Source organism: Tachyglossus aculeatus, chromosome 2 (assembly GCF_015852505.1).
Source record: "Tachyglossus aculeatus isolate mTacAcu1 chromosome 2, mTacAcu1.pri, whole genome shotgun sequence".
Classification (NCBI taxonomy): Eukaryota; Metazoa; Chordata; class Mammalia; order Monotremata; family Tachyglossidae; genus Tachyglossus; species Tachyglossus aculeatus.
In genome coordinates, this window is record NC_052067.1 from 48,051,415 (window position 1) to 48,112,362 (window position 60,948).

General features: G+C 48.1%; 1 protein-coding gene across 1 annotated transcript; it reads right to left on the reverse strand.

Annotated features, from left to right (window-relative positions):
- Positions 1 to 6,390: 6,390 nt before the first annotated feature.
- HERPUD2 (HERPUD family member 2) lies at positions 6,391 to 59,349 on the reverse strand. The gene is made up of 9 exons (XM_038761995.1): positions 59,194 to 59,349; positions 58,868 to 59,107; positions 42,676 to 42,753; positions 28,689 to 28,802; positions 24,932 to 25,086; positions 16,715 to 16,837; positions 10,028 to 10,345; positions 7,830 to 7,947; positions 6,391 to 7,424 (listed from the first exon to the last, which is right to left on the reverse strand). The coding sequence occupies exons 1-9, from the start codon at positions 59,347 to 59,349 to the stop codon at positions 7,263 to 7,265; spliced, it is 1,464 nt and encodes a 487-aa protein (XP_038617923.1). The 3' UTR covers positions 6,391 to 7,262.
- Positions 59,350 to 60,948: the final 1,599 nt, after the last annotated feature.

Here is a 60,948-nt window from a genome sequence, read left to right on the forward strand (position 1 = left end):
GCTCCTAGTCTTCATCCCCATTTTCCAGATGAGGTCACTGAGGCCCAGAGAAGTGAAGTGACTGGCCCAAAGTCACACAGCTGACAATTGGCGGAGCAGGGATCAGGTTGTCCCACGGGGGGTTCCCAGTCTTCATCCCCATTTTACAGATGAGGTCACTGAGGCCCAGAGAAGTGAAGTGACCAGCCCAAAGTCACACAGCTGACAATTTGCAGGGCTGGGATGAAGACTGTGAGCCCCGCCAGGGACAACCTGATCGCCTTGTAACCTCCCCAGAGCTTAGAACAGTGCTTTGCACATAGTAAGTGCTTAACAAATGCCATTATTATTATTATTATTATTATTATTACATTTAATAAATGCCATTAGTAGTAGTAGTAGTAGTAGTAGTAGTAGTATTCTCTGGGCCTCAGTTCCCTCATCTGTAAAATGGGGATGAGGACTGTGAGCCCCACCCCCAGGGGACACCCTGATCCCCTTGTAACCTCCCCAGTGCTTAGAACAGTGCTTTGCACATAGTGAGTGCTTAATAAATGCCATTATTATTATTGTTATTATTCTCTGGGCCTCAGTTCTCTCATCTGTAAAATGGGGATGAAGACTGTGAGCCCCCTCGGGGACAACCTGATCGCCTTGTAACCTCCCAAGCACTTGGAACAGTGCTTTGCACATAGTAAGCATTTAACAAATGCCATTATTATTATTATCATTATTATCATTATTATTCTCTGGGCCTCAGTTCCCTCATCTGTAAAATGGGGATGAAGACTGTGAGCCCCCCGGGGGGGCAACCTGATCTCCTTGTAACCTCCCCAGCGCTAAAAACAGTGCTTTGCACATAGTAAGCACTTAACAAATGCCATTATTATTATTATTATCATTATTATTATTATGGTTATTACTATTCTCTGGGCCTCAGTTCCCTCATCTGGAAAATGGGGATGAAGACTGTGAGACCCCCCCCGGGGGGACAACCTGATCGCCTTGTAACCTCCCCAGCGTTAAGAACAGTGCTTTGCACGTAGTAAGCGCTTAACGAATGCCATTATTATTATTATTATTATTAACTGCTCCTCCACTCTATTTTATTAATGTGCATATATCCATAATTCTGTTAGTTTTGATGCCTGTCTAATAAATGCCATTATTGTTATTATTATTAACTGTTCCTCCACTCTATTTTATTAATGGTTATATATCTATAATTCTGTTTACTTGTTTTGATGCCTGTCTAATAAATGCCGTCATTATTATTATTATTACCCTCAGGCTTCATTATTCTCACGTGGCCCCGGTTAGCTGCGCGGCCTCCCGCGGCCGCGAGAGGGCGCCACGGACTACCCTCATGATACTCATTATTCTTACGGGGCCCCGGTTACCTGCGGGGCCTCCCGCGGCCGCGAGAGGGCGCCGCGGACTACCCTCATGACTCATTAGTCTTACGGGGCCCCGGTTAGCTGCGCGGCCGCCAGAGGGCGCGGCGGACTACCCTCACGATATTCATTATTCATATGGGGCCCCGGTTAGCTGCGCGTCCTCCCGCGGCCGCGAGAGGGCGCGGCGGACTACCCTCATACTTCATTATTCTTACGGGGCCCCGGTTAGCTCCGCGGCCGCGAGAGGGCGCAGCGGACATGATTCATTATTCTTACGGAGCCCCGGCTAGCTGCGCGGCCTCCCGCGGCCGCCAGAGGGCGCAGCGGACTACCCTCATGACTCATTAGTCTTACGGGGCCCCCGTTAGCTGCGCGGCCTCTCGCGGCCGCGAGAGGGCGCGGCGGACTACCCTCGTGATATTCATTATTCATACGTGAGCCCCGGTTAGCTGCGCGGCCTCCCGCGGCCGCAAGAGGGCACGGCGGACTACCCTTATGAGTCAGTATTTTTACGGGGCCCCCGTTAGCTGCGCGGCCGCGAGAGGGCGCGGCGGACTACCCTCATAAGTCTCACGGGGCCCCGGTTAGCTGCGCGGCCACCCGCGACCGCGAGAGGGCGCGGCGGACTACACTCATGACTCATTAGTCTTACGGGACCCCCGTTAGCTGCGCGGCCGCCTACCCTCATGATATTCATTATTCTCACGGGGCCCCGGTTAGCTGCGCGGCCACCCGCGGCCGCGAGAGGGCGCGGCGGGCTACCCTCATGACTCATTAGTCTTACGGGCCCCCTGTTAGCTGCGCGGCCGACTACCCTCATGATATTCATTATTCTTATGGGGCACGGTTAGCTGCGCGGCCACCCGCGGCCGCGAGAGGGAGCGGCGGGCTACACGCATGACTCATTATTCTTACGGGCCACGGTTAGCTGCACGGCCTCCCGCGGCCGCGAGAGGGCGCGGCGAATTACCCTCATGACTCATTATTCTTAGGGGGCCCCGGTTAGCTGCGCGGCCCCCCGCGGCCGCGAGAGGGCGCCGCGGACTACCCTCATGGTATTCATTATTCATAAGGGGCCCCGGTTACCTGCGCGGCCGCCCGCGGCCCCGCAGGCCGCTGAGCTGGGAGCGGGATGGACAGACGGACGGACAGCCGGCCGGAGAGGCGGCCCTTCAGCCCCCAGGCCCGAGAAAGCGACCACCCTGTCCGGGGGGAAGCCCAAGCCGAGGAGCCCGCCCAGATCCCAGAAAAGCCCAGAAAACGCGTCCCGCCTGAGAGCACAGCGCCGCCCGGTGGCCGCCGCCCGCCTGGGAGCACAGCGCCGCCTGATGGCCTCCGCCCGCCTGGGAGCACAGCGCCGCCTGATGGCCTCCGCCCGCCTGGGAGCACAGCGCCGCCTGGTGGCCGCGTCCCGCCTGGGAGCACAGCGCCGCCTGGTGGCCGCCGCCCGCCTGGGAGCACAGCGCCGCCTGGTGGCCGCCGCCCGCCTGGGAGCACAGTGCCGCCTGGTGGCCGCCGCCCGCCCTCGCAGGGCCCGGGCCCCGGAGTTGGGTCATTCATTCATTCCATCGTATGTATTGAGCGCTACCTCCTTCCCTTCCCCACAGCACCTGTATATATGTATATATGGTTGTGCATATTTATTACTCTATTTATTTATTTATCTTACTTGGACATTTCTATCCTATTTATTTTATTTTGTTGGTATGTTTGGTTCTGTTCTCTGTCTCCCCCTTTTAGACTGTGAGCCCACTGTTGGGTAGGGACTGTCTCTATGTGTTGCCAGTTTGTACTTCCCAAGCGCTTAGGACAGTGCTCTGCACATAGTAAGCGCTCAATAAATACGATTGATTGATTGATTGATTGATTAATAATGATGGCATTTATTAAGCACTTATTATTCATTCAATCGTATTTATTGAGCGCTTACTGTGTGCAGAGCACTGGGCTAAGCGCTTGGGAATTAATTAATGGCATTTGTTAAGCGCTTACTATGTGCAGAGCACTGTTCTAAGTGCTGGGGGGGGTTACAAGGTGATCAAGTTGTCCCACGTGGGGCTCACAGTCTTAATCCCCATTTTACAGATGAGGGAACTGAGGCTCAGGGAAGTTGTCCCACGTGGGGCTCACAGTCTTAATCCCCATTTTACAGATGAGGGAACTGAGGCTCAGGGAAGTTAAGTGACTTGCCCAAGGTCACACAGCAGACGTGGTGGAAGCGGGATTCGAACCCAGGACCTCTGACTCCAAAGCCCGTGCTCTTGCCACTGAGCCACGCTGCTCCTCCTACTTGGGAAGTACAAGTTGGCAACATTCATTCATTCAGTCGTATTTATTGAGCGCTTACCGTGTGCAGAGCGCTGTACTAAGCGCTTGGGAAGTCCAGGTTGGCAACATATAGAGACGGTCCCTACCCAACAGCGGGCTCACAGTCTAGAAGTCCTGTGGCCTTGGGACGTCCCATCTCCACACCCTCCTTTCCCCTGGGGCAGGTCCCAAATTGAACCCCTTTATCGTGCACTTCTCTGGGCCTCAGTTCCCCCATCTGGAAAATGGGGATGAAGACTGGGAGCCCCCCATGGGACAACCTGATCGCCTTGGAACTTCCCCAGCGCTTGGAACAGTGCTTGGCACATAGAAGCTTCTCCATCTGAGAAGCAGCGTGGCTCAGGAGAAAAAGCCTGGGCTTTAGAGTCAGAGGTCATGGGTTCAAATCCCAGCTCCGCCACTTGTCAGCTGTGTGACTTTGAGTAAGTCACTTCACTTCTCTGGGCCTCAGTTGCCTCATCTGTAAGACTGGGAGCCACCCGCGGGGCAACCTGATCGCCTTGTAACCTCTCCAGTGCTTAGAACAGTGCTTTGCCCATAGTAAGTGCTTAATAAATGCCATTATTATTATTAGAACAGTGGTTTGCACATAGTAAGCACTTAATAAATGCCATTATTATTATTAAAGTCACAATGGCCACGGACAGCGTGGATCTTGTCATCAGCATTCAAGCCGATAAACGGATTGGAAAGAGCAGGGATGCTCAGACCACCCTGCCCCACCCTCGATGAGTTGAGAAGATATATCTATTTATACCACTTTCATTCATTCATTGTCGTGTTTATTGAGCGCTTTCTGTGCGCAGAGCACTGTAGTAAGCGCTTGGGAAGTACAAGTCGGCAACATATAGAGACGGTCCCTACCAACTATGGGCTCACAGTCTAGAAGGGGGAGATGGACAACAAAACATGTGGACAGGTGTCATCAGAATAAATAGAAATAAAGCTAGATGCACATCATTAACAAAATAAATAGAATGGTAAATACGTAGCAGGCTCTGTGCATTTCTGGCTTGAAAAAGACCTAGAGGGCGAGGAAGTCACACATACATACACAGCAGCCCTGGACTATAAGTCTCTTTCCCTACTTTTTTTATGGTATTCATTAAGTGCTTAATATGTGCCAGGCACTGTACTAAGCGCTGGAGTAGATACATCATTCATTCAATCGTATTTACTGAGTGCTTACTATGTGCAGAGCACTGTATTAAGCACTTGGGAAGTACAAGTTGGCAACGTATAGAGACGGTCCCTACCCAACTATGGGCTCCGATCTAGAAGGGGGAGACGGACAATCAATCAATCGTATTTATTGAGCGCTTACTGTGTGCAGAGCACTGTACTAAGCGCTTGGGAAGTACAAGTTGGCAACATATAGAGATGGTCCCTACCCAACAGCGGGCTCACGGTCTAGAAGGGGGAGACGGACAACAAAACAAAACATGTGGACAGGTGTCAAGTCATCAGAATAAATAGAAATAAAGCTAGATGCACATCATTAACAAAATAAATAGAATAGTAAATACGTACAAGTAAAATCAATAGAGTAATAAATCTGTACAATTAATAAATAGAAATAAAGCTAGATGGACATTAACAAAATAAATAGAATAGTAAATACGTACAAGTAAAATCAATAGAGTAATAAATCTGTGCAATCTAGAGTAATAAATCTGTAAATCTGTAAGCGCTTAGTACAGTGCAAGCGCTTAGTACAGTGCTCTGCACACAGTAAGCGCTCAATAAATACGATTGATGGTGCTGTACAAGCATATATGTTGCCAACTTGTACTTCCCAAGCGCTTAGTACAGTGCTCTGTACACAGTAAGCGCTCAATAAATACGATCGAATGAATGAATGAATGAATATACATCAGGTTGGACGTAGTCCCCGTCCCACATAGGGCTCACAATCATAATTCCCGATATATGGATGAGGGAACAGACACAGAGTCGTGAAGGGACTTGCCCACGATCTCCGAGCATGCCTGAAAACACGACTCCAGAAGTCCAGGACTCACGGCTGCAACTGGCCACCCGAAGACGCTCGGGGGGAAACCGAGGGCTTTAATCGGTGGCTCTCGGGAGCAGGGGCTCTGGGACTCAGGAGGAGTGAGGTTGGCCGCCCCTGAGAATGCCAATTATCAGAATTAACCGGCCCCCAGGCTAGTTAGCGCAGTCGCAAAGTTTTAGCCAAGAGAATGGGTTTGGCCTTCTGATGAGTCTCAGGCGCTTTGGTCCCGTTATCCAAAGTTTTCTTTTCAATAATCCAGTTGGACTTTGGTTTGGATTAAAGCTCACTGTACGAACATAAAATCAACCCCCCTAGCAGTCTACCGGAAAACACGAAAACACATTGAAAAATGGAATTTTCCCTAACTTTGACTTCCCAACTTCGTAGTTTTGATAATACCAGTAGGAGTGGAATTTACTGAGCTTAATATAATGCGCTGAAGGAAGCACTTGGGAAGGACCACAGAAGCACAAAGAGCTCTAACAGGGCGTGATACTGTATATACATATGTCCACACACGTGATACTGTATATACATATGTACACACACACACGTGATACTGTATATACATATGTCCACACACACAGCACGAAGTGAGCCTACTTACTCGGAAACACTAATGGGAAACTATAGCAAACCAATCACGAACAATTCTTTTCTATTAACCACACGTTTTGAAAGTATATGTTCTTTATTGAAGAGCCTGAAGAAATGGCCCATAAACTGTGGCTTGCATCTGATCTTTTATTAAAAAAACTAATTACAGGCATTGATTTCCAGTACATATTTCTTTTTAAAAAGTACTATGTGTATCAAACATTTGTAATGAATCAAACGTCACTGAATCCCCTTGAAGAGCTGTTCTTGAAAAAAATTCCAATTGCCCAGGTACACTCCCTTAAAATAGAAAATGTCCCAAATTGCCCCTGGAACACAAGAATACCCATGTTCAAGCTAATAAGCACAAAGAGAGGCTTGTCGCTTTAAGGCAGAAGAAAAAAGAAACAAACCACCAGTTGAATATCCTTTTGTGTGAATACCATTCTTTTTGGAAAAGAAAAATACAAAACTTATTTTTTTACAGGAAACAGATGCTGTATTTGCCCCAATTTCACATTTCTGAAGGGCTAGGCTCTTCCTGGTATTTACATTTTAAACAGCTCTTTAAAGGAATAATAATCTGCACCGACAATAATTTTTTCCGAATAATGTACATAATCGAAATCAATAAAACATGGAAGACCAGTATGGTTACACCGTACTCTTTTTTTTAGAAGGAGCTACGAAAAAGAAAACCACATTTAGTAGTCCACTTGTGCTTAAAATACTCATATGCAGGAGAAGCCGAAAGAAAGACACCTAGAGCGTCAGGATCGAAAGAAAAATAAAAAGTTATACATGTTTGGAAATTGCACTGTTATTTTTAAAACACTTCCCTAGGTCACACGCACTTCCAGGCACAGCTCTTTGGCTGTTGGCACAGTTTTTTGGGGGGAGAGGGAGGGGAGCAGGGGGCGGGGAAGGAGGACGAAGGGGAGGGGATGCTAATTTACAACCTGGGGAGGCCCTTCGGGTATGAGTGACGTAAAGAAGGTGGTGATAAAGGACCAAGCTGAAGCCATGAATCCAGGTTGGGGCACTGTGTTGGCATCTTCGACGCCATCTTCTCCACTGTCATCATCGACCCCTTCATCCATCAGTCGCTCCTTCGAAAGCCAAAACAAAAACGGACAGTTTAAGACGTTCTATGAACTCCTAGTTACTTCCCAGAAGTTGGGGAGGCCAAGGAGTTCCGTCAGGATTCTCCTTGGCCCAGGCGACGCACGCCTGCTTGGCGACCGGTGGCTGCACGTCTCGCTATTCCTGACAAATCCCAGTTGTGTTTCAAAGGCGGCAAGAGACAGAAGAAGCGGGGCCGGGGGGAGAGCGTGAGTAGAAACCACGGCGGGAGAGAGCATGCTATTTTAACCTTCACCACGTGCCCGGGAATGCAACTTCCCCTGGACCGTTTCGGAAAGGGAAACGCCCAGGTTCGCCCTCCTAATTCCCCACTATCCACGCTCCCGACACGCCCGGGCGGTGCGTGAAGAAGAAACACCCGTTCGACCTACCATTTCTTCAAGGTCCGGGTGATCTAGGTTCTGCCCGCCGGGGTTCGCTTCCGCATTGTTATTGGGAGCCTGCGGCTGGCCTCCTTCTTGTCTAAAGGGAAACCATCCGGCCTGATGTCTGGTCGGTGAAATAGACAGAAGAATTTCCGTGGGTCAAGGCTACATAGAACGTCCCCCACCTACCCCCCGTCACGGCGGAAATCTAATCCCTGGCCTGGCTCTTCTGGAGAGCCAGTGGGGTCTGAAGAGCTCTTCTGTAGAGGGAAATGGCGGCGACATCGACAAATAATGCAGAAATGAGTCCCGAGGGAGCCTCCCGAAGCTGGGCTACGGTTTGCCCGCCATCTTCCTACCCACCCGCGTGGGAGACGAGTCTCGAGCCCCATCCCCTCCAGAGGGGAGGGTGAACAGAAGGCACCCCTGCAGACCCCGGAGACGAAGCGGCCTCTAACCCCGGATCGAGTCTGTCTGAAGGGTGGACCTCCTGCTGCCATTTCTGAAGAGGAGAAATTGAATCCCATGTCCTTGTTGGCTGAGTTACGTTGCTGGGAGGGATTGTGTCTATTTGTTGCCCAACTGAACTTTCTAAGAGCTTAGTACAGCGCTCTGCACGCAGTAAGCACTCAGTAAGTACGACTGAATGGATGAATGAGCCTGGCCACCCCCCGTTCCAACTGGAATCCCACGAGGGCCAGGGTTACCGCCAAAGCGATTTTTCACGTAAGCGCCCGGCGCCTGACGTTAGTAATGATGCCCCTCCGAATTGCTGAGTTCCAGAATAAGCTCCTTGAGGGCAGGGATGCTTACCAACCCGACTGTACCGGCCTCTCCCGAGTGCTTAGGACAGTGCTGTGCACGTAGTAAGCCAGCTGTAACTACCACTGATGGATGAAATTCACACCTCAGAGGCTTTGAGCCAACGTCAACCTGAGGGCGGGGAGGCTCTGCCTCATTCCGGTCCGGTCCCGGGGGGTGTCTCGGGAAGCTTTCTAGAAGTCCATCTGATGTTCTCCTCGACAGTCTGAGCTGTAGGGCATCGGTGGGCTCACAGTCAGGGTCATTTCTGAGCTGAAAGCCCCAATCCTGGATTTCAGAGTGCATTTTATTCACTCTGAAACAACAGGCCTGCATTTCATCCACTCTGAAACAACGGGCCTGCATTTCATCCGCTCTGAAACAACACGCCTGCATTTCATCCGCTCTGAAACAATAGACCTGCATTTTATCCACTCAAACAATAGGCTTGCATTTTATCCACTCTGAAACAATAGGCCTGCATTTCGTTCACTCAAATAGGCCTGCATTTCATTCCCTCTGAAACAATAGGCCTGTACCAGACACAGCTCTACGCAAGGAGAAATTTGACTTCAAAACACATCGCAGCTCTGCCAATTGTTGGCTGTGTGACTCTGGGCAAGTCGCAACTTCTCTTTGCCTCAGTTCCCTCATCTGGAAAATGGGGATTAAGACTGTGAGACCCCCGGGGGACAACCTGATTACCTTGTATCTCCCCCAGTGCTTAGAACAGTGCTTGGAACATAGTAGGCGCTTAACAAATACCAAAATTATTATTATTACTCTTATTATTATTATTATTATTATTATTCCCAATCAATTGGACAAGCAGCGTGGCTCAGAGGAAAGGGCATGGGCTTTGGAGTCAAAGGTCATGGGTTCAAATCCCGCCTCAGTCATATATGTTGCCAACTTGTACTTCCCAAGCGCTTAGTACAGTGCTCTGCACACAGTAAGCGCTCAATAAATACGACTGAATGAATGAATGAATGAATGAATGAACTGTCAGCTGTGTGACTCTGGGCAAGTCACAACTTCTCTGGGCCTCAGTTACCTCATCTGGAAAATGAGGATTAAGACTGTGAGCCCCCCCGGGGGATAACCTGATTACCTTGTATCTCCCCCTGCGCTTAAAACAGTGCTTGACACATAGTAAGCACTTAACAAATACTATTATACTATAATACTATAGTATAGTATATATAATACTATAACAAATATTATTATCCCCGATCAATTAAACCCAGAGGACGATGTGAAATCTATACTGCGCTTAACAAATACCATTATTATTATTATTAATTGAACACAGAGGACAATGTGACATCTATATTACCCACATCCCGGGGCACCGAGATATTTTAGGTCGAGGGGCACCCCCGATGTCCGCCCATTTTACTCACAGGTAGACCAACAGCATAGCGCCCATGACCATGACAAAGCGGCTGAAGGAGGAATAGAAGTACACAATGCTTAGCAGAATGGCCGCCCGAGAGAACGTGTACATCCAGTCCAGCCAGTCCCGGTTCAAGTCCTCTTCGTTCACTACGGCCCCGCCCTGGGCGTTCATCTGGACGTTTGGGTTTCCGGGCCGGTTCTCTTGGCCATTTGGGGCCGGCGGGGGGTCGTTGGGCGGAGCCCGCGCCGAACTGCCGGGCTGGGCCACGGAGGGTCGGGCAGGGTCGGCGTCTGAGGTTGCCCGGGCTGAAACTGCAGCTTGACTGAAACGACAACGGGCGTTTTGTTCCATTAGCATCTTTTCCGACATAACCCAACCCACCTATTCGAGCCGTCGCTAAATCCCGTCAGGTCCAACCTCCACAGACGGCGCGAAAATCCACCCCTTCCTCTCCATCCAAACTGGATGATCATTCCGTCGGCCCCCTCGCTGACCTCCCAGCCGCCCATCTCTCCCCACTCCATCCCACTCTCCACCCCGGATCGTTTTCCTTCAAAAACATTCAGACCCCCTTTCCCCACTCCTCAAGAAACTCCAGTGGTTGCCCAATCACCTCCGTGTAAAACAAAAACTCCTCATCCCGACCCGCACACTTTGCTCCTCTAAATGTTAACCTTCTCACTGTACTTGGAGCTCATAATAATAATAATAATGGCATTTATTAAGCGCTTACTATGTGCAAAGCACTGTTCGAAGCGCTGGGGAGGTTACATGGTGATCAGGTTGTCCCACGGGGTTGCTCACAGTCTTAATCCCCATTTTCCAGATGAGGGAACTGAGGCCCAGAGAAGTTAAGTGACTTGCCCAAAGTCACACAGCTGACAATTGGTAGAGTGGGGAATTGAACCCATGACCTTTGACTCCAAAGCCCATGCTCTTTTCCACTAAGCCACGCAGTACGCGCTCAGTAGGTACGACTGAATCAAATCAACGCCACCGTCTAACTTCCTAGGTCGGAACTTTTCCCCGACGGCAGGAACTTCTGGGGATGAAGCTCCCCGGCGAGTCAGCTCATCGCCGGCGCTTAGAACAATGCTCTGCACATAGTAAGCGCTTAATAAATGCCATTATTATATACCTGTATATATGTATATTTGTACGTATTTATTACTCTATTTTATTTGTACATATTTATTCTAATTATTTTATTTTGTTAATATGTTTGGTTTTGTTCTCTGTCTCCCCCTTCTAGACTGTGAGCCCACTGTTGGGTAGGGACCGTCTCTATATGTTGCCAGCTTGTACTTCCCAAGCGCTTAGTACAGTGCTCTGCACACAGTAAGCGCTCAATAAATACGATTGAATGGATGAATAAATGAATTATTATTATTATTATTATCAGCAGCAGCAGCATTTTGGGGCACTGGGCTAATCTGCGTTGGGCGTGCAGGGCGGAACTAAGAGCCGGGGCAGCGGCTCCGCTTTTGAAGCGGCCTCTCAGCACGCGCCCCTTTAGACTGGAAGCTCCTTGCGGGCAGGGAGCGTGTCTAGCGACTGCTACGCTGTTTGCTCCCAAGTGCTCTGCTCCCAGGAAGCACTCAATAAATACCACTGATGATTTGATCCAGTGCGATCCCTAGCTTGGCCCTGGGGGAGCTGGGAAGGGAGGGGTCAAGAGCGGAACCGCTGGAGAAAGTTCTTCCTTTCTTCCCTTACCCATCCTGACTATATTGTAGTGTGGCAGAGGGACCCGAAGGAATAACAGTTCACGGTAGCCACGCATGGACCTTGATGCCAAACGGGCCACCGTCTGTTGTATGAGAGCGATAATAATAATAATAATAATAATAATAATAATAATAATAATAATATAGCATTTATTAAGTGCTATGTGCCAAGCACTGTTCAAAGCACTGGGGAGGTTACAGGGTGATCAGGTTGTCCCATGGGGGCTCGTAGTCTTAATCCCCATTTTACAGATGAGGGAATTGAGGCCCAGAGAAGTTAGTGACTTGCCCAAAGTCACATAGCCGTAGCCACGCATGGACCTTGATGCCAAACGGGCCACCGTCTGTTGTGCAAGAGCGATAATAATAATAATAATAATAATAATAATAATAATAATAATAATAATGATGATGGCATTTATTAAGTGCTTTGTGCCAAGCACTGTTCAAAGCGCCGGGGAGGTTACAGGGTGATCAGGTTGTCCCATGGGGGCTCGCAGTCTTAATCTCCATTTTACAGATGAGGTAACTGGCACAGAGAAGTTAAGTGACTTGCCCAAAGTCACAAAGCTGTAGCCACGCATGGACCTTGATGCCAAACGGGCCACCATCTGTTGTGCAAGAGCGATAATAATAATAATAATAATAATAATGATGGCATTTATTAAGCACTTACTATGTGCAAAGCACTCTTCTAAGCGCTGGGGAGGTTACAGGGTGATCAGGTTGTCCCATGGGGGCTCACAGTCTTAATCCCCATTTTACAGATGAGGGAACTGAGGCCCAGAGAAGTTAAGTGACTTGCCCAAAGTCACACAGCTGTAGCCACACATGGACCTTGATGCCAAATGGGCCACCGTCTGTTGTGCAAGAGCGATAATAATAATAACAATAATGATGGCATTTATTAAGCACTTACTATGTGCAAAGCACTGTTCTAAGTGCTGGGGAAGTTACAAGGTGATCAGGTTGTCCCATGGGGGCTCGCAGTCTTAATCCCCATTTTACAGATGAGGGAACTGGGGCCCAGAGAAGTTAAGTGACTTGCCCAAAGTCACACAGCTGTAGCCACGCATGGACCTTGATGCCAAATGGGCCGTCTGTTGTGCAAGAGCGATAATAATAATAATAATAATAATAATGGCATAGACTGTGAGCCCACTGTTGGGTAGGAACCGTCTCTATATGTTGCCAACTTGTACTTCCCAAGCGCTTAGTACAGTGCTCTGCACACAGTAAGCGCTCAGTAAATACGACTGAATGAATGAACGAATTTATTAAGTGGTATGTGCCGAGCACTGTTCAAAGCGCCAGGGAGGTTACAAGGGGAGCAGGTTGTCCCACGGGGGGCTCACAGTCTTAATCCCCATTTTCCAGATGAGGGAACTGAGGCCCAGACAAGTGAAGTGACTTGCCCAAAGTCACACGCCTGGCAATTGGCGGAGCCGGGATTTGAACCCATGACCTCTGACTCCAAAGCCCGGGCTCTTTCCACTCACGCTGCTTCTCACCACTGCACCCAACAGCGGCCTCCGAACCACCAAAACGTTAGACGCCTGGACAAAAAAAGACACCTGGCAAAGAGTTCTGCGGGAGCATTACAGCAGCCCTGTACATTTTCCTCATCTGTAAAATGGGGATGAAGACTGTGAGCCCCCCGTGGGACAACCTGATCACTCTGAAACCTCCCCTGCGCTTAGACCAGTGCTTTGGCACATAGTAAGCACCTAATAAATGCCATTTCAGCAGCCCTGTAGGGACAAGGAACCCCAGCCCCAAGAGCTAATTAGAGGTTTGGTCCAAATGACTCATATCTTCTAGACTGTGAGCCCGCTGTTGGGTAGGGACCACCTCTATATGTTGCCAACTTGGACTTCCCAAGCGCTTAGTACAGTGCTCTGCACACAGTAAGCGCTCAATAAATACGATTGATTGATATTAAAGGACTACTGGCAGCAAAACCAGTACTGCATCAACATCGTCTGCCCACCTGGCCACCCTTCCCGACCCTGAAGAAAGGGAGACTCACAGAGCCCTGGGCCACTGCACGACCACCGGTGGGATGATTAGTAATAATAATAATAATAATAATAGCATTTATTAAGCGCTTACTATGTGCAAAGCACCTATCTAAGCGCCAAGGAGGTTACAAGGTGATCAGGTTGGCCCACTGGGGGGCTCACGGTCTTCATCCCCATTGTACAGATGACGGAACTGAGGCACAGAGAAGTGAAGTGACTCGCCCAAAGTCACACAGCTGACGATTGGAAGAGCCAAAGAGATCCAAGGCTCGCAAGGTTATTATTTTGTTAATATGTTTTGTTTTATTGTCTGTCTCCCCCTTCTAAACTGTGAGCCCGTTGTTGGGTAGGGACTGTCTCTATATGTTACCAACTTTGGACTTCCCAAGCGCTTAGTACAGTGCTCTGCACACAGTAAGCGCTCAATAAATACGACAATGAATGAATATGTTTGTACATATTTATTACTCTATTTTACTTGTACATCTTTATTCTATTTATTTTATTTTGTTAATATGTTTTGTTTTGTTCTCTGTCTCCCCCTTCTAGACTGTGAGCCCGTTGTTGGGTAGGGACCATCTCTATATATTGCCAACTTGGACTCCCCAAGCGCTTAGTACGGTGCTCTGCACACAGTAAGCGCTCAATAAATATGATTGAATGAATGAATATATGTTTGTACATATTTATTACTCTATTTTACTTGTACATCTTTAGTCTATTTTATTTTGTTAATATGTTTTGTTTTGTTCTCTGTCTCCCCCTTCTAGACTGTGAGCCCGTTGTTGTGTAGGGACCGTCTCTATATGTTACCAACTTTGGACTTCCCAAGCGCTTAGTACAGTGCTCTGCACACAGTAAGCGCTCAATAAATACGATTGAATGAATGAATGAATATATGTTTGTACATATTTATTACTCTATTTTACTTGTACAGATTTATTCTATTTATTTTATTTTGTTAATATGTTTTGTTTTGTTCTCTGTCTGCCCCTTCTAGACTGTGAGCCCACTGTTGGGTAGGGACCGTCTCTATATGTTGCCAACTTGGACTCCCCAAGCGCTTAGTACAGTGCTCTGCACACAGTAAGTGCTCAATAAATACGACAATGAATGAATGAATGAATGAAAAGTGCCAAGCCTGTCCTCAACGATTGCTACGGCTGTTCCTGGCCCTAAGTCCGTACCCCAGAACGTCTGCGGGGACGAGGCCGGCCTCAGCCCCGGAAGAAAACCCGAGGATCTGGCGGCCGTCGTTCTGCTGCCGGACACGAGGCCTCGCCAAACGGAAAACGTACCGGCCCAAGAAAACGCAACAAGCGGCTCAATTCTGAATCAAGTCCCCAGAGCGGTCAGAGCCACGAGGCATGACTCAGTGGCTGCTTAGAGAAGCAGTGTGGCTCAGTGGAAAGAGGCCGGGCTTTAGAGTCAGATGTCATGGGTTTAAATCCTGGCGTCGCCAACCGTCAGCTGTGTGACTTTGGGCAAGTCACTTCACCTCTCTGGGCCTCAGTTCCCTCATCTGGAAAATGGGGATTAAGACTGTGGGACAACCTGATCACCTTGTAACCTCCCCAGCGCTTAGAACAGTGCTTCGCACGTAGTAAGCGGCGTGGCTCAGTGGAAAGAGCCCGGGCTTTGGAGTCAGAGGTCATGGGTTCAAATCCCGGCTCCGCCAAATGTCAGCCGTGTGACTTGGGGCAAGTCTTCACTTCTCTGGGCCTCAGTTCCTTCATCTGTAAAATGGGGACTAAGACTGTGGGCCCCCCGTGGGACAACCTGATCCCCTTGTAACCTTCCCAGCGCTTAGAACAGTGCTGTGCACGTAGTAAGTGCTTAATAAATGCCATTATTATTATTATTATTATTAAATCACCTGGGCCTGCTGGGATCAGCAAGCACAGAGGGAACGCCCTACTTAAAAATGTCAACAAGCTCACGCTCTCTTTCTCACATACAGATCACTGTGATAGGATCTCAAAGATGCCTGCATCATCACCGTCACCAAGGACGTAATCAGAAGCAGTGTAGTCTAGTGGGAAGAGCCCGGATCTGGGATTCAAGAGATCTGAGTCCTAATCCTAGCTCTGACACCAACCTGCTGTGCGGTCTTAGGAAAGTCACTTAACATCTCCGTGCCTTAGGTTCTTCAGCTGTAAAACGGAGATTCATTACCCGTTCCCTCTCCTCTTTATACGCACGTCTCACGTGAGACAGAGAACGCGTCTGCCCCGATTATCTCGTATCTACCCCAGTGCTTAGTAGAGTGCTTGGCATTGGAAAAGCGCTTCAATCCTGCAATCACCATTATCGTTAGCAGATTACGGCAACTATCAAGGGAAGCAGCGTGGCTTAGTGGAAAAGAGTCAGAGGTCATGGGTTCAAATCCCGGCTTCGCCACTTGTCAGCTGGGTGACTTGGGGCAAGTCACTTCACTTCTCTGGGCCTCAGTTCCCTCGTCTGTAAAATGGGGATGAAGACAGCGAGCCCCCCGTGGGCCAATCGGATCACCTTGTAACACCCGCAGCACTTAGAACAGTGCTTTGCACATAGTAAGCACTTAATAAATGCCATTATTATTATTATTATGTGGACAGGTGTCAAGTCATCAGAATAAATAGAAATAAAGCTAGATGCACATCATTAACAAAATAAATAGAAAAGTAGATATTTACAAGTAGAGTAATAAATCTGTACAAGCATATATACAGGTGCTGTGGGGAGCGGAAGGAGGTAGGGCTGGGGGGATGGGGAGGAGGAGAGGAAAAAGGGGACTCAGTCCAAAGCGCTTAGGACTGTGCTCTGAACACAGGAAGCGCTCAAAGGCCACCCAAGTGAGCTTAAACTCCTAATCTGAAAAGGTGGCTTTTGCGGAACAACAGAGGAAAGTGGTGAGGGGGACGATTCCACCCGACAGCTAAAAATTAACCGAATGTAACTTACTACTGCATGTAATATTGCCGAGCATACATTTGTTGCCACCACAGCATCTGGAGAGGGCTGAAAGCGGGGTACAGGGGGAATCCGGCCGGAACAGCCTGCCCGGGAAACTGGTTCCCTACATTTCTGCAATTCAAGGAAACAAAAAGGGTGTTTAAGATTTAGACGTCACGTGCAATTTTCTCCAGGCCCCCTCCCCACTGCATCACCCACACTGACAAAGCCCACGGAAGCCATTCTTCCCCGGATAGGGAGCAACCCACTGGCCAGTCCGACCGCCTCAGGGACCACCGAAACAGAGAGGACAGCCCCTAAACCAGACCCTCGTCGGAGCGTACGGTGAACGGGACGCTTGGGATACTGAGCAACACCGAAAAGGGAGGCCGGACGTCGTTTCAAATTGTCCGACGGGGTCGGGGAACGATTACAATCGCCAATCTTGCTCCTCTCTTTCGGTTTAGTTTGCTCTTTACTCGATATGTTCATCTTTGTCCCCGCACCACCAACTGAGGATCGTGAATGTATCCAATTCATTGTACTGTACTGTCCCAAGGGCTTAGATAAGCAGCATGGCTCAGTGGAAAGAGTCTGGGGTCGTGGGTTCAAATCCCAGCTCTGCCAATTGTCAGCTGGGTGACTCTGGGCAAGTCACTTCACTTCTCTGTGCCCCAGTTACCTCATCTGTAAAATGGGACTGTGACTAGACTGTGAGCCCGCTGTTGGGTAGGGACCATCTCTATATGTTGCCAACTTGTATTTCCCAAGCACTTAGTACAGTGCTCTGCATACAGTAAGCGCTCAATAAATACGAATGAATGAATGAATAAATGGGGATTAAAACTGTGAGCCCCCCGTGGGACAACCTGATCACCTTGTAACCTTTCCAGCGCTTCGAACAGTGAGTTGCACATAGTAAGCACTTAACAAATGCCATCATCATCATCGTCATCATTATTATTATTATTATTATTATTACAGGGCTCTGCATTCAGTAAACTCAGTAAATACCACTGACTTACTACCTTCAACTGTTGGCAACTGCTTAGCCCTTCCTCCTGACTGATCACAAAGACTGCCCCTTGTTTTTGAAGATGACGCCCAGATGGTAAAGATGGTACCCTGAAATGGGTACAATTCCTTCTTGGTGACAGGAATTCTCTGTTCTGGGTGTCAAGCCTCCATCCCACGGCAACAGGGCAGGACGGAGGAGCCTGGTTAGAGTTCTACCAATCCCACAATTTTCTAACTGGTGCCGCCCATTCCGATCTTCCCTAACGAAGGAAAAATGTGCTGAACCCAGATCTCTGGTGACCACAAAAGCAGGAACCACAGTTTCCCATCCTGGGCAGTGGCTGTTATTTTGCTTCTTCAACAACAACCACCACAAACACCCACCCCCCAACACAGACAAGCATACACACAAAACCCCATGATGACCAGTCACTGCGTTCACCCACTAATCTGAGTCGGTCCAGTTTTAAAAGAAAATACAAAATACCGGCTGCCCATTGTAACTTATGTTCTCCTTCGCCTCCTCGACAAGAGGATCTGTACTTTTCCAACCAAAAACACGCCTGGGAAGTGAAACATCTAATGATGCTAGAGTGCTAATAAAAATTATCTCTGGGAGGGGAGGAGTGAGGAGAAGAGACCCACCTCATGTGCAATTGTACATTCAATTAATAATAATGGCATTTATTAAGCGCTTACTATGTGCAAAGCACTGTTCTAAGCGCTGATCTTCATTCATTCATTCCTATTTATCGAGCGCTTACTGTGTGCAGAGCACTGTACTAAGCGCTTGGGAAGTACAAGTTGGCAACGTATAGAGACGGTCCCGATCCAACAACGGGCTCACAGTCGAGAGGACGGGAGTTGGACTTACTCAAGCGGCGTGGCTCAGTGGAAAGAGCACGGGCTTTGGAGTCAGAGGGCATGGGTTCGAATCCCGGCTCCGCCACATCTGCTGTGTGACCTTGGGCAAGTCACTTAACTTCTCGGAGCCTCAGTTACCTCACCTGTAAAATGGGGATGATGACTGTTAGCCCCACACGGGACAACCTGATCACCTTGTATCCCCCCCAGCGCTTAGAACAGTGCTTTGCACACAGTAAGCGCTTAACAAATGCCATTATTATTATTATTACCTCTAGGCTTGTCTTACCCAAAGGTCAATCACTTGGTTTGTCTTTCCCAAACCCTTGGTCTCCGTGAACAGGCAATAAATGCTATTACTACCACTACCGTCCGCAGCCCCGGGTCCACGAGAGGCGGTGGTGGCCAAAGTTGTCCCGCGGAAGACCGGCGCTTAGAACAGTGCTTTGCACATAGTAAGCGCTTAACAAATGCCATCATCATCAAGACTGTGGGATGGGGCTGGGAGAGGGGCCAATCCGAACTCCACTGAGGCCAGGGACCCAAGGGAGCTGGGAAACAGGGAAAGAAATGCCAAGGGGGCAGACGGGGACTTGGGTGAAACAGGCCTACATCCACTACCGAAAGCTCACAATCAATCAATCAATCGTATTTATTGAGCGCTTACTGTGTGCAGAGCACTGTACTAAGCACTTCGGAAGTACAAGTTGGCAACATCTAGAGACAGTCCCTACCCAACAGTGGGCTCACAATCTAGAAGGGGGAGACAGACAACAAAACCAAACATATTAACAAAATAAAATAAATGGAATAGATATGTACAAGTAAAATAAATAAATAAATAGAGTGATAAATATGTACAAGCATATATACAGGTGCTGTGGGGAAGGGAAGGAGGTAAGACGGGGGGATAGAGAGGGGGATGAAGGGGAGAGGAAGGAGGGGGCTCAGTCTGGGAAGGCCTCCTGGAGGAGGTGAGTCTCAAAGGTGATCAAGTTGTACCACGGGGGCCTCACAGTCTTAATCCCCTTTTTACAGATAACTGAGGCCCAGAGAAGTGAAGTGATTTTTCCAAAGTCACACAGCTGACAATTGGCAGAGCTGGGATTTGAACCCATGACCTCTGACTCCAAAGCCCGGGCTCTTTCCACTGAGCCACGCTGCTTCTCCAATATCTCCTCTGCACCCTTGCACCTCTGCACCTTTCTCCCACTGGCTGGAGTTGTAAAGGTTTTCCAAGCCTCTGTCCGTCTGTTCCTTCTCTGTTTTCACTGCAGACATCCTCATAAGTCTAAACAACTGGAAATCACGCAACCTCAGGCCACTGAGGATGCTGGGACAGTCTCCAGCCCGAGGCGATGAGGGGGTCTCAGGACCACCTCCCACCTTTCATTGTTGTCTAGCCCCTGAGTTTCATATAATCTCATAGTCAATGGAAAGAGTCCTGGGAATGGAAGTCAGGAGGCCTGGGCTCCAATCATCATCATCATCATCAATCGCATTTATTGAGCGCTTACTATGTGCAGAGCACTGTACTAAGCGCTTGGGAAGTACAAATTGGCAACATATAGAGACAGTCCCTACCCAACAGTGGGCTCACAGTCTAAAAGGGGGAGACAGAGAACAAAACCAAACATACTAACAAAATAAAATAAATAGAATAGATATGTACAAGTAAAATAAATAAATAAATAGAGTAATAAATATGCACAAACATATATACATATATACAGGTGCTGTGGGGAAGGGAAGGAGGTAAGATGGGGGGGATGGAGAGGGGGACGAGGGGGAGAGGAAGGAAGGGGCTCAGTCTGGGAAGGCCTCCTGGAGGAGGTGAGCTCTCAGCAGGGCCTTGAAGGGAGGAAGAGAGCTAGCTTGGCGGATGGGCAGAGGGAGGGCGTTCCAGGCCTGGGGGATGACGTGGCCCTGGGGTCGATGGCGGGACAGGCGAGAACGAGGTATGGTGAGGAGATTAGCGGCAGAGGAGCGGAGGGTGCGGGCTGGGCTGGAGAAGGAGAGAAGGGAGGTGAGGTAGGAGGGGGCGAGGTGATGGAGAGCCTTGAAGCCCAGGGTGAGGAGTTTCTGCCTGATGCGCAGATTGATTGGTAGCCACTGGAGATTTTTGAGGAGGGGAGTAATATGCCCAGAGCGTTTCTGGACAAGGATAATCCGGGCAGCAGCATGAAGTCTGGATTGAAGTGGAGAGAGACACGAGGATGGGAGATCAGAGAGAAGGCTGATGCAGTAGTCCAGACGGGATAGGATGAGAGCTTGAATGAGCAGGGTAGCGGTATGGATGGAGAGGAAAGGGCAGATCTTGGCAATGTTGCGGAGAGACCTACAAAGATTCACCCAGAGACACTACAAGCTTTCTTCTTAAAGTTTCAGTCCTGGCTGCCTCTCTGAGCTAACTGGGAGAAATAGGAGCCTCTGGCTCTGAATTCACTGACCGGTTCCTGGGTAGCTGAAGGCTTTTTTCCGCAACCTACTGCAAAGCAGAGAGAAACTGAATTACTGTCGCGGGATGACGAAAGAAAAGTATTTTAAGCTGCTGGTCCACGATACCTCCCCTGGAGGACAATGTGGCAACCACAAACAAGAACTCGGGGGTTGACAAGAGCAGGGCTGTTTTCTGAAAACAAACCAATTCACCCTTGGAATTCCACTTGGTTGGACAATTATCTTCCACAGAGTCAAACAGAAAGGATGGGAAAGGCTCAGAGATAGGACAGGAGTCAACCTTTCCAGCTCTGTACCCTTTATTCACCTCACCTTCAGCCCCACTGCGTACACATAGCCGTAATTTAATGTCTATCTCCACCTCTAAACTGTATGTTCCTTGTGGGCAGGGAACATGTCTTCCATTCAGTAAGTCAACTGCATTAAATAATAATAATAATAATAATAATAATAATAATAATAATAATAATGGCATTTGTTAAGCGCTTCCTATGTACAAAGCACTGTTCTAAGCCGTGATCACTTACTGGGTGCACAGCACTGCACTAAGCGCTTGGGAAAGAACAATATAACAATTTAAAAGGCCCATCTGCCCACAATGAGCTTACAGTCTAGACAGGGAGATGGACATTTATATAAATAAATCAAATTACAGATACATACATAAGCGCTATGGGGCTGGGAGGGGGGAGGAATAAAGGAAACGAGTCAGGATGATGCAGAAGGGATTGGGAGAAGAGGGAGGCTTCTTAGAGATGTGCCTTCAATAAGGCTTTGAAGCTGGGGAGCGTAATTGTCTGTCGGATATTAAGAGGGAGGGCGTTTCAAGCCAGGGGCAGGACTTGGGCAAGAAGTCGGTGGTGGGATAGATGATATCAAGGTCTAGTGGAAAAGTTGGAATTAAAGGAGCCAATTGTGAGGGCAGGGTTTTAGGAGAGTAGTGAGGTGAGGTAGGAGGGGGCGAGATGATTGAGTAGTTGAAAGCCGACGGTGAGGAGTTTCTGTTTGATGTGGAGGTGGACGGGCAGCCCCCGGAGGTTCTTGAGGAGGGGGAAACGTGGCCTGAATGCCTTTGCAGAAAAAGGATCCAGGCGGCAGAGTGAAGTATGGAGTGGAGTGGGGAAAGACAGGAGGCAGGGAGGCCAGCAAAGAGCTCCACCACTCAGTGCTTCTGGGAAGGGGGCAGGGACTGCAGCCCTCCCCCGGGACAAACTAATAAACAGTAAAGCGTTTGTACGCCAGCTGTGAACAGCGTGAGGCAAAGCCACAGTTTGGCTTCTTACCATAAAAGTAATTTTTACACCTTGTCCGACCTCTCCACAACTCTGTGGGTCCGTCGACAGTCTCCGGGCCCTCCCTCCCCCTAGTCCCTCCGTTTCCTTGATTCCCCAATGCCAGGGACTTCTCTTCAGCACTGAAGATGCTGAGGATGGGCATCTACCGAAAGCTCAACTTGAAGAGGCGCCAGCCAAGGGCAACCCTAGAGTGGGTCTAAGGGCTGAGCTTCTTGGAGACCAGAAGCTGAAGCGGGCTCGTCCACGTGAGGCTCACCATGAAACCAGGGGACAGAGAAAACGAACGTCTGGGCCCAACCCCAATGGCCAGAAAGCATTTAGGGGTAATCGCTCCCACATCAAACCGAAGACAAGGCTTCTAAAATCCGGGGAGGAAGCCTCGTTTGCCTTCCAAGTTCGGAATGACGAACACTCGGCCAATACCTCTGCAGGTTTGTCATAGAGGGAAAACGGAACCCGTTGGCCTCTCAAGGTACATTTAAAGAGATTTTCCGATCATTAAGCTGGGGAACAATTCTAAGTGTAATAGATCAGCACATCAGGGGCAGTAATCATGTCTGCACAGTCCAGGCGTGGTTCTAAGTAGGATTTTTCTGTGAGTCCACACGGGATAAGGTCCAGGTCTGAGCTGATTACGATTCATTCAATCGTATTTATTGAGCGCTTACTGTGTGCAGAGTACTGTACTAAGCGCTTGATTATATCTATCTAACCCCAGTGCCTAGCATAAGGTAAGCACTTAATAAAAACCACCACTATCGTACTGTGGAAAAACGACGACTCTGTCCAACCTGAATGGGGCAAGACCAGAACTGAGCACCAAGCTAACGACAACAAACCCTGCAGCGCAAGTGGGCCAGACGTTTTTTGAGTTATGTACCCCGATTCCCACTTCTCAGCCTATCTTGGGAATTCCAAGCTCATTCATTTATCCATCCATCCATTCATTCAATCATATTTATTGAGCGCTTACTGTGTGCAGCTGCACTAAGCGCTTGGAAAGTACAATCTGGCAACAAATAAAGACAATACCTGACCAACAACAGGTTCACCGTCTAAAAGTGGGGAGACAGCCAGCTAAACAAATAAATAGGCATTTATTCAATTGTATTTATTGAGTGCTTACTGTGTGCAGAGCACTGTACTAAGCGCTTGGGAAGTACAAGTTGGCAACGTATAGAGACGGTCCCTACCCAACAGCAGGCTCACAGTCTAGAAGGCATCAATGGCATCAACAGAAATAAATAGAATTATAGAGATATACCCATTATTAACAAAATAAATAGAATAATATGTACATGTTCATTCATTCAATCGTATTTATTGAGCACTCTCTGTGTGCAGAGCGCTGTACTAAGCGCTTGGAAAGTACAATTTGGCAACAGAGACAATCTTTACCCAACAACGGGCTCACAGTCTAGAAGTGGGGAGACAGACAAGAAAGCAAAACAAAAACACGTAGAGGGGCATCAACAGCATCAATACAAATAAATAGAATTATAGATATATACACATCATTAATAAAATAAATAGAATAAATACATACATATATACAGAAGGGTTGTGGCAGGGAGGAGGGAAGGAGTCAGGGCAATCGAAAGGGGAGGAGGAGCAGAGGAAAAGGGGGACTCAGTCTGGGAAGGCCTCCTGGAGGAGGTGAGCTCTCGGTAGGGCTTTAAAGGGGGGGGAGTGTGCTACTTTGGCGGATTTGAGGAGGGAGGGCATTCCAGGCCAGGGGTGGATGGCGGGACGGGCGAGAACGAGGCACGGTGAGAGACCTCGGAGCGTGCTTACTTGACAGTACTTGGGGCTTTTCGTCCCATCCTGCCCCCCTACCACCTTGGGACGGTTCCCACACTGAGTGCAAGTGTGCTGAGGGGAGCACACATTCAGGCTCCTTACAAATCAGGAGTAAAGCTGGGGATGGCCCTCTCACCAAAAAGACCCAATGCACACGATCGCAACCTAAGGCTCTTCGGTCTTTATAACGCGCCAAAATGCCAGAAAAGGTTCCAACTTCCCTAACAAGCGTCGGCGAATGACTGAAACGTTGTTGAAATAACCCCTCAACCCTGACACTTGATTTTTCAACCTGCCATTTAGGGCCACCCTCATCGTTCGGTCATCGTCTAACCAAAAATCAACTAAACCCAGTCTAAGACTCGACTAGACTTCCCCCCACCCCGACTCCCAGCCCGCCCTTCTCCGGCTGCTTCCGTGTAGACTACGGATAATTGGCATAACCATGGCATCAGGTTTCAACAGAAGCAGAGATTCAGGAATGTGAATAATTTCAACAGGCCTCTATTAAAGACAGAGCCGGCCTGAAGAGCAAAATCCAATCACCGGCAGTGTACAAATGCTGGCAACTTGGCAACTGGACTTCCAACTTTCAGTCGGGATGCAGCTGTGCTCCCAAAAGGTTGTCAAGTCCTCTCTGCTTTCATTTCCCAATCTCGACTCTCCACAGAGCAACTGTGCCGCTGCCGTCCGTTCCCGTCAGAGCGACAGTGAAGTTACCATTCATTCATTCATTCAATCGCATTTATTGAGCGCTTACTATGTGCAGAGCACTGGACTAAGCGCTTACCCTTGCATCACATACGGTAATTGATGGCTTTGCACGGCGGTCGCTTGTGCTTGGGGAAAACTCCGCTGTCTCAATCCTTCCGAACCCGAGCCGCTACTTGCCGACGAGGCGTCTTGGCTTGAAGACGGAGTTGTCGATCCCGAACGATCTGAGTTCTTACAAGAAAATATCATTTTCACATGTGGTACGGGGGCCTTTTCTCCCATCAATAATCATCGCAATCGGTCGCATATATTGAGCACTTACTGTGTGCAGAGCACTGCACTAAGTGCTTGGGCGAGTACAGTATAACTGAGTTGGCTCATTTCCTACCGGCAAAGAGCTTACTCGAGCAATTAGTACAGTGCAGCAAGCGCTCAATAAATATGACAATGAATGAATGTACAGAGGAGGAGACAAACATTAACATAAATTAGGGATATGTATGTAAGTACTGTGGGATTGAGGGAGGGGGGAAAAGAAGGGGGAAATCCAAGAGCAAGGGCAACTCAAAAGGGAATGGGAGAAGAGGAAGTGGCTTAGTCAGGGAATGCCTCTTGGAGGAAAGGCTTTGAAGGGGAGTAGAGGAACTGTCAGATATGAAGAGGGAGGGCATTCCAGGCCAGTGGTAGGATGTAGACAGGCGGACAACAGTGAGATGGACAAGATCGAGGTACAGTGAGAAGGTCGGCATTAGAGGAGCGACTGTAGTGGGACAAGAGTGAGTTAAGTTAGGAGGGGCGAGGGGGTTGAGTGCCTTAAAGCCAACGGGAAGGAGTTTCCGCTTGACGCGGGGGTAGATGGGGAACCACTGGAGCTTCTTCAGGAGTGGGGAAACACGGACAGAATGTGTTTGGAGAAAAGCGATCTGGGCAGCAGGGTGAAGTACGGACTGGAGTGGGGAGAGACGGGAGGCAGGGAAGTCGTTAAGGCGGGATAGGAGAAGTGCTGGAATTAACAGTTTGGATAGAGAGGAAAGGACAGATTTGAGCAACACTGGGATGTTTGAACCAACAGGATTTTGCGATAGATTTGATGGACTGAATGTGTGGGTTGAATAACAGAGAGAAGTCAAGGGCAGTGCCACAGTTACGGGCTTGTGAGACAGGGAGGGCAGTGGTGTCGTCTACAGTGATGGGAAAGTTGGGGGAGGACGAGGAGTTTTGTTTCTAGTTACATACTTCAGTGGTTTACATAAACCCCACATCCTGGTTTTGCTACGACTCTGGGAAGCCCCAAAGAAGCAGCACCGCCTAGCAGATACAACAGAGCCCTGGGGGTCAGGGGACCTGGGTTCTTGTCTCGGCTATGCCACTGGTTTGCCCCGGAACCTTAGGCAAGTCACTTCACGGGGCCTCGATTACCTCATCTGTAAAATGGGGATTAAGACTGTGAGGACACGGATTGCATCCGACCTGATCAGCTCATATATACCCCAGTGCTTGGTACAGTGCCAGGCACATAGTAAGTGCTTAAACAGACTGTGAGCCCGTCGTTGGGTAGGGATCGTCTCTCTATGTTGCCGATTTGTACTTCCCAAGTGCTCCGCACTCAATAAATGTGATTAAATGAATGAATTAAATACCACTAAAGAGAAAAAAAAGTGGGATGAGTGGAGGCAACAGCACAGTTTGTAGGTTGCTGGGATAAGGAGCTTAATAAATGTTTAAAATAAGGTCTTTAAAGACCTTATCAGAGAGTCGAGACTGGTTTAGACCTTCAAGTCTCAGAAGGTTCTGGGGATGCCCCCATTTCCAGATGTGAGGAGCTGAGCAGGATCAATGTCGCCAATGAATTCACCTGGAATTCAGCCCAAGTCAGAGAAGCAAATGGAAAAGGAAGACTACAGGAATCGGGGCCAGTGTCCCTTCTTGGCTTCTTCAAACATCTGGCCCCATCTTATCTTGCCATTTGACACTGAGATAGCTTTATAGGGCTCGGAGTGCTGGGAATTCACTGAGGAAGGCTTGCTGGAACCGGAGGGAGAGGGCTTTGACTACAGGGAACCCAACGTAAGGTCCGATGAATGGAGCCATGTGTGCTCAGCAGTGCTTCATAAAGATGATCAACGCAGCAGCGGGCGGTATAGACTGAAGGAAGGAGAGAGGCTGGAGATAGGGAGCTCGGCAATCGTCTAGCTGTGATCACAATAACTGTGTTATCTGTTATGCCCCAAGCACAGTACTAAGTGCTAGGGTAGATACAAGATAATCAGGACTGACTCTCACATAGGGTCCGCAGTCTAAGGGGGAGGGAAAATAGGTATTTCAAACCCATTTTAAAGATGAGGAAACTGAGGCACAGAGTGTTTAAGTGACTTGCCCGAGGTCACATGGCTTGCAAATAACAATGACGGTATTTGTTAGGCGCTTACTATGTGCCGAGCACTTTTCTAAGCGCTGGCAGATACAGGGCAGTTGGGTTGTCCCACATGGGGCTCAAACTTTTAATCCCCATTTTACAGATGAATGATGACTTTACACAATCTGATCAAAGCTTCTAGGAAGGTGGTTGCTATTTGGGTGGAAAGGACGGGGAGGATCTGGGAGATGCGGAAAACTGGCAGGATTTTGCAGCAGACTGAATAAGAGTCGAACGACAGCAGGTGGCTAAGGAAGACACAAAAGTTGCAGGCGTCTGGGACTCGGAGGATGGTGGTACTGTTGATGAGATGGGGAAGTTGGGAGGACTCGATTTGGGAGGGCAGGTGATGTTGAAAGCAAGAGGAGATTGGGACTGCAGATTATGTACCTAGTTACATAATTTGTGGTTTTTGATTCTTATATTTGTAAATGCTCCCATGGTCTGTAATTGGTTGCCTATAACTGGTTTTTCTTTTCAACGTTTCTGTCTCCTCCCATCTAGATTGTGAGTTCTTTGTGGGTCAAGGACCAGGTCCGAATTGTCCATTTTGTATTCATCCCAGCACACAGGACATAACACTGCCTCAATAAATGCCCCAACTCGAAAGAAAAAAAAAAATTACCTTCCCTAATACTCCAAGGCTAAAAAAAAAAATATTCTAATTTGCTGAGTGGAGAAAGGCTTTTCCCTCAAATTATCTTAGATCCTCTTTATTCTGGGACTGGTGAAAACGCTTTTCGGTGTGATTCCCCAACAGGGTCTGGAAGCAGTTATTGCCGCCAGTAACGATTTCAGAGTGAGGGTATGATGAATTCAGAGTGGTTACTTTGGCCTCATGACCTTCAGCATGCCTGCCTAGCCAAGGCAGGACAAAACCACAGAATTAACCATAACAATAATAACAATAGTAGTAGTTAGTAAGGGGTCATTATTGCGCTGTGTTACGCAATGAAATAGATACAAGACTATCTGATGAGACCCAAAGTTGATTACCTTGCATCCACCCTAGTGCTTAAAACTATCAACATTATTACCATTATCAGAAACAGGACCTATCAATCTCAGGACAATAAACATAGCTTAACCTTCGTGATAATAAACTCCTCTGCTGGGCCTAAGCGAAATGAAAACGGGCTCCGAAATCCCACAAATTTCGTGAATATGGCTCTGAAGAGTCAAGAAATAACAGAGAAAAGCACGGCAAATGAAAACAGGGTCCAACATAAGTATGTATCTGAAATGTAAAAATGTTTGAGTATTAAAACCAGAAAGAGTCGAGTCTCTAATAAAATAACCACAAAACTTTAAAAACCAAAGTCATCATTCTACCACAGTAAAAATTCTGTTTAAAATTACCCACATATCGTACCAAAATATTGCTAGTTCTGAAATACGCATCACTTTAACGACTTACCAAGCTGCTACTGGATGCTGCGGTGCCATGATTTTCTCTGCTGGTGCTGGGTTTTGGAGAACTGGGAGGAGACCGCGACGTGCACACTAGATGGACCATATGGTACTCATCTTGCTAAAATGAGAGAAAAGGAAGTTTAGCCAGCAGCATTTATGCCAACTTACCATTAAAAGGTCTCAAACGTCTCTTCAAAGTCAAGAGGTGCATCAGCAAGGAGCTGGCAACCCGAGGCAAATGGGAAATCTGTTTTCTAAGATCAGTGGCTTCTCAAATCAAAACCCACCCCGTTCTGCTACAACACGGGGGTTCTGCTCAGTCAAATGCATTTATTGAGTGCTTACTGCAGGTAGAATAAGTGGTTCGGAGAGTACGAAAGAACAGACGAGCCCTGCCCAGGTGAGCTGACAATCTAGAGGACTCTCGGACAACCTCGCATTAAGGACACCTGGTGACAGAGTCAATCAATCAATCAATCAATCGTATTTATTGAGCGCTTACTATGTGCAGAGCACTGTACTAAGCGCTTGGGAAGTACAAATTGGCATCACATAAAGACAGTCCCTACCCAACAGTGGGCTCACAGTCTAAAAGGGGGAGACAGAGAACAGAACCAAACATACCAACAAAATAAAATAAGTAGGATAGAAATGTACAAGTAAAATAAATAAATAAATAAATAAATAGAGTAATAAATATGTACAACCATATATACATATATACAGGTGCTGTGGGGAAGGGAAGGAGGTAAGACGGGGGGATGGAGAGGGGGACGAGGGGGAGAGGAAAGAAGGGGCTCAGTCTGGGAAGGCCTCCTGGAGGAGGTGAGCTCTCAGCAGGGCCTTGAAGGGAGGAAGAGAGCTAGCTTGGCGGATGGGCAGAGGGAGGGCATTCCAGGCCCGGGGGATGACGTGGGCCGGGGGTCGATGGCGGGACAGGCGAGAGCGAGGTACAGTGAGGAGATTAGTGGTGGAGGAGCGGAGGGTGCGGGCTGGGCAGTAGAAGGAGAGAAGGGAGGTGAGGTAGGAGGGGGCGAGGTGATGGAGAGCCTTGAAGCCCAGGGTGAGGAGTTTCTGCCTGATGCGCAGATTGATCGGTAGCCATTGGAGGTTTTTGAGGAGGGGAGTAATATGTCCAGAGCGTTTCTGGACAAAGATAATCCGGGCAGCAGCATGAAGTATGGATTGAAGTGGAGAGAGACACGAGGATGGGAGATCAGAGAGAAGGCTAGTGCAGTAGTCCAGACGGGATAGGATGAGAGCTTGAATGTGAAATAGATACAAGACTATCTGATGAGACCCAAAGTTGATTACCTTGCATCCACCCTAGTGCTTAAAACTATCAACATTATTACCATTATCAGAAACAGGACCTATCAATCTCAGGACAATAAACATAGCTTAACCTTCGTGATAATAAACTCCTCTGCTGGGCCTAAGCGAAATGAAAACGGGCTCCGAAATCCCACAAATTTCGTGAATATGGCTCTGAAGAGTCAAGAAATAACAGAGAAAAGCACGGCAAATGAAAACAGGGTCCAACATAAGTATGTATCTGAAATGTAAAAATGTTTGAGTATTAAAACCAGAAAGAGTCGAGTCTCTAATAAAATAACCACAAAACTTTAAAAACCAAAGTCATCATTCTACCACAGTAAAAATTCTGTTTAAAATTACCCACATATCGTACCAAAATATTGCTAGTTCTGAAATACGCATCACTTTAACGACTTACCAAGCTGCTACTGGATGCTGGTCATTTCATCTAATACCATGTCCCACTGGCCCCAGGTACGTGCGGTCAAAAGAACAGTCCCTAATCCTGCCATCACAGTCTAACCCAACGCATTCTGGCAGAACTTGCGTGTACTGCAGTACGAAGTTGGGCAACTCGAGTGACTTCTACAAACGAAAGTGAATTCCACATCAGGCGTGGATCCTCTTACTAGCTGTACCCACTAAGGGTAGGCGCCAGGCTCCCCAATCAGGATTCTCCGCATGACTTGGCAGGACTGATCAACCAACTACGCCAGTCCCCCTTAACGGCCTATGTTTAGAGAAGCGTAAGAACCCAAGAAATGCCCTCACTAGATCAGATCAGTGGTCCATTCAGTCCCAGACCCTCTAACTCTAGTTCTTAGAGGCGTACTACGGCTGAACCTGGTCAGAAAGGGTCCTATCTCCTTTACGTTTCTAACTTTTGTTTTCACAGCATTTGTTAAGCGCCTACTATGCGCCAAGCACTGTGGAGAGTAAACTATAGTAGAGTTGGTAGATATGTTCCCTGCCACGTACCCAGAGCAGCTCACAGTCTAAATAAGAGGGAGAACATGTATCTCATCCCCCTTTTAGAGTCGAGGGAACCAAGGTAGAGAGGAGTTACGCGACTCGCCCAAGGTCACACAGCAGGTAAGTGGAGAAGCAGCTTGTGAAAAGACCGCAGGCCTGGGAGCCCGAGGGCCTGGATCCTAATCCCGGCACTGCCACGTGTCTAGTGGGCACGTCATTTAAGTTCTCTGGGCCTCGGTTACCTTGTCTGTAAAATAGACATTGAGACTGTGAACCCCAAGCATTGTGTCCAACCTGATTAACCCGTACCCACCCCAGCATTCTGAACGTAGCTGGCATACCGTAAGTGCTTAACAAATACCATTTAAAAATAAAAAAGCGGGATTACAATCCAAGTCCTCTGACTCCCCAGCCCAAGCTCTTTCCACTAGGCCAGATTGTCGCTAAAATCCCCCACTAGTAAAACCTGTTACTAACCGCTGAAATCACCAACATTTCTATTCCTCCCCCTGACAACACTGTGTGAGCACAAATTTCATGGGCTGACCACCCGCTGTGCTTCATTTTAAACCACCGCTTCCAAGTTCACTGGGTACCCCTTCACTTTGGGATTGAGGGATCTGATGAACAATTTCCATTTAATCACGGCTCCCCTCTGCCTGCACCTCGCGAGACTCAAGAATCCGAATCCTTGCAGCAATCCTCATACGGAAGCTTCTGCATTTCCCTGCCATAGCTTTTTCTAGTCTCCAAATCCTAACTCTTGCTCCTCAGTTTGATGGGCGGCGGGGGAAAATGGTTATCAGAAAGTCCAAGACAAACAGAATCAAAATTCTCCTTAGCACTGACTCGTGATGTGCCACTAAGGGGTTGCCATGGGCTGCTTTCTCCAACAGCTCTCCTGAAGAATCCCGTCTGCCAGAATCCTTAAGGTCTGAGATGTATAATAGAAGGAAATGGACATATTTCTTCTACCTGCCAATAAGCATGGAAAAGTACTAAAAAGAGAAGGGAAATGGGGAAAAAAATATTTATGGAATGAATGGAAGTGACTCCATTCAACTATTCTACAATTTGAATAGTAGAGCTTTGTACTACTAAAAACTGAAGGAACTACCAACTACTCCCCAGTGCTGTTTGAAGACTATGCTTGGAAAGTAGGGGGAGATACTTGGCTATAAAAGCAAGAAAGTTCTAAGTCGCTTGCAAGAGATCCAACAGATCACTCTTGAAAAGTGATTTTCTTGCTCAAGGATCTAAGGCATCATGGTCCAACAGAGCACTAGAATACAAAATAAGAAACCAGAAATTCTGGTGCCATTAACATCACTGATTAATCACCTCATTCTGGGTAAATTCCATTCTAAAGTTCCTCTTCCACTTCTCATCACCTTTGTTACAGATGTCCCTCGAGGTCCTGGTCTTCTTGCCCTATAATCACTCTTTTGGGGATCTTATCTGCTTATTAATAATGGCATTTATTAAGTGCTTACTATGTGCAAAGCACTGTTCTAAGCGCTGGGGAGGTTACAAGGTGACCAGGTTGTCCCAAGGGGACTCACAGTCTTAATCCCTATTTTACAGATGAGGTCACTGAGGCCCAGGGAAGTGAAGTGACTTGCCCAAAGTCACACAGCTGACAAGTGGCAGAGTCGGGATTTGAACCCATGACCTCTGACTCCAAAGCCCGGGCTCTTTCCATTGAGCCACGCTGCTTCTACCTGAAGCTTACTTGGCTTCAGCCTCCTCCTTTTGGCAACTGATTCCCAAATCTCTCTCTTCAGCCTCAACCTCTCACCTGATCTACAATCCTACATTCAGTTGTACTCATTGAGTGCTTACTCACATCTCACCTTGTCTTCCAGGATATCATCAGTGAAGTGCCTCTCTAACACGTGTAAAATAGACCTCAGTTTCCCTTCCAGACTCTCCCCTCCTCCTACCTTTCCCACTTCGGCCGCTAACGCTATAATCATCCTTGCCCCTGGACTCCGGATCCTTGGTGCCCTCCCTCTCTTTTTTTTCAGTGCTCTGTCAACTACTAAATACTACTGGTTCTTCCTGCACATTTTCCTGATCCATCCTTTCCCCACCACTCCGGCAGTTACCACCCAGGTCCACGCTCTCTTCATGCCATGGCTAGACACCACAATGGCCTCCTCACGGGCCTCTAATCCTGTAAACTGCCTCCCCTTCTGCCCACACTCCATGCTGCTGCTTAGATCCTCTTCCTGAAACATAGCTGAATACATCTTTCCATTCCTCAAAAGCCTCCAGCCAGCCATCCCTCTCTGCAGCAAACAAAATCAGCCTGCTATTTTTTTTTCCACGCTTTCCAGCTCTCTCCATCTAATACATTGGTTCTTCTCAATCACTCTTTGTTCCTCCCAAGCTCACCAGCCTACAAACCATTCACAGAAGGAGTACCTCTGAACCCTCACACACCGATCCCCCACACGGACATCCCCGCTGTCCAAAATCCCCAGGACCACAACTCTTCCCATCTTGAAAGCCCTCTCCCTGACTGCCAGAAGGCTTCCTTGATTAATTTCCCGGCTCCAAGCCAGAGCCACTCAACAGTCACCCCTGGCATTTACAGATTTATACTCATCCTCCAGACAGATTAGCCTACCTACAGCCAATTGGAAAAGCAATTCTTTATTCAGGTATTTCATCCTGTCCTATTCCTCCTACTACCTATTTTATCCTTCTTCTACCCCCAGCCCTACTGAAATAATATTTGTCTGTCTCCTCCATCAGACTACAAGCTGTTTGTTGGCGGGCAAACTTGGGTTTCGCTTCCATTGTATTCTCCCGCTGCTAAGTGTGTTGCTTTATTTTCCACTCAGGAGACGTTTGATAAATAAGATTTGGCTTTTCCCTTTATCTCTAAAACCTGACTGTCAATTCAGTCAATCAATAGAACTTCCTGAGCATTTACTATGCGTGGAGCACTGTGCTAAGTGGTTGACAGATATGATTCCTGCCCACAAGACACACACAATCCAGTGGGGGAGACAGACACAATTTCCAAAGCAGTAGAAATGCTTAAATTCATTCATTCAATCGATTTACTGTGTGCAAAGCACTGTACTAAGCTCTTAATAATAACGATGGCATTTAAGTGCTTACTATGTGCAAAGCACTGTTCTAAGCCCTGGGGAGGTGATCAGATTGTCCCACATGGGGCTCACAGTCTTCATCCCCATCTTACAGATGAGGGAACTGAGCCACAGAGAGGTTAAGTGACTTGCCCAAAGTCACACAGCTGACAGTAGGCAGAGCTGGGATTTGAACCCATGACCTCTGACTCCCAAGCCCGGGCTCTTTCCATTGAGCCACGCTGCTTCTCAGATAGCATAGCAATCTCTGCCTCAAAGAGATGGTAAATCAATTTTAACAGAGTGTTAAGAAAAGAGATTTTTCCTGCCATTGAGATAAGTGCCAGTAAAGAAATGAATACGAACATACAGTGATACATCATGAAAGATAGAGTTACAAGAATTCCGGAATAAGAAATAAGGAGAGCTCAAAAGGGAGAAAAGGGAACTTGAAAAATGAAGTTTTAAATGAATTTTACGTTAATCAGAGACACCGGCAAGGCAAGGCGGCCATTCATAGCCTGGAAAGATACTTGTTTAAATGAATTTGTTAAAGGCATTTTTCTGATTTAATAGAGCAGCACATTCTCTAAAAGAAGGGGTAGGGCGCAGGAGTGGAGGGAGGAGGAAAGGAGAGACAGAAGGCTAAAAGCATCCATGATCAACAGATGAAAAGTTCAACTGGCTATGTGGTTGCCACGGCAGGGACTGGCAAATTCAAATCTACTAAAAGGACGCAAGGACTATCCAAGAGGGACCTAGAGAATTGAAAAACACAAGGAATGCAATTAGGTACCAAGACAACATGGGGAAGTTGGAATGGAGCACTTCAGGAGCCGAGCGGATGGTACAAGGCCATCAGAAGAATAGTTCGTAAACTTTACAGAGAGCACAACTAAAATAGTGCAAAAAGAAGGTTTTGGGGATTTTTAATGGTACTTGGTAAGTGCTTACTATGTGCTGGCTCGCAGGCTTAATTCACTCATTCAATCACATTTATTGAGCACTTACTGTGTGCAGAGCACTGTACTAATCCCCATTTTACAGATGAGGGAAAGGAGGCACGGAGAAGTTCAGTGACTTGCCCTTGATCACACAGCAGAAAAGTGGCAGAGGCAGGATTAACAATAATAATAATAATAATAATAATAATAATAATGGCATTTATCAAGCGCTTACTATGTGCAAAGCACTGTTCTAAGCGCTGGGGAGGTTACAAGGTGATCAGGTTGTCCCACGGGGAGCTCACAGTCTTCACCCCATTTTAGAGATGAGGGAACTGAGGCGCAGAGAAGTGAAGTGACTTGCCCAAAGTCACACAGCTGACAATTGGCGCAGCCGGGATTTGAACCCATGACCTCTGACTCCAAAGCTCCTGCTCTTTCCTCTGAGCCTCTCCGGTTCTCGGGACTCCCAAGCCCAGGCTCTTTCCAGTAGGCCACAATCCTTCCCATGTGGTTTGAAAACTGACGGAACTGAGAAAACACTCGCAGAGAATATTTAAACTAAGTTTCGAGTGACTGTGTAAAGGCCCACTGTTCATTTGGGTTTTTTAAATTAATGTTTTAACATGTAATCTGAAAAGATGAATGAAATATCCCTGCAAATCAGGGGGACGGGAAAGGAAAACGCAGGCGTCCATGGCCTGGTAAAAAGAGCACGGGATTGGGGTCTACAGCCCCTTAAGGGCCGATACCGTGAAACCGGCCACGTCCGGATCGGAAGTCTGAGCGGGAGAAACCTCCACTTTTCCTCATCTCCCACTCCCTTCTGCATCGCCCTGACTTTGCTCTTTGCTCTTCATCCCTCCCACCCCCAAAGCACTTGTGTACACCTCTGTAATTTTATTAATAATAATAATAATAATGGCATTTATTAAGCGCTTACTATGTGCAAAGCACTGTTCTAAGCGCTGGGGAGGACACAAGACCATCAGGTTGTCCCACGTGGGGCTCACGGTCTTCATCCCCATTTTCCAGATGAGGTCACTGAGGCCCAGAGAAGTGACTTGCCCAAAGTCACACGGCTGACAAGTGGTGGAGCCGGGATTGGAACCCATGACCTCGGACTCCAAAGCCCGGGCTCTTTCCACTGCGCTTCTCTACTTATTACTTCTCTATTTATTTGTATTGATGTCTGTCTCCCCCATTCTAGACTGTGAGCTCGTTGTGGGCAGGGAACGTCACTGTTGATTGTTGTGCTGTCCTTTCCCAAGCATTTAGTATAGTGCTCTGCGTACATTAAGCGCTCAATAAATAGGAATGAACGAACGGGATGAGAGGTCGTTGAGCTGGACACCTTGGGATCCAAGGGAGGTCCAAGACCTCCTTAATTTCTCCCAGCTCCTTCCCTCTTTCCTATCCGGGACCCATCTTCCCTTTCCTTGCTCAGGTGGGCTAAAGGATGGGGGCTGGGGCAGAGGGGAAGAAGAGGGAAGAGGGGAGGCCGAAGCCCGCTAGCTTTGATTCCGGCTCTAAGAATCAATCAATCAATCGTATTTATTGAGCGCTTACTGTGTGCAGAGCACTGTACTAAGCGCTTGGGAAGTACAAGTTGGCAACATATAGAGACGGTCCCTACCCAACAGTGGGCTCACAGTCTAGAAGGGGGAGACAGAGAACAAAACAAAACATATTAACAAAATAAAATAAATAGAATAGATATGTACAAGTAAAATAGAGTAATAAATACGTACAAACATATATACATATAATGGGTGTATATGTATGTATGTACGTGTATATATATATATACACACACATATACATAGAATGGATCTGTGAGTGCGCTGCTTGTTGGCCAAATGCAACAATTCTCTCATCGGGCCCGTTTGTAGAGCGTTGGCCAAAACGTCTTTAAAAGCAGGTACCCTTAGTTCTCCTAAAATGTAAGTACATTCTTGAAGAACTCCATGCTAGGGACTACTTGTAAACCCCACTCGGGTCCATGCCCATTTCTTCCGACGGCGCGTCCTCAGAAGAACGTTCCCTAATGGCATTCTATCCAAAATGCAGAGCAAAGACACTTGTTATGGGAGAACTGGATGTATTACTGGCAGGACTAGCTAAAAATTTCTTATGAATCATTCATGGCTATTCGGCTCCACGTCTCGCCCTCCCCCTCCTTTCCAAATGCTTCCATTCTTACCTGTCCCACGCTTTTCCTCTGCATCTTCCTTAGTTTTCCCAACATGTTTCTCTTCTCTCTCTCTCTCTCTGCCCTTCCCTCTTCCGCTGCCACTTGCCTCTCTCTTTCTCCCCCTCAATCCCCTCACCCTTCCCATCCATCCTGTCACCGCTCCAGGAAGTAGGCCAAATCCACCACCCTTTATGTACCGTGGGCTGGATGCCGCCCCGGGCCTTCATTTTGCAGCTCACCGCAACATCCCTATTCTCCTGTTTTGTGCTCTCCCACCCACTTCACCCATAAATAAGGAGTTCAACTTCTTTCCTTAAAGCAGCCTGTTGTCTTTTTTAATGGTATTTGTTAAGCACTTTTTACTCATTCATTCATTCATTCAATCGCATTTATTGAGTGCTTACTGTGTGCAGAGCACTGTACTAAGTGCTTAACCCAACGGCTCTCTTGACCCCGTGGTTCCCTTCAGTCATCGCCCCATTTCACTCCTACCATTCCTCTCCAAACTCCTTGAGCGACTTGGCCACATGTGCTGGCTCAAGTTCCTCTCCTCCGATTCTCTCCCTGACGCCCTCCAATCTGGCTGCTGTCCCCTTCACTTTACAGAAATTGCCCTCTCAAAGGTCACCAGTGATCTCCTTCTTGGCAAATCCAACAGCCTCGACTCCATCCTAATCCTCCTACATCTCTCGGCCGCCTTCGACACTGTCGACTTGCCCAAGGTCACCCATCAACGTATGGCAGAGGGGGGAATAGATCCCAGGTCGTCATCACTCCCAGGTGCATGCTCTACTCACTATACCACACTGCTGTTCAAAGATCTAATTCCAGCCTGAGCACACACCAAAAATTTCTCCCAAATGCCATCTTCTTAGGTCAATTTTTAGCTGAAAAGATTTTTGCCAAGTCAAGAAATTCAACGTGACCTAACACTCATAAAGATTTCAATCCCTGTTTCCATTACTTCCCATCTCACGAGCCCGCGACCGTGGTGTCATCCTCGACTCCGCTCTCTCGTTCACCCCACACATCCAATCGGTCACCAGACCCTGCCGGTCTCCCCTCTGCAACGTCGCCAAGATCCGCCCTTTCCTCTCCATCGAGACCGCTACCTTGCTGGTTCAATCTCTCATCCTATCCTGACTGGATGACCGCATCAGCCTCCTCTCTGATCTCCCATCCTCCAGTCTCTCCCCACTCCAGTCTATACTTCACTCTGCTGCCAGGATTATCTCTGTACAGAAACGCTCCGGGCATGTTACTCCCCTCCTCTAAAATCTCCAGTGGCTGCCTGTCAACCTACAAATCAAGTAAAAACTCCTCCCTCTCAGCTTTGAGGCTGTCCATCCCCTCGCCCCCTCCTACCTCACCTCCCTTCTCTCCTTCTCCAGCCCAGCCTGCACCCTCCGCTCCTCTGTCGCTAATCTCCTCGCCGTGCCTCGTTCTCACCCGTCCCAAGTCATCCCCCGGGCCTGGAATGCCCTCCCTCTGCCCATCTGCCAAGCTAGCTCTTCCTCCGTTCAAGGCCCTACTGAGAGCTCACCTCCTCCAGGAGGCCTTCCCAGACTGAGCCCCTTCCTTCCTCTCCCCCTCGTCCCCCTCTCCATCCCCCCATCTTACCTCCTTCCGTTCCCCACAGCACCTATATATATGTATATATGTTTGTACATATTTATTACTCTATTTATTTATTTATTTTACTTGTGCATATCTATTCTATTTATTTTATTTTGTTAGTATGTTTGGTTTTGTTCTCTGTCTCCCCGTTTTAGACTGTGAGCCCACTGTTGGGTAGGGACTGTCTCTATATGTTGCCAACTTGTACTTCCCAAGTGCTTAGTACAGTGCTCTGCACACAGTAAGCACTCAATAAATACGATTAATTGATTGATTACCCTCTTCCCCGCAGCACTTGTATATATTTGTACATATTTATTACTTATTTTACTTGTACATATTTACTACTCTATTTTATTAATGATGTGCATACAGCTATAATTCTATTTGTTCTGACGGTTCTGACACCTGTCTACTTGTTTTGTTGTCTGTCTCCCCCTTCTAGACTGTGAACTCGTTATTGGGTAGGGACCATCTCTATATGTTGCCGACTTGTACTTCCCAAGCGCTTACTACAGTGCTCTGCACACAGTAAGCACTCAATAAATATAACTGAATGACTGAATGAAAGAAAGAAAGAAAGAAAGAAAGAAAGAAAGAAAGAAAGAAAGAAAGAAAGAAAGAAAGAAAGAAAGAAAGAAAGAATGAATGAATGAATAACATTCACCGCCTTGAAAATAAGCCTTTCTCCAAACTTGGACTGTGGCCTTAAACAAACCACTTGTAACTTGAATTCCAGAGCAAAAGGACTGCTTCACATACCAAGCATTTTTAAGAGAATCAATGCCATAGACTGTGCCCAAAAAAACCTAATTTCAACACTTTAAAAGCTTGAATCCTACAAACCCAAACTAAATTCCCTGGCATACAGAGGCCTCAGCACAGCGTGCTTTTTCATTTAAGTGGAATGTTCAATTCCTTTACGTCAGGTTTTATTTTGCTAGTCCTCCATAAAAGTAGTGATTTTTTCCCCCTACCAAATGATTTTACAGCGGTCTTAAAGTTGTGGGTGCTTATGACATGTCTTTTCTAAGTGGACATTTTTCAGCGAAAACCGCTTGCTCTATCGTGACCTCATCTTAAAAAAAAAGGAATGTATTTTGAGAAAGTGATTTAAGAATGTCCTCTACAAAAACACCTTCCAAATATAGAAAATTTATGGTTAAAAAATGCAGAGTTTCACCTCCAGAGTTCCAAGTTCAATAACTATATCTGGATGCACGATGACAAGTGTGGAAAAGCGTGAACAAACTGGTTGGGAATGTTTCAACAAACTACGACCTATGCAGCCGAAGGCAGCATAGGTGGGGGCTGAGAATAGCCTGGCCTAGCCCAAAGGCCTTTATTATTAATAATAATAATAATAATAATAATAATGGCATTTATTAAGTGCTTACTATGTGCAGTGCACTGTTCTAAGCGCTGGGGAGGTTAAAAGGTGATCAGGTTGTCTAGCAGGGGGCTCACAGTCAATCCCCATTTTACAGATAATAATAATAACAATAATGGCATTTATTAAGCGCTTACTATGTGCAACGCACTGTTCTAAGCGCTGGGGAGGTTACAAGGTGATCAGGTTGTCTCGTGGGGGGCTCACAGTCAATCCCCATTTTACAGATAATAATAATAATAATAATGGCATTTATTAAGTGCTTACTATGTGCAACGCACTGTTCTAAGCGCTGGGGAGGTCACAAGGTGATCAGGTTGTCTCACGGGGGGCTCACAGTCTTAATCCCCATTTTACAGATAATAATAATAATAATAACAATAATAATAAAAATAATAGTAATAATAATAATGATGGCATTTATTAAGCACTTACTATGTGCAACGCACTGTTCTAAGTGCTGGGGAGGTTACAAGGTGATCAGGTTGTCCCGCGGGGGGCTCACAGTCTTAATCCCCATTTTCCAGATGAGGTCACTTATGCCCAGAGAAGTGAAGTGCCTTGCCCAAAGTCACACAGCTGACAATTGGCGGAGGCAGGATTTGAACCCATGACCTCTGACTCCAAAGCCTGGGCTCCTTCCACTGAGCCACAGGGGTGGCACCAAGTTGAGTCAGGTCGGGCGTGAACAAAGCTCTGCCAAGGCCCAGACCGGTTTTCAGACAGGATGAGGGAGGCAAACCCGAGCCAAGCCAGGAGAAGAGAGCTGGGCCTGGAGTCCGGATGGCAATAATGGAGATCATCATCGGCAGTGGCATTTACTGAGCACTCTTACTGTGTGCAGAGCGCTGTGCTAAGAGCTTGGGAGAGAGCCCGTCATTCCCCATAGCCTCGAGGGATAAGAGAAGTGATTTCCAGTCCCCCTCGTCACCTAGATTTCCAGACCTCTGCCGCAAAGCTCTCACTGAGCAAGAGTAGTAACGGCCTGTAAAAACTTGATTGCGGAAGGATAGAAGTCCAGAGTTGAACCAGGACTACGATAATTTATCTTCTAGCACTGAGATCAATATTTTTTTTTCCAGAGACTCCGACGAAAGTACGAAGGTGTCTTTGCTCCCTGGATGGGTGTGTGGGAGTAACAGCGGTGGTACTGATATATACAGAGAAGCAGCGTGGCTCAGTGGAAAGAGCCCGGGCTTTGGAGTCAGAGGTCGTGGGTTCAAATCCCGGCTACGCCAACTGTCAGCTGGGTGACTTTGGGCAAGTCACTTCACTTCTCTGGGCCTCAGTTACCTCATCTGGAAAATGGGGATTAAGACTGTGAGCCCCCCGCAGGACAACCTGATCACCTTGTAACCTCCCCAGCGCTTAGAACAGTGCTTTGCACATAGTAAGCGCTTAATAAATACCATTATTATTATTATCACATTTCTACAGTTTGAATAAACGCTACCATCAGCTAACATACGCACATATACGAGGGAAGTAGGGAAGCACCACGGCCTAGTGAAAAGAGCATTGGCCTTGGAGTTACAGGACCTGCGTTCTAATCCAGGCTCTACCGCTTACCTGCTGTGTGACTCTGGGCAAGTCACTTCACTTCTCTGTGCCTCAGTTCCCTCATTGGTAAAATGGGGATTCAACAACTGTTCTCCCTCCTAGACTGGGAGCCCCACGGGGAAGCTGATTATCTTGTATCTACCCCAGCATCTAGCACACTGTCTGGCACATAGTAAGCACCAAGTACCACCATTATTATTACCACCAAGTTCATGCTCACTTTGGAGGTTTTGAAAATTCAAGATGAGCACAGTACTAGGGGTTCCAAGGTGACAAACGACAGGGTGGGCAGCTTCGGCCTGGGGCTGCGGAAACCCCCACTGAGTACCCCGACAGTGGAAAATGTGACCGAGGCCTTGCCTGGGAAAAAAAGAAGGTGAAGTGCACGACATGTTGAAGCAGTGTGGCCTAGAGGAAAGAGCCTGGACTTGTGTTCTAAACCTGGCTCTGCCCCATACCTGACGGGGGGCCTTGGGTGTGTTCCTCTGTGCCTCAGTTTCCTCATCTGTAAAATGAGGGTGAAATACCTGTTCTTCCCCTCCCTTATACTGTGAGCCCCAAGTGGGGCAAAGACTGTGTCCAATCTATCTGCTATCGACTCCAGCCCGGTCCTTAACGCACAGCAGGTACTTTACAAACCCCACAATCATTACAATAAAACACATCAGTAGTCTCTATCTGTACTCCACTAGCTAAGGTCTGAGGTCAAGCTGTCAAATCGAACAGCCTCTTATATTTTCCTCAAACTCTGCTATGTCTACTAGACTGTCCAACCTGGGTAATTTTCCATTTTCCTGAAAAGGAGAAATGACAAGTTAGGGAGCAGAATACATGCAGACTCGGTCCTTTCCCACTAGCAAAGTCTTAAAGGGGCAAATAGTGCAGACGAAGCTTACTTTTCTGAGAATATCTTTCAGCTGCAGGTGATCAGGAAGCAATCTGCCAGAGTACACCAATCTCTGATCCTTTGTGGACTATGATAAGATGGGACAAAGAGAGGAATTTAGCTTTTTCCAGCTGTACCGTTTTAGTGCTGGGAATAACGTGTCTAGATGTAAAAAAAAACAAACAAACAAACAAAAAATTAAGATCATTTCATCCTAATGTGACTAAAAGGTGCATTTTAACACGTCCAAATACTTTCTGTAAGCTTATTGACGAATAGCACATAGCAAAAAGAATAACAGCTTGGGATAGAAAAATTCAAGGAAGTTAACCTGAATGTCAGCTCACATCTGCTACACATAATACAGAATTTTTTTCCTCGATCGTGCCGGAACCCATTTTCTTCACCCCACGAACCCGTACCCAAATTAACGTCTCCGAAAAGAACCGGGCAGCTAGCTGGCCGTCCTCAGTACGGGAAGAAAACTTTGGTGGGGCTGCCAAAAGTGAATTTCCCAACCAGAAAGGCTTTTGGTTAGTTGTGGAAAATACTGCTCCCTAAATTGGTACAATTTGGAAAGGTACACTCTTTATGGCTCACCCATTACATTTCCCTCCAGCGAATGTAATATCAGCACGGTACTATATTAGCAGAGCAAAGCACTACAATAATAATAATAATGGCATTAAAGCGCTTACTATGTGCGAACCACTGTTCTAAGCATTGGGGGGGATACAAGGTGAACAAGTTGTCCCACGGGGGGGCTCACAGTCTTAATCCCCATTTTCCAGATGAGGTAACTGAGGCACAGAGAAGTTAAGTGACTTGCCCAATGTCACACAGCAGACACGTGGTGGAGCTGGGATTAGAACCCATGACCTCTGATTCCCAAGCCCGGACTCTTTCCACTGAGCCACGCTGCTATCTACCCCGGCGCTTGGTACAGTGCTTGGCTCACTGTAAGCACTCAAATAGGATCACTATAGTATTTTATAATCTTTATATAACATTAGCATAGCGATATACTTATTATATAATGTAAAAAAGAATCAGCTCCGGTGCTATTCCAGCTCTTTCACCAATCTGAACTCCACCCTCTTTATGTACCTTCCACATTGTTTTCCATCTTTAAGGAGATCCCGGAGACACCAGTCACGGTATTTATAGTTTCCTTTCGGTGCCAGAAAAATTGCTCACCAGGGTCCTGTGAAAACACCCGCTGGCTTCGGGCAGGGCTGTCAATCGGGCATCCTGCGGGGCCAAGCCGGTTCACCCAAGGCCTCCACCCGATGCCACAGACAAGGACGAGCTCGGGCCGGCCTTCCTCTCTCCTCCCGGTTCATCCCCCGCCTCCAGATCCAAAGCACAACTCGACCTCTCCTCTGCCGATCGCACGGCTCCTAAACACTTAACCCAGAAGCTACCTGGCCGCCAGGATCAGCGGACACGGGCCACTGAGACCGTAACCGGCCAGCTTTGCTTCCGGCCACGCGGCTTCCCAGAGCAGACGGCGGCTATTGAGCCACAAGCCGTTTGGCTGGGCAAACCGGGAGATGTCAGAAACTTTAAACAAACCGATCGAAAGATTTATTAAAACAGGGCTATCCACATTAGAAGGGTTTTTCGGTGAGAAAAATGGGAAATGTACTGGAAATGAAGCAATACATTGAAAGAGATTTGCCCAAGATCAGACAGCTTGGGGTGGGGATAACTAGAACCCAGGTCTTCAGAGTTCCAAACTGATGCTTAGAGAAGCAGCGTGGCTCAGTGGGAAGAGCCCGGGCTTTGGAGTCAGAGGTCATGGGTTCAAATCCCGGCTCTGCCACTTGGCAGCTGGGTGACTTTGGGCAAGTCACTTCACTGCTCCTCAGTTACCTCACCAGGAAAATGGGGATGAAAACTGTAAGCCCCCCTTGGGACAACCTGATCGCCTTGTAACCTTCCCCAGCGCTTAGAACAGTGCTTTGCACATAGTAAGCGCTTAATCAATGCTATTAGTATTATTATTATTATTATGCTCTTCCCATTAGGCCAGGTTGCCAAATCACTAGAGAAAGTGCATTTAAAATCCTAAAACTTTAAATAAATGGTGATCATAAACAGTTTTTATTTAGCATCTGAGGGCAGAGTAATGTCCTCGGCACTTGGGGGACACAAGGGGTACGAAACCTGATTACCGCTCTCACAAAGTTTACGGGGAGGAAGATAAACACGAGATTCCCAAATGTACAATAGTTAGAGATGACGAAGGTATAAACCATAAAACCGAGCAAATAAAGAACTGACATGAAACAAACAAGTGTATAAACACCGAAGAAGCACCGTGGCCTTGTGGAGAGAGCACGGGCCTGGGAGCCAAAGGACTTGGTTCTAATCCTAAGAGCCCGGGCTTTGGAGTCGGGGGTCATGGGTTCGAATCCCAACTCCGTCAGCTGTCCGCTGTGTGACTTTGGGCAAGTCACTTCACTTCTCTGGGCCTCAGTGACCTCACCAGTGAAATGGGGGTTAAGACCGTGAGCTCCCCCACCGTGGGACCACCTGATCTCCTTGTAACCTCCCCAGCGCTTTGCACATAGTAAGCGCTTAATAAGTGCCATTATTATTATTATTATTAATCCCAGCTCTGCCACTTCTCTGTGGGATCTTGGGCAAGTCCCGCCTTCCCCGTGTCCCCATTTCCTCACCTGTAAAACGGTGAGTCAGTACTTGCTTTCCTCCTATTTAGACTGTGAGCCCCATGTGGGACAGGGACTGCGACTGACCTGATTCTCTTCCATCCACCCCGGTGCTCAGTGCAGTGTTTGGCACATAAACACTTAAATACTGCTTTTATTTTTACTGAGTAGCTGAGGAGATGACGTGATGAGCATGCTTTCCCAGAAGCTGTTGAAACTAAACAAACCTTAGGCCCTCACTTTCTGAAAGCAGAGGACCGAATGCAGGAGCCTACGTTCTCATGTTCCTCTGTTGTACTGTACTCGCCCAAGTGCTTAATACAGTGCCCTGCACACAGTAAGCACTCAAATACCATTCACTGATGGAGAAGTGTAAAAATGAAACTGGTCAAAAAAGAACCTTCCTCACTTCCAGTTCAGCTTTTCAGTAGGTGACTAAATAGTGTATCTTTTATTTTGTGGCCAGACAACTTACCCTAGGAAAAGACCAATTATAACACAAAAATCCTTTTCTTTCTTGAAAAATAGCAAGAGGAAACAGAAGGATTCCTTTGCCTTGAAGCATCTTAGCTCAAATTTCAATTCGGCTTCAAGGTAATTATGGGGTAACTAATACTGAATCCCTGATGCGACCCGCATTTTGGCAGGTCAAACCGTCGGTCATTCATGCTTTGCACGTAGTAAGCGCTTAATAAATACCATTATTATTCATTCATTCAATCGTATTTATTGAGCGCTTATTGTGTGCAGAGCACTGTACTAAGCGCTTGGGAAGTACAAGTTGGCGAGATATAGAGACGGTCCCTACCTAACAACAGGCTCACAGTCCAGAAATTAGAATCAGATTTTGATTTCTATCAAAATCAAATTTGATTTTGAGGTCACTCAAAAACAGAAATGTGGTGATGAATGGTAGCAGTAACCTTTGAACACTTTATATTTTTGAAATAGTGATTTGTGGGTTCCTCCTTAGCCAAATCTGAAATGGGGAGTCAGATTAGTAAATTGAGGGTAGACGCCTTTGTATCATGACCCAATTTGTGTAACAATGCTCTTGGGTGACACTGTTTTCTCAGAGTCTCTAAGCTATCAGTCATTCTTTCAAGTCGGGCCTCCCTAAGAGCAAACACCAAGGTTCTTCAGCAAGCATTGACTAATCTCCAGCAGAATGGTAAAGGGGAACAGAACAGCCCTTCCTTTATGCTTAAACTGCCCTGGGGTTCGGCTTGAGGGTGGATTCTCTAGGATTCAGATCCTGGTTCCTTTACTACAGGCCTCTCTACCGCAATTTTCTCTCGTGGCACAGAAGGGAGGCTAAAGCACGGCCCCAGAAAAGCAAAGTGGTCCCTGTTTGTTAGGTGTTCAGCAAACTCTGCTTTCTCCAACTGGGCCAAAAACCATACGGGTGCTTTCGTAGTTCCTGGATCGCTTTCTAGTTCAACAAAACTGAACCCAGAAAGACATACAGTCAACAAGAGTTGCAGGACCCGTAGAGTATTCCAGCCCCTAGCTTGTCCAAGGCAACTAGAGGACGTTAACTCAGAAAGGGAAAGAAAGCCGTGAGAAGCGCGTCCCTCATTTCTATTCCCATCGGGAAAACGGTCAGGGCCGGGGGAATGGTGTCCAGGGGATGGGTCCAAGCCGTTCTGGCTTTCCTCCTGCTGCTGCTTCTGAGGTTCCTGCTCTCTAGATCTTAAAGCAGTTTCCCAGCCAAAGGGGAAACAGTTTTCCACAGATATCACAGCTCCCCATCACCCCCGACCAATGCAGTTCTCGATGCCCAGAGTGGAGGAATCCCTGTTCCTCATCCCAGGGGAAAAAGTGGAAAACACGGGGCCGTGAGCCTCTTATGAGAAGCAGCGTGGCTCAGTGGAAAGAGCCTGAGCTTTGGAGTTCAAATCGCAGCTCTGCCAATTGTCAGCTGTGTGACTTTGGGCAAATCACTTCACTTCTCTGCGCCTCAGTTACCTCATCTGGAAAATGGGGATTAAGACTGTCAGCCCCCCATGGGACAACCTGATCGCCTCGTAACCTCCCCAGAGCTTAGAACAGTGCTTTGCACTAGGTAAGGGCTTAATAAATGCCATTATTATTATTATTTAAAACCAATAAAGAAAATAATAATAATCATAATAATAATACCAAGCACTGTACTAAACACTGGGGTGGAGACAAGAGAATCAGGCCCCACACCGGGCCCCCAGACTAAGGGGAAAGGAAGAACAGGCATTTTAATCTCCATTTTACGAATGACAAAACTGAGGGAATTTAAGTGACTTGCCCAGAGTCTCAGGGAAGGGAAGTGTAGAGCCGGGATCAGAATCCAGGTCAGGCCCTGGGCTCTTTCCACTCAGCCACGCTGCTTCCAGATTTCCATTCTGGGCTTTCCCCAGCCGAACGTTATTTCTGCAAGTGGATTAGTGGACTAGGATACTCTACTTCCCCTGTGCTAAATTCCTCCCCAACAGTGATTTAACCGATCATGTTCACGGTTACCTATTCTCGTACAGATCGATTTCAGACAGTGATTTAACCGATCATGTTCACGGCCACCTATTCTCGTACAGATCGATTTCAACCACTACATGTAGAAGCGTCTGGCAATAATGTACTGACAGTAAGTAGACCTGTCAGTGCTGTTGTTACAAAGTGAATAGAAGAAAAGCATTATAAAAAGCCAAGTTATTAACATAACTCCATTCTGATCTGCCGGAATGACAATAACTATCTAAGCTATCTGTAAAACAATCCTTATTCATTCAATCGTATTTATTGAGCGCTTACTGAGTACAGTGCTCTGCACAAAGAGCTTTATAAGAAAGCCAAATCTTGAATGAGCAAATCCTCCATTTTTCCAGTTACTTCTCTATTCCTTATTGTGTAAGAGTCCAGATTTTCATTGCTGTATTCTACTTTCCAAGCACTTAGTACAGTGCTCCGCACACAGTAAGCGCTCAATAAATGCAACCGAATCAATGGATGAATTCCAGATTCCAGGTAGAAAGGTTCCTGCCTTTATCTTACCATGGTATATTCATTCAATCGTACTTATTGAGTGATTACGGTGTGCAGAGCACTGTAATAAGCGCTTGGGTAGTACAAGTTGGCAACATATAGAGACGGTCCCTACCCAACAACGGGCTCAAAGTCTAGCTGATTCTTCTGGTTACCTAATTAACTATTTTGACTAAAATCAAAAGGAAGCTGGTTGGCCAACAGAAAGGCCGGAATGTGTATTTGGGAGTTTCTGTGCCTTCCCTAAAGGAGGACAAAGGGCCAGGGGGAGGAGATTGGTTATCCCAGGAGGGCTCTGGAGAGAAGCAATAATAATAATAATAATGATGGCATTTATTAAGCACTTACTATGTGCAAAGCACTGTTCTAAGCGCTGAAGAGGATACAAGGTGAGCAGGTTGTCCCACGGGGGATCACCGTCTTAATCCCCGTTTTCCAGATGAGGGAACTGAGGCACAGAGAAGTGACTTGCCCAAAGTCACACAGCTGACAATTGGAGGAGCCGGGATTTGAACCCATGACCTCTGTCTCCAAAGCCCATGCTCTTTTTACGCCGCTTCGCTAGACGTAGAACTTCCAGCGGTTGATGTCAAAACACCATGCCAACCTCGTTCACTTCAGGTTTATCCTTTCCTGCCTTAACTCAGCCCTCTCCTCTGCCAGACAAAACTATTTCTCCTCCCTTATTAACACCCATGCCCATCATCCCCGCCAGCTCTTCCGTACATTCAACTCCCTTCTCAGGCCCCTGGTTCCTCCCCCTTCTCTTTCCCTCACCCCCAACGATCTGGCCTCCTACTTCATTAACAAAATTAAATCCATCAGGTCCGACCTCCCCAAAGTCACTCCCCCACCTTCTCCAACCTCCCGGCTCTCAACACGCTCTGCTACTCTCCCATACTTCCCAGCAGCATCCTCAGAGGAGCTCTCCTCCCTCCTCTCAAATGCTACTCTGGCCACCTGTGATTCTGACCCCATTCCCTCTCATCTCATGAAATCTCTCGCTCCATCCCTTCTCCCCTCCTTAACTTCCATCTTCAACCACTCTCTCTCCACTGGTTCCTTCCCCTCTGCCTTCAAACATGCCCACGTCTCTCCCATCCTAAAAAAACCCTCTCTTGACCCCACCTCACCTTCTAGTTATCGCCCCATCTCCCTACCATTCCTTTCCAAACTCCTTGAACAGGTTGTCTAAACACGCTGCCTCGAATTCCTCAACACCAACTCTCTCCTCGACCCCCTCCAGTCTGGCTTCCGTCCCCTACATTCCACGGAAACTGCCCTCTCAAAGGTCACCAATGACCTCCTGCTTGCCAAATCCAACGGCTCATACTCTATCCAAATCCTCCTCGACCTCTCAGCTGCCTTCGACACTGTGGACCACCCCCTTCTCCTCAACTCCGTCCTCTCCTGGTTCTCCTCTTATCTCTCTGGTCGTTCATTCTCAGTCTCTTTTGCAGGCTCCTCCTCCTCCCCCTCCCATCCCCTTACTGTGGGGGTTCCCCAAGGTTCAGTGCTTGGTCCCCTTCTGTTCTCGATCTACACTCACTCCCTTGGTGACCTCATTCGCTCCCACGGCTTCAACTATCATGTCTACGCTGATGACAGCCAGATCTACACCTCTGCCCCGTCTCTCCCCCTCTCTCCAGGCTCGCATCTCCTCCTGCCTTCAGGACATCTCCGTCTGGATGTCTGCCCACCACCTAAAACTCAAGATGTCCAAGACTGAACTCCTTATCTTCCCTCCCAAACCCTGCCCTCTCTCTGACTTTCCCATCTCTGTTGACGGCACTACCATCCTTCCCGTCTCACAAGCCCGCAACCTTGGTGTCATCCTCGACTCCGCTCTCTCGTTCACCCCTCACATCCAAGCCGTCACCAAAACCTGCCGGTCTCAGCTCCGCAACATTGCCAAGATCCACCCATTCCTCTCCATCCAAACCGCTACCCTGCTCGTTCAAGCTCTCATCCTATCCCGTCTGGACTACTGCATCAGCCTTCTCTCTGATCTCCCATCCTCGTGTCTCTCCCCACTTCAATCCATACTTCATGCTGCTGCCCAGATTATCTTTGTCCAGAAACGCTCTGGGCAAATTACTCCCCTCCTCAAAAATCTCCAGTGGCAACCAATCAATCTGCGCATCAGGCAGAAATTCCTCACCCTCGGCTTCAAGTCTCTCCATCACCTCGCCCCCTCCTACCTCACCTCCCTTCTCTCCTTCTCCAGCCCAGCCCGCACCCTCCGCTCCTCTGCCGCTAATCTCCTCACCGTGCCTTGTTCTCGCCTGTCCCGCCGTCGACCCCCGGCCCACGTCATCCCCCAGGCCTGGAATGCCCTCCCTCTGCCCATCCGCCAAGCTAGCTCTCTTTCTCCCTTCAAGGCCCTCCTGAGAGCTCACCTCCTCCAGGAGGCCTTCCCAGACTGAGCCCCTTCCTTCCTCTCCCCCTCGTCCCTCTTCATCCCCCCATCTTACCTCCTTCCCTTCCCCACAGCACCTGTATATATGTATATATGTTTGTACATATTTATTACTCTATTTATTTATTTATTTTACTTGTACATATCTATTCTATTTATTTTATTTTGTTAGTATGTTTGGTTTTGTTCTCTGTCTCCCCCTTTTAGACTGTGAGGCCACTGTTGGGTAGGGACTGTCTCTATATGTTGCCAACTTGTACTTCCCAAGTGCTTAGTACAGTGCTCTGCACACAGTGAGCGCTCAATAAATACGATTGATTGATTGATGTCCACCACTTCTACGCAAAGGGAAGAATAAAACCCACGGGCTCTGTATTAGCCTGGAGCCTACAGGCAGGTCACCGGGCTTCCCGAGAAACCCGCCTCTCCTGGACCAGGAAAGGGAAGGCCAAAGGAAAAGAGCAAATGTAAGAGTCAGAAATGATGCAGTGGAGAGCCACCAATGGTTCGCCCATCATCATGGTAGCTAACCAAACACAAAAACTCGAGAGACCAGAAATAGCTTCCAATTACTCAGAAGGTGAGAATGGGGAGGAGAAAGAGTATAATTACGCACATTTAATAGTGCTTAAGTGGAGAACTTCAACACTGGTCACCGTGGCTCAGTGGAAAGAGCCCGGGCTTTGGAGTCGGAGGTCATGAGTTCAAATCCCTGCTCCGCCAATTGGGCAAGTCACTTAACTTCTCTGGGCCTCGGTTACTTCATCTGTAAGATGGGGATGAAGACTGTGAGCCCCCTGTGGGACAACCTGATCACCTTGTAACGTCCCCAGTGCTTAGAACAGCGCTTTACACATGGTGAGCGCTTAATAAACGCCATTATTATTATACACTTCTAGCCGAGACACCTCAGTGTTAAGCTTCTGGAGAACAAAGACATCCACCAGGAGCAATCCAACTTGTACTTCCCAAGCGCTTAGTCCACTGCTCTGCACACAGTAAGCGCTCAATAAACACGATTGAATGAATGTTGAAACAGGCAACTCCAAACTCCAATAAATGGGCATACTACCTTCCAGGAAGCCGTCAAGAGCCAAGACGGGTTTGATGCAAACGACAGGGATAAAAAGTCTACTTGCAGCACCGTAGCACCTCATTATTATTATTATTATGGTGTTTGTTATGGGCTTATTAGATGTCAAGCACCTTTCGAGCCCTAGCTTAGATACAAGTTAATCAGGTCGGACAGTCCCCGTCCCACAAGGCTGACTAAACGCCTACCCGTGAGAGGCAAATTGAGTTTAGAGATGTGGGATGTGTTAAGAAATGTGTGATGGGTGGTGGTGTGCTCTGCACACAGTAAGTGCTCAATAAATACGATTGAATGAATGGTGGGAGGCATTGGTGGTAGGCATAGGAGCTTCAAGGCTCTGCGGCCCACCAAACCCAAGACACGTAGTTAGAGAAATCACCCGGCCCCGGGCACGCCGAAGAGCCGACTCCAGCCTCTTCCCAGACAAGGACGAAATCCCCAAGGAATGGCAACACCGTTTCAACCTCCTCCGCACGCTCTATCCTACTGAAGAGGAGGCCCCTCCGAACGGACGTGCCGGCCGATTCTCGAGGAAGTCGCCAGAGTGGTCAGAGCTGCAAGAAGCAGGACAGCAGCTGGACCCGGGGAATTACTGAGCTCTTCCAACTCGGCTGTGCCAACCTGCTATAACCATTACACAGGCGTCGCCATTAAGTCTGTCGTTATCAGGACATCTGGATGTTGGACTTGCTTAGGAAATTTGGCTGCCCTGAAAAGATATGGAGGCTATTTCATAACAACGGGGTTTGGCCTGGGCAGAAGGGCCCCGTCTGAACCATCCCCGACCACCAAGACAGTAAAACAAAGATGCGTGGGTGGCCTGTTCCTGTTCAATTTGTTCCACGCAGCCATGCCGGGGCATGCAGCGAGACTTTGATGCAAGTTCCAGATTATGCTTCCACTTCTCTGGGAAACTCTTCCCACTCAACGGAATCCGAGCAACACTTAAAGTCCTTTGGTTTATTATTTTTTTAATGGTATGTTAAGCGAGCGTGGCTCGGTGGAAAGAGCCCGGGCTTTGGAGTCCGAGGTCACGGGTTCAAATCCCAGCTCTGCCGATTGTCAGCTGTGTGACTTTGGGCAGGTCACTTCACTTCTCTGGGCCTCAGTTCCCTCATCTGTAAAATGGGGATGAAGACTGTGTGCCCCCCGGGGACAACCCGATCACCTTGTAACTTCCCCAGCGCTTAGAAGAGTGCTTTGCACATAATAAGCGCTTAATAAATGCCATCATTATCATTATTATTATTATTATTATTAAGCATCAGGTTATGCTTCCACTTCCCTGGGAAACTCTTCCAACTCAACAGAATCCGAACAACACTTACAGTCCTTTCATTTACTTATTTTTTGAATGGTATTTGTTAAGCGCTTACTATGTGCTGGGCACTGTACTAAGCGCTGGAGTAGACACAAGCGTAATCAGGTTGGGCCCGATCTGTGTCTCAAGCGGGGCTCACCGTCTTAAGACCCATTTTACGGGTTCATTCATTCATTCAATCGTATTTATTGAGCACTTACTGTGTGCAGAGCACTGTACTAAGCGCTTGGGAAGTATGAGTTGGCAACATATAGAGACGGTCCCTACAAGTTGGCAACATACAGAGATGGTCCCTACCCAACAGCGGGCTCACAGTCTAGAAGGGGGAGACAGACAACAAAGCAAAACATACTAACACAGGCCCAGAGAGGTTAAGTGATTTGCCCACGGTCACACGGCAGAAAAGTGGTGGAGCCACAATTAGAACCCAGGTCCTTCTAACTTCCGGCCCACTGCTCTATTCACTCAGGCACGCTGCTTCTCAAGTCCTTGAGGCAATCATTCAAGAACTGCTTACAGGCAGATGACCGCCCCGCAGAGGGACGCACCCGAGAAAACAGGCTTCACAGATCCAACCAGCTATTATATGGGCTGTAGGTAAATTTAAAAAAAAAACCCACAGAAGTGACGTGTCAGCCTGCATCACAGAAGTCATATAATAATAATAATAATAATGGCATTTATGAAGCACTTACTATGTGCAAAGCACTGTTCTAAGCACTGGGGAGGCTACAAAGTGATCAGGTTGTCCCACGGAGGGGGCGCTCACCATCAATCCCCATTTTACAGATGAGGGAACCGAGGCCCAGAGATGTTAAGTGCTTAGAACAGTGCTCGGCACATAGTAAGCGCTTAACAAATGCCATCATTATTAAGTGACTTGCCCAAAATCACACAGCTGACAACTGGGGGAGCCGGGATTTGAACTCATGTCCACTGACACTGACCCATTCACAACTCTATATCGGTCACAAAGGGCTGTCACGATCCATCAGTGCTATTTATTGAGCACGCTTGCTGTCACAATCAATCAGCACTTACTGGGCACTGAGCACTCGGGAAAGTACAATACAACAGGGTTAGCAGACATGATCCTTGCACACAAGGAGGTTGCAATCTACAAGGGAGACAAGCGTTAAATAAGTTACTTACACTGACCAACATTGCAATGATAGGCAAGGAAGTATAAAATAGAATCAAAAACATCAACACATCCTTCAGGAGACTGTCAAACAGGGTGTGGTGACACCGTGGCGTCGGACTAAACTTCTCTACGATTTTCTTTCGACTTATCAGGTGGTCGCAGCCAGATGATTTGACAAAACAGAGGACAAATCTGCATGTACTAATAGTGTACATATTTATTGACCACCCACTTGTACTAAGAGCTTGAGATATACCAGAGAAGTGACACGTTCCCAGCCCACAAGGAACTTACATTCTAACAGAGCCAGACAAACGTATTTACAAAGAGTAGCCAAAATAAATAACGACCTACAATTGAATATATATTTAAAAGCACTAAATAAACAGAATAAGCATATTTCAAAGCACCAACCCCAGGTAGAAATAAGTTCATAAGGGCTAGAGATGACCGATGGATTGATCAGACTTTCAAGGCAGAAGAGGCACCTTGCTTTCCTTTCACGCAAAATGAGCTTCACGGGTTCATGGCCAAGTGCCCAGAACACATTCCTGGGAGCCAGAAGGATCTGGGTTCTAATCCCAGATCCACCACCTGTCTGCTCTGTGACCCTGGGCAAGTCACTTCACTTCTCCGTGCCTCAGTTCCCTCATCTAGCAAATGGGGATTGAGACTGTGAGCCCCATGTGTGTCTAACCCGATTTGCTTGTATTATCCCAGTGCTTAGCACAGTTCCTGGCACACAGTAAGAGCTTAACCAATATCACTATTATTACTACTATTATTATTATTATCTCAATTGAACTTGGAGAGAAATTACTGGCGTAAAGCCCCCTCTCTATCCCAAAGCTCTGAGGCAAGGACTTCACCAGAAGTCTACATTTCACTCCTTTGCTTCTGAGGTCTGACACTGTGTGGCTTGCAAGTTAGAACAATGAACACATTTCTGGATGCTTATGATAAGCAACAAAATGCCTCTCTGTTAGAAACTTACTCTTTCTTACATTCCCCGCCAAAATAATCTTCTGATTTTCTTTGGGCTCATCTAATAGCATTCTTGGACTCATGACGCTCAAATCCTGGGGTACAGGAATTACTGGATGACATTCTGATTACTGAATTTTCTAATAGTCACCGCTTTGGAATAACTACAACAGTCGTAATGGTATCGACTGCAGAGAATCCATACGTTCTTTACAGATTCTGTGGAAAAAATCTCTTCTGTAGTAGAAAAAAAAAACACTGTTCTTTGCTTCAAAAATGCATACAGAAAGGGAGTCATTTTACCTGTGTGATGTTGACCCCTGGTAATTACAACATCATTCGACTCAGAGAGGGGAGGCGGATCCATATTTCTCATCGAGATCTTGTGTTTCAGTAACAATTTGGTTAGGCGGTAAAGCGGCAGCGTTTAGCGCAGCACACAGTATCACTAAAATGAAGGTCATCGCCACCCTCAACTGTACTGTAAATAGGAGATATTACTTTTTAAGGGCCACGATACCACGTTTTACTTTGGCCGGACATAGTTTGCACTGAATTAAATCAGGGCACAGCCGCAGGCTAGCCCTGGCCACTTCTGACATGAGGCCTTTAAACAGTGATGATTGGAGTGACGGCTACCCGTGCCTTTAGAAAGGGCTGATATCTTGAGTTTCGAATGGAAAAGCTGTGACTATCTGACAGGTTTGCATTCAGAATTTGCAGTCAATATCTTCTGCGCAAGGTGGCCCCAGAAGGGGTTTCTTCAGAGAAGTGTCACCAGCCTTGGAAATCTACATGGCAACCACTAAAGAGGACAGAGAGCTGCTTACCCCCTAAAGAAGGGTATTTCTAGGCCCCAGAATAAAAACAACAGAAACAAAAAAACCTGCCCAAACCACACACCCGCTCAAAATAATATCGGAAGGAGTGCCGATGATGTCAAAAGCCTGCTGGTCAGAACGGAGGATAGACATTTTCCACCCCTGCTAATCTCGCTAGACATTTACACTTTTGTTCCATATCCCCCAATATAACGCTATTAAAGTTCAATTCGCCCACGGAATTAGAACGCTTAGAGCTCGGCCTGGGAGTCGGGAGGTCATGGGTTCTAATCCGGGCTCTGCCACTTGGGCAAGTCACTTCATTTCTCTGGGCCTCAGTTGCCTCATCTGTTAAAGGGGGGTAATAATAATAATGATGGCATTTATTAAGCGCTTACTATGTGCAAAGCACTGTTCTGGAGCCTGGGAGCCCTATGTGGGACAGGGACTGTGTCCAACCTGTTTACTTTGTATCTTCCCTGGCGCTTACAGCAGCGCTTGGCACATAGTAAGTGTGCTCTGCACATAGTAAGCGCTCAATAAATACGATTGATTGATTGATTGATAGTAAGCGCTTAATATTGTAATTATTTTTATTCTAATGGTTACCGTCGCCCTGGCAGTAGACTGGGTTTGAAATCCACCCGGGGTTGTACTCAGGAAAGAAAAAACCCCCACCAAGCTGCTGGCAAGAAGGGTCATTCGTTCACTCATTCATTGAGAAGCAGCGTGGCTCGGTGGAAAGAGCACGGGCTTGGGGGTCCGAGGACGTGAGTTCTAATCCCGGCTCCGCCGCTTATATTAATGATGGCTTTTGTTGAGCGCTTACTATGTGCCAAGCACTGTTCTAAGCACTGGGGGGATACAAGGTCATCAGGTTGTCCCACATGAAGCTCACGGTCTTAATCCCCATTTTACAGATGAGGTAGCCGCCTCCACTTATCAGCTGTGCGACCGTGGGCGAGTCACTTAACTCCTCTAGGCCTCAGTGACCTCATCTGTAAAATGGGGATTAAAACTGTGAGCCCCACGTGGGACAGCCTGAGGACCCTGTATCTACCCCAGCGCTTAGAACGCTGCTTGGCACGTAGTAAGCGCTTCACAAATACCAATCACTACTACTATCATTCACTCAACTGTATTTATTGAGAAGCAGCATGGCTCAGTGGAAAGAGCCCGGGCTTTGGAGTCGGAGGTCATGGGTTTAAATCCCGGCTCTGCCTATTATCAGCTGTGTGACTTTGGGCAAGCCACTTGACTTCTCTGGGCCTCGGTTACCTCATCTGTAAAGTGGGGATGGAAGACTGGAAGCCCCCCATGGGACAACCTGATCACCTTGTATCCCCCCCCCCGGGGGTGCTTAGAACGGTGCTTTGCGCACAGTAAGCGCTCAATAAATGCTATCATTATTATTACTATATTGTAACCTCCCCATCACTTAGAACAGTGTTTTGCACATAGTAAGCGCTTAATAAATGCTATCATTATTATTGTAACCTCCCCAGCGCTTAGAACGGTGCTTTGCGTACAGTAAGCGCTTAACAAATGCTATCATTATTATTATTATATTGTAACCTCCCCATCACTTAGAACAATGCTTTGCACATAGTAAGTGCTTAATAAACGCTATCATTATTATTATAATATTGTAACCTCGCCATCACTTAGAACAGTGCTTTACACATAGTAAGTGCTTAACAAATGCTATCATTATTATTATTATTGTAACCTCCCCATCGCTTGGAACAATGCTTTGCACACAGTAAGCGCTTAACAAATGCTATCATTATTATTATTATATTGTAACCTCCCCATCACTTAGAGCAGTGCTTACAGTAAACGCTTAATAAATGCTATCATCATTATTATTATATCGTAACCTCCCCATCACTTAGAACGGTGCTTTGCACACAGTAAGCGCTTAACAAATGCTATCATTATTATTATTATTGTAACCTCCCCAGCGCTTAGAACAGTGCTTTGCACACACTAAGCGCTTAACAAATGCTATCACTATCATTATTATATTGTAACCTCCCCATCACTTGGAACAGTGCTTTGCACATAGTTAGCGCTTAACAAATGCTATCATTATTTACTATTACTGGAACCTCCCCAACTCTTCGAACGGTGCTTTGCACACAGTAAGCGCTTAATAAATTCTATCATTATTATTACTGTAACCTCCCCAGCGCTTAGAACGGTGCTTTGCACACAGTAAGCGCTTAACAAATGCTATCATGATTATTATTATATTGTAACCTCCCCATCACTTAGAACGGTGTTTTGCACATAGTAAGCGCTTAATAAATGCTATCATTATTATTACTGTAACCTCCCCAGCGCTTAGAACGGTGATTTGCACACAGTAAGCGCTTAACAAATGCTATCATTATTATTATTACGTTGTAACCTCCCCATCACTTAGAACGGTGCTTTGCACATAGTAAGCGCTTCATAAAAGCTATCCTTATTATTATCGTAACCCCCCCGGCGCTTAGAACGGCGCTCGGCACAACGGAAGCGCTTACTAAATGCCATCCTCGTCAGTATTACTGAGCGCTTCCGGGGCGCCGAGCACTGTACTAGACGGCCGGAGGGGCCCGAAGGCTGAACCGCCGGACCCGCGGGATCCGGGGAGGCACCGGGCGCGCGGAGCCCTGTGCTAAGCGCTCCGTCGCCCCACGGCGGGGGCGGGGCGCTGAGGCGAGGAGGGCGTCGACGACTCACGGGCCTGCTCGGGTAGACGTCGGCCAGGTGGGCCTTGAGGCGGCCCACGGTCCAGTGGAGGCCGCAGCGGACGGGCTGGTCCTTGTACTTCTGGTTGGGCGCCTTGATGACGAGGGTGACGGCGGCCTCCATGCCGGCGGCCGGGCCGCAGCCGCGATGGCCGCCGCCGCCGCCGGCCTCCGTCTCCGCCTCGTCAGCGGCCCGGCCCCGCCCCGCCCCCTCCCTCCCCCCCCCGGCAGGCTCGCGAGACGGCCGGAAGCGGCGCGAGACCGCGGGGGTGGGGGAGGTGAGCCAGGGGACGCCGAGGCGCATGCGCCCCCCGCAACCAGCGCCGACTCGCCGTCTTTCTCCCCTCGCCCAGCCCAGTGTGACAGGAAAATGAGGGGCGGTGGGGCGTCATCGGCCACGCCCACGCGCGCCATAGGCCCCGACGCGCATGCGCACTGCTGCCCGCCGCCCGGCCCCACCGGCCCGAAGCGCATGCGCTCCACTCCCCGCCGTCCGGCCCCTCAGAGCTGACGCGCATGCGCTCCACTCTCCGCCGTCCAGCCCCACGGAACTGATGCGCCTTGCTGCCCGCCGCCCTGCCCCGCCCAACAGGCCCAGCGCGCATGCGCACTGCTGCCCGCCGTCCTGCCCCTCCCCAGCAGGCCCAGTGCGCATGCGCCCTGCTGCCGTCCTGTCTCACAGGCCCAACGCGCATGCGCTCTGCTGCCCACCGCCCTGCCCCTCCCCCCAGGCCCGGCGCGCATGCACACTGCTGCCCGCCGTCCTGGCCCCCACCCCCGGCCGGCGCGCATGCGCCCTGCTGCCTGCCGTCCTGCCCCACCCAGGCCCACCACGCATGCTTCCTGCTGCCCGCCGTCCTGCCCCCCCAAAACAGGTCCGGCGCGCATGCGCCCTGCTGCCTGCCGTCCTGCCCCCCCCCCGGCCCAGCGCGCATGCTCCCTGCTGCCCGCCGTCCTGCCCCCCCACCCCCTCCAAACAGGCCCGGCGCGCATGCACACTGCTGCCCGCAGTCCTGCCACCACAGGCCCGACGCGCATGCGCCCTACTGCCCGCCGTCCTGCCACGCCCCCCTGCCCGGTGCGCATGCGCCTTGCTGCCCGCCGGCCTGGCCCACCGCCCGGTGCGCATGCGCCCTGCTGCCTACCGTCCTGCGCGCGTGCGCACTGCTGCCCGTCGGCTCCCCCCCCCAAAACAGGCCCGGCGCGCATGCGCCCTGGTGCCCGCCGGCCTGCCAGGCGCCGTCTCCTCAGACGGTTTGGGCCCGGTGAGCCGTGGGCCCCGGGGGCAGGGCGCCCCGTTCCCGCCCGTCCCTCGCCGGTCAATCCGCCCCGACCGGCTGCAGAGAGATAAAATTCCCACATTGGGTTTGGGGGAGTGAAAAGGAGCGTTTTCCAGGCCCGTGCCCCGCCAGAAGTAGCGTCCTCCCAGGGAGGAGCTGGCTCCCACCCCCGACCCCTCATTCCCTCAGACGTGCCCTCGGGTGGGCACAGTGTATCATCATCCTCATCATCAGGAGGATGGTATTTATTAAGCGCTTACTATGTGCCAAACGTTGTTCTAAGCGCTGGGGAGGTTACATGGTGAGCAGGTGGTTCCCCAGTGGCTCCCAGTCTTCATCCCCATTTTACAGATGAGGGAACCGAGGCCCAGAGAAGTCAATTCAAACGTACTTATGAACCCAGAGCTCATGGGTTCAAATCCCGGCTCTGCCGATTGTCAGCTGTGTGACTTTGGGCAGGTCACTTCACTTCTCTGGGCCTCAGTTCCCTCATCTGGAAAATGGGGATGAAGACTGTGAGCCCCCCGGGGGACAACCTGACCCCCTTGTAACCTCCCCAGCGCTTAGAACAGCGCTTTGCACATAGTAAGCGCTTAATAAATGCCATTGTTATTATTATCATTATTATTATTGAGCACTTACTGTGTGCAGAGCATTGTACTATACTGTGCTGTACTGTACTGTGTGCAGAGCACTGTACTTACTGCACACAGTAAGTGCTCAATACCCACTGTTGGGTAGGGACCGTCTCTATATGTTGCCAACTTGTACTTCCCAAGCACTTAGTACAGTG

What these genes read in the sequence shown, in the direction of transcription:
- HERPUD2 (XM_038761995.1), bottom strand. Translation starts at nt 59,349, where the DNA reads ATGCGCTTCGGGCCGGTGGGGCCGGGCGGCGGGCAGCAGTGCGCATGC. An exon ending in GCTATGCTGTTGGTCTACCT is followed by an intron (nt 7,948 to 10,027) that starts GTGAGTAAAATG and finishes TTCACCGACCAG; the next exon opens with ACATCAGGCCGGATGGTTTC. An exon ending in ACCCGGACCTTGAAGAAATG is followed by an intron (nt 7,425 to 7,829) that starts GTAGGTCGAACG and finishes TGGCTTTCGAAG; the next exon opens with GAGCGACTGATGGATGAAGG.